This window comes from Python bivittatus, unplaced genomic scaffold (genome assembly GCF_059951505.1).
Source record: "Python bivittatus isolate LINGU-HERP-01145 unplaced genomic scaffold, Pbiv_v1 ctg000570_np1212, whole genome shotgun sequence".
Classification (NCBI taxonomy): Eukaryota; Metazoa; Chordata; class Lepidosauria; order Squamata; family Pythonidae; genus Python; species Python bivittatus.
This window is the reverse complement of record NW_028277097.1, coordinates 5,821,332-5,893,420: the sequence shown is the minus strand read 5'-3', so window position 1 is coordinate 5,893,420 and position 72,089 is coordinate 5,821,332. Positions and strand designations below refer to the sequence as shown.

The 72,089-nt window shown below is 39.7% G+C and overlaps 2 protein-coding genes across 2 annotated transcripts; both read right to left on the bottom strand.

Annotated features, from left to right (window-relative positions):
• Positions 1–26,697: 26,697 nt before the first annotated feature.
• On the bottom strand, positions 26,698–42,971 carry TMEM267 (transmembrane protein 267). The gene is made up of 3 exons (XM_007430463.3): positions 42,922–42,971; positions 38,948–39,335; positions 26,698–31,954 (listed from the first exon to the last, which is right to left on the bottom strand). The coding sequence occupies exons 2-3, from the start codon at positions 39,269–39,271 to the stop codon at positions 31,619–31,621; spliced, it is 660 nt and encodes a 219-aa protein (XP_007430525.1). The 5' UTR covers positions 39,272–39,335; positions 42,922–42,971; the 3' UTR covers positions 26,698–31,618.
• Positions 42,972–49,139: 6,168 nt separating this feature from the next.
• CUNH5orf34 (chromosome unknown C5orf34 homolog) lies at positions 49,140–70,380 on the bottom strand. The gene is made up of 13 exons (XM_088152851.1): positions 70,131–70,380; positions 67,526–67,755; positions 63,680–63,769; positions 60,972–61,609; positions 59,120–59,221; positions 57,125–57,245; positions 54,629–54,720; positions 53,407–53,476; positions 53,146–53,316; positions 51,609–51,703; positions 50,914–51,006; positions 49,985–50,025; positions 49,140–49,556 (listed from the first exon to the last, which is right to left on the bottom strand). The coding sequence occupies exons 2-13, from the start codon at positions 67,718–67,720 to the stop codon at positions 49,315–49,317; spliced, it is 1,950 nt and encodes a 649-aa protein (XP_088008977.1). The 5' UTR covers positions 67,721–67,755; positions 70,131–70,380; the 3' UTR covers positions 49,140–49,314.
• Positions 70,381–72,089: the final 1,709 nt, after the last annotated feature.

The following is a 72,089-nucleotide window of genomic DNA, read 5'->3' as shown; positions in this document are numbered from 1 at the left end:
GGATTTACTTTATTTTCTTTTAGCCAACAGGGGGCTCTTGCATATTTCATGAAGCCAGTTTATTGTAAATGGAGGCATGCCAGTAAAAGAAACCACAAGATTTGCATATTATGGACTACATCCTTAATCACAGTGTACTGAAAGAAAAGGTAATAATGATAGTGAAGTTTATCTCCAAGTTATATATCCACTTATAATAATACGTTTCCTTAATAAAGGATAATGATTTTTAAGACCCTTATTTGAAAGGAACTTCCACTAAAAGTGACTGAAGGTCGTGCACAATATTAACAGCTGGGCAATACATGAAATTGATTGGTCCGCACACTGAAGAAGGGGCATAATCGCACATATGGGCTTACCAGAGAGTTTCACCTCAGAAACCACATGCTGCACCTCAGAACCACACAGGTCTTGTTTTCAGTGTTACTACAGGTTAATCATTTGGGCACATAAAGTACATGGACAATAAGCAATAGCAGGAAATACTTTGTTTTAAACTCTTGGAACACACCTGGTGTTGCATACACGTACAGTGGTGCTAGCTAACCTCGGTTTGCCTGATCTGGCAATGCTGCCGAGCCAGGACTATGTTAGACACTGTTATGGGGAAGGGAGAATGGAGCTAATTCAAAGAAAACTCTCTATGTCCATTCATTTTGCCTAATATGTTCTCTTCAGAAGGGCTGTGTTTCAAATAACTTCTTTTAAGAGTTTTGAGATTTTATTATAGGTGGATTGAACTACAATGTGTGTCAAAACGAAATGATTAAGCAGACATCCCCAGCTCTTCTCTGCTAACATTTGCCACCTCTCATTGCTTCTGTTTTTTAAAAAAAAAGACATATAATTGACCCATACAGTGTCTTTTTAAAAATATACTACTACAGTCAGAGGTCTTTTGAAAAAAGGAAACTACTACATGGAGGAGTTACTCTGATCTCTGCTTCCTTCTCCGCTCACCAGAATTTTGCATAAGAAAGAACCATTGAAGAAGACATATCTACTATTTTATTTTTTAGCACATTTTGATTGATATAAACTACTCAAATTGATGACTGTCAGCTTCTGCTTCCTTATTTAAGCTGCTACCTTTCCTCCCCCAACTTCAGAATTCAAAGATTTCTCAGTGTAGTTAAATAGAACAGGGACTTCCAAGAAGATCTCATCAGTAAAACTAAGAACAAAGTCTTTAGTTCCAAGTTGACATACTGCATGAATTCACTATTTTTCTGAACAGAGCAAACAGCATTGAAAAAATTAAGCAAATGTAAAAACCTACATTATGGTTAGAAATGACTTACCCTCAGACATCTGATGAACTAGGACAACACCAAATGTGAGGACAAGGTAAAAATTCATGTTTCCCATGTACCGGAGGTATTGAAAGTGATAGTGAGTGAATTGCTAAGGCTATTACCACCTCCTTCAGAGCTACAAAGGAAGTTTGCTGCCCCACCCCTAGCAAAGTGTAAACATTGACTAGAGCTCATTAGAAATTTTTGGAGTTTCCAGTAGGAAAGAAATCGTTATTATCTATTATATTATTATCTAGTACCTCATTGTCCATCTGGCAGCATCCTTCTCTGACCTACCAGCAGTCTTCTGCTTACACCATCAACTGCTTGCTATTCCTTTACACTGGAGATGCTAGGGATTGAATCTGACTTTTCTACATTCAGAACAAGTGTCCTACTAGATAGGGATTTCAAACATCAAGTCATGTCTACTTTGGCCTCTTAGTTGCTTTGCTCCAAAGCTCAGTTTACATTTAAGGTAGAGATTGCTGCAGTAGCTACCAAACTCTTGTGGATAGACCAAGCCAGGCCACAAATACCCATTCAGTTATCTGGACTAATGTAGTACTTTTGCTGTAGAGTTCTGGGGCCATTCTAACAAGCAGCTGGACACATTTGCTTTGTTGAAGCAAAATTCTTTGGGAACCAGATACTTGTGTAACTGAGTATTGGGTGGGGTGGGGGGATTCAATAAGAATTGTAGAACTATATGAGAAAAAATGAAAGAAATAAAACATTAAGATTGTTTATTTTCAATCTTTATAACTTTATATTTATAATACTAGGTCCAACTACTTGCCTAGTCAAAACATTTATTAACTGTTTGAATTATAATTCAATTATAATTCAATTATATATCTATAATAATTCAATTATTATAGATATAATTATAGATATATTATTATATATAATATTATTATATATATAATAATATTATTATATATAATATTATTATATATATAATAATATTATTATATATATAATATTATTATATATATTATATATTATTATATATAATATTACAGATATTTTTATAGATATAAACATTATATGTAGATATGTATATAAACATTATATGTAGATATATAACCATCATATAAAAGTAAGAAAATAATTTTTCATTATAGCGCTTCATCTTTTTTCATTTTGTATTAAACAGAGCAACGTTTTCCTTTGTTTCAGGATGGTAGTTAGATCAATACCATCTGGAACTGGGTGGGAGAAGCTCTGATGCTTCCAGTCCTCTAAGCAGAATAAATCACATCTGTTCTGTTGTTTTTACTTTGGTATGCTTTGGTTCCATGGTCCCCGTCTTCCACAAACACTCTGATGCCCTAGGATCCCATTTAGTGAGTGGTGGCAAGTTGTGATAAACATACAGGTATGAATGCTGTGGTTCAACTGAGATTCTGTTTTTGATTATGGATTTCAGCATGGTGCTTATAAGAAATTTAACAGTAGCATTATGAGACTTAGAAGACATAGTATGAATGTTGTCATATTTCTATATTCACTGGATAAGACAAGTAAATAGACCAAATGGGATGTTATCTGTGGAGTCCTTGGTGCTCTCTGAGCCTGGTTGTTTGCTTGTAGACATTTCATTACCCAACTAGGTAACATCATCAACCTACAACCAAGCTCAGGGAGCACCAAGAACTCTACAGTTCAACCTTGAGCTACATATAGTTTCTTCTATTGGATAATGTTATCTTGCAAACATTACTGACATTGTGAAGTTGAAGTATCTCCTCATATCTTAGTGACAGTTCTGCTAGAGTAATGTCTGTTCTGAATACCTTGTGAAGGGCTTCCAGGTTTACTGAAGGCTGGAAAGAAGCAAAAGGCATCATAATCAGCCACAGGTCAATATCACTGTCAAAGCTCTGATTCAAGAACTCAGCAAGAGAGTCAATTACTTCATAATAGACAGTGTCAACACCTGTGAGATAGATAGTGGTAGTGTTTCTTGAATCTTTTGTATGCCTGGTTTTGCTGAATGATTGGTTTTGCACATCAGTTTTTGATCTTGTTTTTATTTGCTACAAATAAAATTGTAATGTATACAAATGTATGTATATTTATGCACCCAGCACAGATCTTGAGCTTCTTTTGTCCTGGCCAGCAAAAAATTTCCAAAGACCAGCTGACAGACTTCTCACCAGGCACAAAAGTAAATCCTGACACTCCAGAGATACCTCAGACTTTCAAACCCATATTCAGGAACTTGCTTAAAGCAGAATTTTGCAGGTATGATGTGGCTAGATAAGTTGCTTTATTATTGACAGGAAAGATGCTCACAAGATCTCCCTTTTTCAGATAGAGAAATAAAGCTTTCTTTATATGTGTGATCCAGAGTTTAAATTCTAGGCCTTCTCCTCCCACATCTTCAAGTCAACAGACTTTTGGCCATAGTTTTTCTGCTTTGGCAGTTGAAGATATCTACTGAATGTTCACACAATGTTTCTGTCTGGCCTGAGAATCATGGGTTCCTACTTTGCCAGCTCTAGCCAGTATACCCAATGGCTTAGAGAAAGCTGCAGTTATAATAGGAATACACTGTATGGTCACACAGAGTAATATTTGAGTAAAAGAGCTTGTAGACAAAGATTTTAGGACACAACACTTGATAAGCTACTTTTATTATAGGTACCAGTAAAGCTGTAGTTAGAGCAAAACACCAGCAACTGCAGATAGCAGACCCAAGTTCAAATCAAATACCATTTTCCCACCTGTGTGTCAAATGGATTGAGAAATAATCGCTTCTCTGTGGGAGAAAAGGTTGTCCTCTGGTCATTATTATTGTAATGGATCTCTCTGATGTTAGGCCACCTGTTTTCCCCTTGTCTGTTTTAGACCTCATGATATCTGGGCTGCAAATTTTATGCCTAGATTTGGTAGTCCTGTGTTTCAGTTATTCACAACAGTAGGACAGGCCTGAATTTACTTCTTTCTTCTTGGCCCTTTAGATCTTCCAGCAGGGAATTGAAGACATCAGACAATCCAATTCCAACTCTTGGTCTTGGTTTCTTATCTTCCTCCTATTCTGCTCCCAACTACAATAATGGGTACAGTGCAAAAATACAGTACAAACTTCTATTGTGCCATAGTACAATTCCCATACTCCTTTACAGCCTTGCAATTCCTATCCTTAATAAGAATGGTCCCTCCTTCACCATTCTTAAGAAATGTAGAATTTTTGAAAATGTTAAAGTCACATAATTGGATTTCTGGACAAGATATTCAGCACAAGCTCTTGAGAAGGCAACTTGTTTTAAAAAAAAGTCTAAGTCTAAATAGGATCCCCACTAGTGGTCACTTAAAGCATCTTTTAGCATCACCCGGCCATCACCGAGATGACATAAAGGCATCCTATTAATCCTGTTATTGGCATAACAGTGGTCAGATGATTCTAGAAGACACTATAAATTACTAGTGGAAATCCATCTGACTTAACTTCAAAGCGGTGTTAAGTTTTATAGACTGGATTTGTCCAAGGAATTCAGGACACAGTGAAGATTCAACAATGCATTTGATGTGAATATAGTGATGGATTTCTAGAGACCGTTGCCAATTAAACAAGTGTTACTTGTTTCATTCCTATCAATATTCATTGCAGTATCACCGGCTCCTCCGAGAGTGCCTGTTCGATTGTATGCATTCCCCTGCCTCTAACAGTTTCTCCTCTTATTTATGATACAATATGTGGCTTCTGAAAGTTTCTTCCCCATTTCTTGATAGGCTTATTTTAAAATGTCTTAGCATGTAAAGATGAAAATTAAATCTCTCTATGTTCTAGTCAGATCTGATCCATTTGTTGTACTTTAAGATTCATTAAAGGCAAAGCAGCAACTGAGTCTATTTTGTTATGAACCTCTTTTCTGTGATATTTTAGAACCTATTATCCCTACCTAACCTTCAGCATCTCTTGCCCAACAACCATCATATTATAAAACATAAATAAATTCTACAGAGTATGGTCACTCCATCAGTTCAATAGGTAGAGGAGAAGGGATCTCAGTCCTCAAATATAATTTAGGGATGGGTGATAATTTTAACCATTCTGTGCAAGGACTTTTCTTTCTCTCATTCTAACTTCTCTTTGAAATGCTTTTTTTTTTCTTTTTTTCAGATAGAAAACATTTGAAATTTGCTCAGGGCTGGGGCTGGGCAGACAACATCCCCTTCTTGTGCAGCTGGATTTTAAAAAACTTTGGAATAAATGCTGACAGAGCTCCCTCTGCATGAAAGCTGGCTGTTAGGCTTCTAATTTCAGGCCTGTTGAATGGATCACATCTGGCCTGTCTGTAAAGCATTGTACTGTGGAACAAAATTCAATACTAGCTTTTAATGCCCATTTTAAGAGAAAGCTATGTTTGTGCCTAAAAAACTCATTCTGGGCAGCATTCCTACCCCACGTTGATCTGTGTTCTTTTAATTAAAAAAAGGGAATAGAATGGAAGCTAGCATGCTGTAAAGCAAAAGGACCAGGCCCTCCAGCATCACTTTTTTCTTCTTCTTATATGTACCTGTACCTGTCTGTATAAACAAACTTAGAATTGCGGGAGGGCGCTAGAGGGGGCCCCAGAGAACAATGGCTCAGTTTCTAACCTGGTAGATGGACATTTTGTGATTGGCAATGACGACAAATAGTAGCTGTTTAGCGGAAGTGCTCGTTGTCCCAGCCCAAATCTGGGTTTGGTCCCAGTGTGCTGAACACCCAACCTTTTGCACTGCTTTTCTAACTTTTGCTCTTACATTTCTAATTTCTATCATTGTATTATTTCTATTATTTTTTGTTCATTATGGCCACATCCTCTGAACTTCCAAATGTGCCTGCTGATTGCTTTTCCCCACTCCTTGTGGCTTGGCTTGGGACCCCTGTCCTCCTTCAAATACCTCTTCCTCATCAGAGATTCTGCCCCCGTTTCCTCCATTTCAGAAACTAGGCATGTTGAGTGCAAAGAGAACTTTTCAGTAAGGCTCTGCACATGAGGAGTGCCTTTTCCAGGAAACCATGTTTGTACCTTATACCTTCTGGTGTCAGGCCAAGATTTTGAGATCTGCCCAGACTTTGGAACACATCACTTGAGCAAGTTGGGATTGATTATTACTACCAAATGTTTTATTGATTTATGGTTTTTAAGGTTTATCATTTCTGCCACTGTTTTATGTTTTGCATAATTGATTGCTATTTTGTTCTATTGCTCTTTTATTGTTTGTGGTATATTGATCGCAGGGGTGTTCTTTGATCTGTCACATTCTTCTCTGAATTTTTTTAAAGTGAAAGGCAGCAGTATCAAGAAACAAAATGAAGACACCCCAATGTATTGTATCCTCTGAAACTGCAATCCTACCCACATTTGCTTGGAAGCAAGCTCCATTGAATGCAGGGGAACTTACTTCTAAGGAAACACAAACAGGCACCAGCCTATAAGCTGGTAATTTCACTAAAACCTTCCCCTAGCAATGATCGCAGTCCAGCATTTTGAAGAATTGTCCAATGTGTTGTTTAAAACAGTTAAAGACTTCTTTTTCATCCATCAGGATCCTCTAGGATAACTTGTAAGCCTAAGACAGTGTCACCCAACTGGGAACTCTGCAAATGCATTGAACCTATTAGGTCTCCCAAAGGGTCCCAGTAATGAGAGCGAGAGAGTCCCCCAATTAAGTGCATGATATCATAACTAGGCTCTTGTACTTGTGAGTAATTTCATTGTATGCCTATGCCAGGATATGTTCAGAATTGTGCTTGAAGGCCAGTGTGTGCCCTCACTGAAGTAGATTGTTGATTCAGCTTATCATTCAGTTCCTGGAATTCATTTTTATCAGTGATCTTAAATTAAAGTTAAAGAAGCCAACAAGCAAAACTGCCATTGTGCCACATTATCAGTTTTGATAGGCAACTGAGATTTGCTACCCTGGCAGCAGAGAAATATGGTAAAATACTAGCAATTTATTCTCTTCTGTTTTTGGGAAGAGGAAGGTGGGATATATATTTACACACCGACCAGAGGGACAAGCAAGCCCTGATTGGCTGAAAGTTGCCTGTGTTCTGCTATTGGCCAAATAGGGCAAGTATGCTTGGCTGGTGGTTTGGTGAATTCTGAACGTGCAAACATAAACACGTCTGTCCTGATGTCCAAATGTATAGGTAAATAGTAAAAATAGCTGAGTTAGTCTCAAATTCATATTAAACTAGATTCAGAAGGAATGAAAGACAAACAGATGGGGACACAGTCCAACCCAAACGGAAGTTATCTGACTGGGGGAAGTTCCCTCCATCTTTTTGAGGTATCCTGAAACAGTAGTAGTAAATGGAAAGCCGTCTAATCATTTCTTAAATGGATTTCTTCCAAGAAGGAAGGAACCACTGACATTTTCACGTGAACTTCAAAGTTATGCAATGCAAATAATTACAAAGCATATGTCTTTTCTTGCTCAGCTGGAACTCTAAGGAGATCCGTACAGGGAGGGGAAGGCTGAAGCTAAGATCTGTGAAACCCAGCTTTTCCTGCTGCAATAAAACCAATGGATGGGATAATGATGTGTTTTCCTGAGCCTTTTTGCCGTTCTGTGTTTTGTTGCTGGCTTCTAGGACAGAAAAACAGCAGGATCAAGTTGCATAAATTGTGGTGAAGGCCAACATTGTGTGCATAGGGTGTCAGATTAGGGTGGCCAGTTCTTCTCGTGATACTGTAAACCACGAGTGAAGAAAGAGTCTGGGAATATTTTTTGAACTGAGTATATATTCCTAATATTGGCCACTGATTTTTGTACCAACGTTTTGTGTGCTGGACTATAATTTCACATAGTAGCAAAAATTAAAACCAGATAGCTAAATGCGTGATTCTATAAGGCCACGGGATATAGGATTCAATTCTAAAACCAACCAGCCCCAACAGCACAAAATTTCTAGTCCCTAGAACTGTGACATAAAACCAGGACAAAGATTCCTTAAAAGAAAGTACCACTACAGAAACTTTCATGCTCCTTTGTTAAAGCAGAGAAGCATATTCAGGTTATGGTCATTCATCCCACACTTCTCCTAGGACTCACTTGCCAGTCTCCTGGATTATTTGTTTGTTTGCCATTGGATTGTTGCTTTCCCAGGATAATCCTGTGTCAGAAAACCCTAAAGTTCCCCAATCTGTCTCTCAGGATGAAATTGCCCTACAGATCAATAGCCCCTTCTCACTTCATTCATCCCATTTCACTCATATGCTCCACCAGTTGGTCAGTCAGATTTTTTATTGTTGGTGTTGCTATTGGACTATGGATCTCTTAGGAGATCCATAGTCCTAAGGCAGAAAAACAACACAAAGCAGAATGAAATCCATGACTTCTCAGTGAAGCTTTCAGGGAGGGGAACAGAGCTCCCTACTGCATTATCCCACCCCTCTCATGTGGGCCAGCAACCAGTCAGATGGGGGGCGGGGGGGGGGGAAGGATGTTTGCTTATTTGTTTTTTGGTATAGGATTATGGCAGGGGAAGGAAATTTTCCTGTCTGGCAGATTTACTGTGTATAAACCAGGTGTCTGGTCTCTCTCACAGCCCAAGTCCAGATAGCCATAAAAGGCAGTGCATAGAACAGTCAATTGGAGCTTGGCAGTTCCTTATCCCTGACCTCCCTAATTTCTCAGACTGTAAAGGAGATGGGGGGAGAACTATACTTTCAGACTTTGCAAGATTCCTTTAATGTAGCCTTACAATAAAGTAGAAGTAGCTCATCTGGTCGTGTTTCCTGTCTGGTCTACCTAGTAAGGCTGACATCAATCTTGTAAGTCTGAAAGTACAATTCTCCCCCCCCCCCCGCATCTCCTTTACAGCCTGAGAAATTAGGGAGGGTCTCTTCTGAGCCTCTTGTCCCATCCACTATCCAGCTGCGGGCTATGCTGTCTCTTATCTGATAGTTCCCTAGGCAGTGTCTCTGGGCCCAGTCTCCCAAGGTCTTTCCCACATACTATTACAAATGCTTTTGTCTTAGTGTGTTGTATGATGTACCTTCAACGGTGGATTATTTGGCTAACCGTAGTAAAACCAACTATGGCTTAGTGCAATATTTGTATTCAGCCCATCACTTTCCACACATCTTCTGTTCCATGAAAAGCTAATTTCTCATGTATCTTCACTTCAAGTGGAGCCGCTGAAGTCAAAGGTTCTCCAGGTCAAAGGCTCTCCATTCCCAATGCAAAAAGAGAGGCCCAGATAAAATCTGGAAAAGACATTCTCAGCGTGGCTATTTTTCGTTGTTAGAATGTATTGACGTTTTCCATAGGTAGGTTGACCATGGACCCTGTGTGGTGGCGTACTTTCAGCAACAGATTTTGCTTACGCTGTACTTTAAACCACCAGCCATGCTAAATTACACAGCCTGCAACACACAGGAGAAACATGTCCAGGGAAAGATGGAGCAACTACCATACCATTTGATTTCCTGAAGTCCAAAGATCAAAGAAACGTTTGTGCCCTACAGGGAGGCACAGAGGGAAGAATGAAAAGGTATGCCATCATGCACCCTCCCCCAGTCACATTTGGCAGACAGATATCTTAACTGTGGTCAGTTTTTACAGATTCCTTTCTAGCCATAACTTATTTTCTGTCTGAGAATATTGAGCAAGCTTGTTTGTTGAAAGTTATTTTGACACTGAGTTTAAAATACAGGCATTTTTAAAAAGTATACAAAAAAGCAGTAAATATATAAAGACAAAAGAGATTCCATCCTGAGAGCTGCCTTGCAAGGTACCTAGAATAAAACAGCCTGAAGAAAGTGAATTAGGTGCCATTACAGTTGACTCTTGGTGACTTTTTGCCATGGACAAAAATGTGACATCTCATCCTAGCATAGTTATAACTTCCAAGTTCTTCAAGGACATTCCACAACCTCTGATCCTGCCCATCCCTCTTGTCTATAGTCTTTCTCATCCACTTCCTTCAACTTTGCCAAGCATAATTATTTTTTCTAGTCCATCATCTTCTCATAGCATTTGCTTATTGACATTAAAAGACTGGATATAGAAATGTACACATCTAAAGATAAAGCATTGTAACATTTTGGCATCTGGTTAGCCAAAACCTTTGGCCCCGCATGTCAAATGTTGGGCATGTACCTCTTTTGGATCACCTCTAAATGAGCTAGGTGACCAGCAAGCTTGCAAGCCAGAGTAGGTTGCAGAGAAGAGCCAATGATAGGAACAAGGGCCTTCACATCGATCTATACATATAGCCACCACAATTTACACAATTAGAGTAGCTCAAAATAGAAACCAATATAATCCCAACAGCCATGTGTATAGCCCTCCCCCTCCAGAGACACGGCAGTTCAAACATGTCATTCCACCATAGCATTCCCACTTTGTGACCCTCTCATGCCTGTACACTCCAACCAGCCATTGCAAGAGACCACCAAAAATGTGAACGGGGTCTGATTTATGTATGATCATACGTGTTTCCTCTTCTCACCCCCATTCTTTCACACTCTGGACTGGATCTCTGATACATGGTCCTGAATGCAGCAGCTGTGGTATCTTTTAAACCTTACTTTGAGTGCTTTCCAGAAGAGAAAGGTGGAATATAAATGAACAAAGTACAGACACGCATGTCTAAATCTTTCACTTTCTGTACTAACCCAAAGAAAAAAATTGTTATTATATTATGCACTAATTACTTACGAATATCTGGATTTTGTAGATGTTCAAATAGATTGGAGGGCTAAAAAACAGAAGTGGCTCAAAACAATAGTCATGATGAGGTTGGCAGCATAGCTTACATTTGACATTAACTTGAATGAATAATGGATATTGTGTTTAACTGCACCTTTTTAAAAAAATTGTATTGGTATAACAAAGTCAGGATTCACACATCACTCTGACCCATCAAGTAGTTGGTTGGGCTTAGTTTTGTGTGTTGTGTGAACAAAACCATTGTGGTAGATTCAACAAAATATGGATGAAAACCATGTTTTAGCACAAAGTATGCACCCTGGTCCTTTGCTCTAACCAGGTTCTTATTTTTCAGGTAGGATATATTTGGATAAAGCAACTATGAGGTCTTTTTGTTAGTTCCTACTGAGGATCTTTAAGAATATCCAGGGTATTATGTTTTGACATCTTTGGTCTACAAATGATACTTTCAGTGAACTAGCCTACTTAGGAATGGAAATCCAGCAATTATAGCCATTCCCAAGAGCACTGTGTTGTACCTTGTCCATCATTTGGACAAGAACAAAACTAAAAATCCCAGCTCCGGTTCAAAATATGTAAGTCAAACACACAAATGTTACAAATAGCTCAAGTGTGGAAGCATGACTACTGACGGGAGACTAATGTATTCTCCACTTTTATATTCACGGTGCTTCAAAATATTTTGCCTGCAGCTAGGCAAATTAATCTTGCAGAAATAATATTGGCATAAAAGCCAGGGTTCCATTATACCAGCATTCCTGTAGTAGATAGCATTGGAAGAGTCAAGGATCCAAATTTTTTATTTGGGGATATATTGAAAAATTATTTTTTTCAGAAAAAGAAAACTTCATTGCATTAATAAAGACATGATCTTGAAGATACTCTGTTGTAATAAAAACTGTTTTTTTTCTGTTCATGTCTGTGCCTTGTGTTTGTTTATTAAGCAATGGGCTCCAGTTACTGGCATGTATGCCAGCTTCACAGATCAGTTGTGTGCGAAACAAGCACCACAAATCTCTCTCTGGGTTAGTCAGAAGTAAAGTTTTATTGGAAGTGTTTGCAAAGGCTGGTGGGCTTCCTTGCAAATAAGAAGCCACACCCACATACACACTCCGGCCTAATTATATACCTTCCCGATCTGTGTCCCTCCAGATAAAAAACTTCAGCTCCCATAAGCCCCAGCTGATATGGCCAGTGATGAGTGATCAAGGAGTTACAGGCCAATAACAACTGGAAGGCCCCATAACAACTGGAAGGCCTTAATGTTGTTCTTCTGTGTCCTTGAGTCACCATATACATTTTCTTCTGTTCAGTTAAAGAAGATCTGAGTACTGTCTCCTTTGTTGATATCCATACTTCATTCTCCAGGAAATAGTTACCTTTGCATTTATATGTGGAAAGGAGTGCTCCTGATGCTTCACATGAATGGGAAACTCAAGACCATTTTTTTAGATGTTTTTATCCCGCCTTTATTATTTTTATAAATAACTCAAGGCAGCTCACATACCTAATATTCCTTCCTCTTCCCCACAACAAGAACCCTGTGAGGTGAGTTGGGCTGAGAGAGGGATTGGCCCAAAGTCACCCAGCCAGCTTTCTTGCCCAAGGCAGAATTAGAACTCACCGCCTCCTGCTTTCTAGCCTGGAGCCTTCACCAGTAGACCAAACTGGCTTTTACTTGTCATTCATTTCCAGAGTTGAGGGAAAAAGTATTTTAGCAAGATGAGCTCTCGATGGCTATTTTAATTGCTAGCCATTAGAAAAACAAATCTGAAGTGTTGAGCAATTTCTAGGAAGTTGTTAAGCAAGTAGAACTAGATTCTCCAGATAATCTGAACAGGAAATATCTCAACTTTTTAAAAAAACTATTTTTTTTGGTCAGTCTGACTTCTGACATTTTGCCCTTACAGAAATTCTCAGAAAGAAAATGGATCAACTTTTGACAGAGTGTTTACAAACTGGAAATCTCAGGTAATAGTCTTATTGTGCTGGAACAAAACGGAAATACCTAAATGTAACTAGATTTAGCATTCCTCACTTAGGCTAGTTAATATTATTAGGGCCAATTGGAATGTCAAAACAGGTTTTGAGTTCTCTTAGAATTTTTGTTCAGGCTTTTAGTAAGAACAAGGAGAAAAGGAGGCAGAGTGAGAAAGTTAGGCATCACTGGGAAGTTATTCTATATACATTTTATGTCAGTCTTAAAATGGAATACAGGATATGATATGCAATTTAATCCTGTGCTGAAATCTATCTTTCAATTTCTTAAGAGTTTTCTTCCTCTGTGAAATAGTCTTCTTTTTCTACCTTATTCTCAGAGTGCTTTAAAATCTCTTCCACATTTCATTTGGTTATGTTTTTGAACTTCTTTTTCTGTTGGGGGTGTACAACTCATGCTTCATTACACGCTGTTCCATCATTCTGAAGCTTCCATAACAGTTCATGTTTCCAATCTGACTCATGGGTGATGTTCCCTCACGATGATTTATCATGAGTTTTAAGTGAAGCGTGAGAACCCAGGGAGACTGGAGACTGCTGGAAGGTGATTGTATGATTGATCATACATTGTACTCACATATGCCTCTTGGCTTCCTCATAACTAAAGGTAATGCCAGGATGCCACATTCTACCCATGAAAATTTCACAGAACATCTCTTCTCCTTTAGAAACAAATCTTGAAATAAATTGTTTTGTTGAATTGTATAAAAACCAGTAGAAGTATATTCAGATTTTTATTATACTTCATGTAATAAATGTTGTTAATACTGACATCACGAATAACTCCAGGGAGTCCTTGGAGTCCTATTCTCTTTTATTGGAGGAATAACTCTTTCATACATAGTATCAATGTTTCTCTAATAGTTAGGAATAGGTCAAAATTGCTTAATCCTCTAAATCAGCCTTTTCCAAATTATTGTCTTCAAAGTGTATTAGAATTAATCTCACAGAATTTCCATGTTGGCTGGGTTTATGGAGTTGATGTTCCAGTGCCTCTGAGGGCATCATGTTGAGGACAACTGCTCTACACATGCCAATGATGTTTTATTGTGAACCGCCCAGAGTCACTTTTTTGTGAGATGGGCGGTATCTAAATTTGAAATATAAATAAATATAAATAAAATAGAATTCTATATATGTATCTCACAAATGTAAGTGGATCACTAAATCATTAAATCAGCAGAATATTTCAATATCCTTTTCTCATAATCATGCTTATGTTGAGAAGTCACTACATGTACATTTACAGTCATATGAAAAAGAAAGTACACCCTCTTTGAGTTCTATGGTTTTATGTATCAGGACATAATAAAAATCATCTGGTCCTTAGTAGTTCTCAAAAGTAGGTAAATACAACCTCAGATGAACAACAACATATGACATATTATACCATGTCATCATTTATTTTACAAAAAGAAAGCCAAAATGGAGAAGCCATGTGTGAAAAACTAAGTATACCTTATGATTCAATAGCTTGTAGAACCACCTTTAGCAGCAATAACTTAATCGTTTTCTGTATGACTATCAGTCTCTCACATCATTGTGGAGGAATTTTGGCCCACTCTTCTTTACAACATTGCTTCAGTTCATTGAGGTTTACGGGCATTTCTTTATGCACAGCTCTCTTGAGGTCCCGCCACAGCATTTCAATCAGGTTGAGGTCTGGACTTTGACTGGGCCATTGCAACACCTTGATTCTTTTCTTTTTCAGCCATTCTGTTGTAGATTTGCTGGTGTGCTTGGGATCATTGTCCTGTTGCATGACCCAATGTTGGCCAAACTTTAGCTGTCAGACAGATGGCCTCACATTTGACTCTAGAATACTTTGGTATACAGTACAGAGGAGTTCATGGTCGACTCAATGACTGCAAGGTGCCCAGGTCCTGTGGCTGCAAAACAAGCCCAAATCATCACCCCTCCACCACCATGCTTGACGGTTGGGATCAGATGTTTGTGCTGACATGCTGTGTTTGGTTTTCACCAAACGTGGCACTGTGCATTATGGCCAAACATCTCCACTTTGGTCTCATCTGTCCAAAGGACAGTGTCCCAGAAGTCTTGTGGTTTGTTCAGATGCAACTTTGCAAACCGAAGCCATGCTGCCATGTTCTTTTTAGAGAGAAGAGGCTTTCGCCTGGCAACCCTTCCAAACAAACCATACTTGTTCAGTCTTTTTCTAATTGTATTGTCATGAACTTTAACATTTAACATGCTAACTGAGGCCTGTAGAGTCTGAGATGTAACTCTTGGATTTTTTGCAGTTTCTCTGAGCACAGTCTGACCTTGGGGTGAATTTGCTGGGACGTCCACTCCTGGGAAGATTGGCAACTGTCTTGAATGTTTTCTACTTGTGAATAATCTTCCTCACTGTAGAATGATGGACTTCAAATGGTTTGGAAATGGCCTTAGATCCCTTCCTAGATTGATGGGCAGCAACAATTGCTTCGCTAAGATCACTGCTGATGTCTTTACTCTTTGGCATTGTGACACACCTCAATGCTGGAGACCAGCAAACTCCTAAAACTTCGGGTGTTATAGAGGTAGTCACGCTTGCTGGTGATCAATTGAACAAGGGCATTTGATTAGCAGGACCTGGCTGCTACTTAGCCTCTTCATACATACGGAAGCAGTAAGGGTGTACTTAGTTTTTCACATTCTCCATTTTGGCTTTATTTTTGTAAAATAAATGATGAGATGGTGTAATATGTCATGCGTTGTTGTTCATCTGAGGTTGTATTTACCTACTTTTGAGAACTGCTAAGGACCAGATGATTTTTATTATGTCCTGATACGTAAAACCATAGAACTCAAAGAGGGTGTACTTCCTGTTTCACATGGCTGTATATCTTTATTTGATTTTTTGCCTATTGCACCCAAAAGACTCTAGATGGTTAATGGTCATAGCAATAAAATACTTACAGTACAATTACAATTGCATAATAATGAATTATAAGCAGTCCCAACAATTAAACTACTGAAAAAAATCATAACACAACCAGCTAAAAAGCAATAAAAATATATAGCAACATCTATAAATCAATCTTAAATCTTAAATGATTCTGCTTTTAATAATTTCCTGAAGCCTAATCAGATAGGAGCTGATCAAATTTCAAGGATCAAATCACAGCTGGCAGCTCTAGACCAGTCTCATTTAGTCCTCTAATTAATTATTTAAAATCTCATACCCAAATCAGCCAGTAATAGTGCTGTTGTTTGTGCAAAACTTCATGGCTATGACCACACACTCAGCAGCAGTTTCTTAGATTTTATGTTTGTGCAAGTGCTGGACTTGTGACAGGAAGTAATAAAGTACAAAGAGGCAAGCACTTGGCAAAACTCCAAGTTGTACAATACAGGTAACACAAGATTCTTTTAAGATCTCCAGTGTTCCAAGACTGAGAGAAGTATACATCTTAAAAATAACTTCCTCATCCCCCAGTACTAAGCAATTTGAAAAGGCTGTAGTATGCAAAAAAGCTGCATTAACAATGCCTATTTCATCTCATGTGTTACTTAGTATCCAACCAACAGAATACCAATAATCGAACATTTTAAAATGGTTATCATCTCGTTTATGATAAAAACTTGATGGTCTTTCAAAATGGCTTGGTAGAAAACAATCTAGATCTTGCCTTTCCCAAAGCAGAAGGTTTTGATCTGGTGGAACATTTTTGCTGGGAGGGGTGGTGATTTTTGTAGGCCCTTTTCTCTACCAATCCTTCTGCAGCATTTGTGCTTAGCCAGTCTGGGGGCCCTCAGGAACAGCGTGAGAGCGTGTTTGTTGCGGTAGGGAGAAGTGAGAATTATGAAAATCACCTTTGCCGACAGGCCAAAGGTCTATCGGTGCTCCTAACTGCGAGAGCGACCCTGAGGTCCATGGCACTGGATTCAGGCTTTTGAAGTTTTATTTCCTGGTTGTTTTAGCTGGAATTCCATATGTAGCTGCAAACATTTATGCAATTCTGAAGATTATTAGTGTTTTTTAATTAAATAATAGCTTAAATACTAGTAGTACTGTAATGATTTACTGCATTTGTCTTTTCTATTGAACAGCATTATTAATGTATATACAGTCAGGTCCAGAAATATTGGGACATCGACACAATTCTAACATCTTTGGCTCTATACACCACCACAATGGATTTGGAATGAAACAAACACAATGTGCTTTAACTGCAGACTGTCAGCTTTAATTTGAGGGTATGTACATCCAACTCAGGTGAACGGTGTAGGAATTACAAGAGTTTGCATATGTGCCTCCCACTTGTTAAGGGACCAAAAGTAATGGGACAGAATAATAATCATAAATCAAACTTTCCCTTTTTAATACTTGGTTGCAAATCCGTTGCAGTCAATCACAGCCTGAAGCCTGGAACGCATAGACATCACCAGACGCTGGGTTTCATCCCTGGTGATGCTCTGCCAGGCCTCTACTGCAACTGTCTTCAGTTCCTGCTTGTTCTTGGGCCATTTTCCCTTCAGTTTTGTCTTCAGTAAGTGAAATGCATGCTCAATGGGATTCAGGTCAGGTGATTGACTTGGCCATTGCATAACATTCCACTTCTGCCCCTTCAAAAACTCTTTGGTTGCTTTTGCAGTATGCTTTGGGTCATTGTCCATCTGTACTATGAAGCGCCGTCCAATGAGTTCTGCAGCATTTGGCTGAATGTGAGCAGATAATATTGCCCAAAACACTGAAGAATTCGTCCTGCTGCTTTTGTCAGCAGTCACATCATCAATAAATACAAGAGAACCAGTTCCATTGGCAGCCATACATGCCCACGCCACGACACTACCACCACCATGCTTCACTGATGAGGTGGTATGCTTAGGATCATGAGCAGTTCCTTTCCTTCTCCATACTCTTCTCTTCCCATCACTCTGGTACAAGTTGATCTTGGTCTCATCTGTCCATAGGATGTTGTTCCAGAACTGTGAAGGCTTTTTAAGATGTCGTTTGGCAAACTCTAATCTGGCCTTCCTGTTTTTGAGGCTCACCAATGGTTTACATCTTGTGGTGAACCCTCTGTATTCACTCTGGTGAAGTCTTCTTTTGATTGTTGACTTTGACACACATACACCTACCTCCTGGAGAGTGTTCTTGATCTGGCCAACTGTTGTGAAGGGTGTTTTCTTCACCAGGGAAAGGATTCTTCGGTCATCCACCACAGTTGTTTTCCGTTGTCTCCCGGGTCTTTTGGTGTTGCTGAGCTCACCGGTGCGTTCTTTCTTTTTGAGAATGTTCCAAACAGTTGTTTTGGCCACGCCTAATGTTCTTGCTATCTCTCTGATGGGTTTGTTTTGTTTCTTCAGCCTAATGATGGCTTGCTTCACTGATAGTGACAGCTCTTTGGATCTCATCTTGAGAGTTGACAGCAACAGATTCCAAATGCAAATAGCACACTTGAAATGAACTCTGGGCCTTTTATCTGCACATTGTAATTGGGGTACTGAGGGAATATCACAAACCTGGCCATGGAACAGCTGAGGAGCCAATTGTCCCATTACTTTTGGTCCCTTAACAAGTGGGGGGCACATATGCAAACTGTTGTAATTCCTACACCGTTCACCTGAGTTGGATGTACATACCGTCAAATTAAAGCTGACAGTCTGCAGTTAAGGCACATTGTGTCTGTTTCATTCCAAATCCATTGTGGTGGTGTATAGAGCCAAAGATGTTAGAATTGTGTTGATGTCCCAATATTTCTGGACCTGACTGTATTACTTTTTGAATGATTGATTGTTGGTTCTGGGAAGCTCAGCCTATGTTGGTTTAGAATACGAAAATAAATAGTATTAAGCAACATCTGTTGAAACAGCTCTCACAGAATAATAAATAATACTAATAAAGCATACATGAAAGCCAGACCAGTACAATGGTATATATGTGCAAAATAAGGAAATATTGCTTCCTTGTCTGAGTTCATTTTTAAGTTTCTCTTAAAATCAACCAGCGTCTACACGCTGAGTGTGTGTTTGTGTGTGTGGGTGGGAATGAATTTCCAGAGTTGCTGCTGGTCCTTAGAAGGCTCTGCTCTTAGTTGTTTCTAACTGTGTCTTCTTTCTGATGGCACTCATAATACAGGATGAAGAGAGCTCCCAAGTGATGATACCATGTGAAAGTCATTCCTCTAGGTAGACAGGACCCAATATGTTAAGGGATTTATAAGTTAACACAAGGACTTTGATGCAAGGCCCATTTCATAACTCCAGTGAACTACCCAGACAATTCTGATTTATTTTATGTACAGTATTTCTATCAGACCAATAGGATTCCATTTCTTTGAAATGGAAAAATTTTGTTATGCTGTCTGTAAAACTCAATATGCCCTGATTACCTTGATGATCTAGTTGCAGTATGTTTGTATTTTATTTTAAACAGAAACTATTTGATCACTTTGTTCACTTGCAGAATTCTACTCAGTGACCATAACTTTGAATTTGGCTTTGAAAATTACAGGAAACAAGTTCTACAGAGCCAGGACAGATGTCACATGCTCTCAGAAGCCTGGCTGCCATGTTCTTGATCTCTTGTAACTTCTGGGTTCCCTTCAAAGCCGTCCCCACATAAAGGGCATTATGGTAGCCTATTGGAGAAGGAACCAACATGTGAATCAGGGAAACCACGTCAGTCCTATCCAGGAAGCAGCAAAGTTGGTCAATCACATGCAGCTGAAAAAAGGCAACCCTGGTCACCATGCTCTCCTGAGCACTCAGGGGCAGCACGGGATTGAGAAGTACCCCAAGCTGTAAACCTCTTCATTCAAGGGACATGCAAACATCCTTCAGAAAGGAAATGTCTCTTTAAATCAGAGAGAATTATTTCAAAACCTTGACTTCATCTGAATTTTTAGCACCAATAGAAGAGAATATATATAGTTGATATATGGGTTGAACTGTAGAGTCCTTGGGATTCTCTGAGCTTGGTTGTTTTCTTACAGACGTTTCATTACCAGTTAGGTAACACCTTCAGTGCTAGAAGTGAGTGGAGTTTGCTCTCTGTTTATATACAGTAGCTTCCCCTGTCAGTGTTTTTAGTTTCATATACCTCATCTGTATGATAATCTAGTCCAAGCAGAAGCTGACCACGGAGGCCAACACCGCTGACAAAGATGGAAAAGAGAAGGAGATATGAGTGTCAATGAGTGTCAGTCTCATAAAGATGACATCCAGCTCCACACTCCCTGGTGATTGTTCCCAGTGGTTTCATAGGTAGATATTGAACAGCATGGGGATAGAACAGAACCCTGAAGCACCCTACTCTTCATGGAGCAGAAGTGCTTCACTCTTACTAACTGGAGCCTGCCATCAAAGTAGGAAGAGAACAATGATGAACCTATGCCTCCAACCCCCAATTTTCTCAGCTGGTCAAGGAGGCTACCATCAAAAGCTGCTGAGAGATCCAGGAGCACAAGCAGAGCCAGGCTAACCCTGCTGAACCTCTTCAGCAGATTGTTAGGGAGACCAAAGTCATCTTGGTGCTACGTTCTGACCTAAAAAGATATTGAAATGGATCTAGAATTCTGGGGAATTCTGGAGTTGAAGTCCACACATCTTCAAGTGGCCAAGATTGAGAAACACTGATCTTGATAATCATTATCCAGAAGTGCTTGGAGTTGCTCAACATTTCTTAGTAAACAAAGGAGACCTATGAGCTTGCTAAACAGACAGAGTTCATTTAGGAGACAAATGGTCTATGGCCTGAGATAGTTGGATATTCCAGCCATTAAGAAGGCTCAGCTGAAAGGTTTGGTAACACAGAAAACTGATTCTCAAGTGAATCTGGAATTTCACCAGATCCAGAAGGTGCCATGAATGGGTTCCTGCAATTGGTCTAGCATGACTACAAGGGAAAGAGGGAACCATCAGATGCCCCTTGACCAAATACTAATTAATCTATGACAAAAGAGTCGCCTCTGGCTTCTCTACCCGCAAAACACCCACCTCAGGGCAAAAAATCAAACACATGGTAATTGATTAGTTACCAATAACTTGACTTAACTTGATTAGTAAAGGAAGATATCAAATGCAACAGGCCTATGGATATCATGGTGGTCATGAATTCCTGAGCCAATTCTGGAAGATGGGTGTCAGCATGGATGTTTAATTCATCAAGCACCAAAATGTGGAGATTCTCAACACCAAATTGTCAGAAATACTATTAATGTGTATAGGATTTCTTCTTCAAACAGAAACCATGCTATTTCTTCAGAGTTTCCTGATTTTTAAAATAATTTCTAATCATATATACATGTGTACGTATGTATGCACATATGGTGAATTACCTCTTTTTGATAATTGACTTGTCAACTTCAAAAACAAAGTTCTAAATCAAATGGCTGCTTGATTTTATCTAATTAAATGCTAATATCTAAGTATACATTTTTAAAAATATGCTTCATAACCATTAGTATTTTGATAGAACATGTCTTTAAATTACACAACTAAAATATTTAGAAAGTTAAGTCGTAGAAGTATATCAACTGTCTTTACAATGAAATTTTGACCAATGTTAGCATATTCAACAACTGAAACAACAAAACAATAATTTGATAAAATTTGAGTTAAGTTACAATGACAAGTACAAAACAGGTCTTTTTGTCAAACAGTTTTAATGCCACTTAGTGGTAACTTAAGGAAACAATAACAAAAGTTACAGAAGTTACACTATGGTCCAGAAATAACACAAAATAATATTAACATATACCAACGTATTAAAAGAAAGATGATATCTTAACATGCTTGTTACAATTCTGTTTAGGGAATGGAAATCCACAAGGCAGTAATTCTGTAGGAGACAGGAAATTGGATAAATTGATTAAAGATGAAAAGAATTGTGCAATATACATATTAAAAAAAAAACTTTAGCAAGATAGAGTTTTGTCAAATTTTGTTGTTTTTCATACATATTTTAAATTCAGTGTAATGATCTGGAGTTACTGTGAAATTCCACATTTGGCATTTAAGACACATAACTTCTATATAATTAATTAAGTATAGAAATTGTATTTATTTGGGGAAAATTCAAGCCTTAGGTTCCCAGGGGAGACATAAAGCATTTGTTAGCTTTGATTCCACTGGCTAGTTCTAATGAACCAGTATGATTTGCCATTGCTAACTATGTACATCAGGGAATAAAAAAACAGTCACGCATAATTTATTTTGAACAATACTTAGAATCCAAGAAAAGAAAAATAATGGGAAAAATTGAGGTCTGGCAAAGGAGCAACACACGTACTGTACGTCACTGTCTCAAGTTTTCCAACTCTTCTAAAACTGAACTGTTCAGCTTTGTGGCAGTCACTGTAACTCTCTCAAAATGTGCTGGGGGTAAAATATTGAAACAAGCCAAGTAAAAGCTCCTGATTCAGAGCTATTAGGATTCTACCTATAAAATCTAGGGTTACACTTGAATCTTCGGGGTAATCTATAGCCAATGCTCACTGTTTAATTTCTGCTTTCCCTTTATCAAATCCCAACAAAAAGTGACTTGAAGAGTCACAATCTTGAAGGCCTTTCTGGACATCTTTCTCCCAAGCCAAAATAGAAGGGTCTTGAAAAATCAAAGCAAGTAACAGGCCAGTAGCAAAAAAAGAGGCCGAGCCAGAAACTGAGCCCTTGTCTGTGAGTTTATGTTGCTAAAGGGACTATCCCTGTACCCAGGCATGGGAGTCTCTCTGAAGTGCCTCTGGGCACCTGGAGTAAGAGCTGCCAGAAATCTAGATTCTACTTCCAAGAAGTGGCAGTTTTTATGGACATGCAAGTGAGTATGGCATCTGATTACTTCAGCATGGCTCTACTATAGAACGGCAGCAGCACTCTTCGGCACCTTACCCTCCACATAGTATCTGCCACTGGTGTAACAATATGTAGAGAAAATGTAGCCACGCAGAGAAAACCATAACCTTCATCTTACAGTAATTTATAATTTAGCTATTCCTTGTGGCAATAGGTTGCTAGGGGCTGAGGACTTCTTCACCTGCATTGCAGAGAGGATAACTACAGGTATATCGGGCTGCATTGTAGAGGATAACTACATCATCAGCATATTAAAACATGGCTATCAGCTTGTCATCCATCTTAAGGGGGCTGAAATTCTATTTTATTCAAGGACAGTACAGGAGAATTCATATAAATAACATGCCAAGGTGGGGGGGGGGAATATATCTTTGCTTCAGCTCTGTTTCAGGATTTCAGGCAATTATGGACTCGGTGCCCATATCTAACTTGCTATGAAATGTTTCCCTGCAAGATTTAAGCAAGAGTGGCAGCTTCTAACCAATTAAATAACAAATTCATGAAAAACAAATCAAATAGCCAACAAGCCTATTTCTGATAAAGGGTCTTTAGAGTGGTAGATCTCAACCTCAGAATGCCCTTACCGTAAAGTATTAACAAAAATGTCCGTTCTCCAATGCTTTCTAGACCTTGGGCACTAACTGGTTTTGTTCTATTGTATGTTTACAATTCATTGTTTAACTTGTCTTGGACATCTTAGAATTAACCTGGTACAACAAAGCCATGATTCATTAAGGACAGTTATGCAATAAGCATTCTAATGTAACTTGATGTTTCTCTTTATCCTTTACAAATGTGTGACATAGAATTTTTACTGGAATGCAGGCCATCAAATAAGCACATAACTAGATAAACAGCAGTTAGACAAGTTGCAGCAAATGACAATGCCATCACCATTACCCATTTCGCGAAAGAATTTTCCTTTAGATCAGAGTTTCTCAATCTCAGCAACTTTAAGATGCGTGGACTTCAACTCCCAGAATTCTCCAGCCAGCATGCTGGTTGAGGGATTCTGGGAGTTGAAGCCCACGCATCTTAAAGTTGCTGAGATTGAGAAATGCTGATCGAGATCTCTCTCAGCATAGACAAGGTCACCAATGAACGTTAGAATTGTCTTCATTAATATGACTGAGCAAAGTTTTAAAAAGAAGGGCCAGACCAAAACTCTCTTTGGAGTGCCAGATGGAAGCACTATGCAGGTGCTGCACGGAGGCCTTTCCCCATCAGCTGAAAGCAGGGGGCCAGATCAAATTAGCCCACCCTGATGCTTCCGAGTTTGAGCGCTTTGGTTTTCCGAGCTGAGGCACTGCCTTGTGCTGCTGTGATGGACAGGCCTGAGGTGGAACACAACCACTTCACACAGTCTTATGCATTAGCCATCATGCAGAATAAGCCACCTGAATCCATCCTAAACTTTATTAGTTTTTCGACAGGATCCTTCAAAGTTCCTTATCTGAAAACAAAAGCAACTGAATGCTTAAATTTTCACAGTCCTTCATTCACGAGTGCCCTAAAATATACTATTTCAGGTGTAAAGATAACATTCTGGAATAACAAATAGTATTTTTCATTTTCCACTGGAAAATTGGCACTAGGGAAAACTTTCCTCAAGGACCTATGCAGCTTTGACTTTTCTTAATCTTCTATTAAGATAATCTTAATATAGGTCAACTTTTACTTTTTTCTGGGAAGATACTTTGTGTGGATTTTGGGATTTTCTTTTCTTAGCTTATTTAGAGTAATGTAATTTTGAAAAAAAACAAAAAGTGACTGGGAAGAAGAACAATAATTTTTATTTCAGGATGTGCTCCCATTTTTATTTATTTTTTTTTGCCCTAAAGTTTCAATCATTCATTTTTAAAGAAAAATGACACTATTCTATTTGAGGCACAGACTAAACCGGGAGGAAAATGCAACACATTTGAAAAATATTTTATTCAGAAAGCCCCTTTTTTTCTTAAAAAAGGGAGAAAATAAAGACTTTTGGCTTGTGCTAAACTTCAAATAAAGCTTTGGTTCAGCACAGAAGAGATGACTAAGTATTAACTCTGCCTATATCAATTGATAGCCTACACTATTGGCAATCCAGTGCAGGACTGATTGTCTATATGGCATTAATGAAAATACCAAAAAATAGGTGAGGCACAGTCACAACAGCTTTTCAGAGTCCATCCTATATACCAACGGACAGCGTGCCCCTGTACAGAGTTTGTAGGAACTTTAACCAGAAAAATAGTTTCTAGAAGGAAAAGTCAGTTATGAAGCACTTTGAAACAGGATAAAATGTATAATACAGTGTCATGCTATCAAAATCCACTTAGGTTGCATTCTAACACCATGTATATGAAAGATGGAAGATTCCCTCACCAAAGCTGACAAGGTAACTGTACAATAGGAGATGCATCTTTCAAATCCATTTCTCTGCATCAGTCAGTATCGTTTCACGAGTTTCTTTTCATACATTCTTTAGTGTACATTACGAATGGCAGGGGTGGTGCATTTGTTTGCTAAAGAACAGCTACGTTGCTCCCTTCAGTTTTTCAAGCACGTAATTTACATTTACCACTTAACAAACACCTGCTGACAAGGTTTTCCCTGCAAACCGGTTTGCTCTATATAATGGTTATGCCTACATTTTAAGTAATTCTTATATTTTAGTTTGTAAGTATGCACCTAAAATGTAATTTGTGAATCAAAAAAGGCATTTTTGGGACAAGAGGGGCATATGTTAAGGAGATTGCTAGAAGTTCGTAAAATTCACTGATCATTTATAAGCCACAAAATATTTCAAGCTCAAATTTGAGCATCAGGATTTGGGGGGGGGTGGCGCGGGGAGGACAGCGTTCAGAAGTTTTGCCTCTGTTATTCTAAACTTGGGACAAAAGGGTGCTATTTATTCCATGTTGTTCTGAGTGTTTCAACACCTTGTGATTATCTTGTCTTTTTAAAAAGAATCCTCCAGGCCATTGGGGACTTGGAGAGGGCATTAGCCAATGCCAGTAACCAGAAAAGTATTTTGTTGCTGTCATTCTGTTCACAGATTGCATTGAAATGAACCATTATGTTGTTGCTTCTTTACATCAGCAGCTGTGCAAATTGGAGTTGTCTGATTAAAAAAAAAATCCCCTTGGCCATTTTTTCTGCAAGCCGTTTAGTAGGTAGCATTTAGCATGGATTACTATCTTATCTAGGTCAAAAAGCAAGGAAGAGCGAGCTTATTTCAACTTCCCATTGTTCCTTATGATGGAATTGTTAAAACTTCTTGAAATTTATTCCTTCAAAACACAATATACTTGAACTATTCTAATGGAATGTTCTGAGTTGGTCTAATTTCTTTCAAACTTAGGCCAAAATATATTTTGTTTTGTGCAATTTCCTGTTGCTAATATGTAATGTATGGGAAAGCGTTAGATAAAGAAAAAAATTAAACCTATGAAACCTTTGGGCGAGTCACTCTCCCTCAGCCCAACCCACCTCGCAGGGTAGTTGTTATGGGGAAAGCAGGAGGCAGGAGTATTAGGTATGTTTGCTGCCTTGAGTTGAAAGGCAGGATAAAACTCCAATAATACATTTTTTAAAAATCATACTACACAAGATTTACAATTTTATGTTACATTAGTGACAAAGAGAACACGGTAGAGATGGGCATCAAGAAAGTAAAATGCTGGATGGATAAGTAATGGAGAATTATAACTGAATAGTACTGAGGAAGCAGATGATTCCTTGAACATTATATGTAAGTACTTATGTAGTTTAGCTAAAGTATTTTGATGCAATGTATTGTCGAAGGCTTTCATGGCCTGCATACGATGGCTGGTGTGGGTCTTCCGGGCTGTGTGGCCGTGGTCTTGAAGTTCACAAAACTTCAAGACCACGGCCACACAGCCCGGAAGACCCACACCAGCTATTTTGATGCAGTAGAATATTTGTAAAAAGGACTAACCACATTTTTGGGAATTTTTTATTAATATACTGTTTTGATATATTAATAAATTTACTAAACTCATTTTGAAAACATCTCTATCATTCCTTAATTTTCCAAAATAATGTACCAATATTTCTTTGAAGAAAACATCTAAAGTATGTACATAAATAAAGCATAATGTACATTTACTGTATGTGTACACACACACACACATATGCTATATGTACTGTATGTATAACTATGTATTATATCAACTATCTCTGATAATCATTTGCTTTCTTTGCTCTGTTCCCTTTCCCATCAGTTACATCTTCACTGTTCTCTCCCCTAATGTTTCAAAGCTATAGGTTATTTCCTGCTGACTACCAGTGGACAAGAATTTCTATTCAGAACTTTTATCGGAATATTCTGTAGCTGCCAATTATGTCTTCTCTATTTTTCTTTGTATGTGTGTATAGGGGGGATTCTCTGGTTATTTTTACCAGGCCTGCCTCGTGCCACAAAATAACATTTGCTGGTTTATCATGAGGTCCCCACACTTCAAAATGCTTTCTGGCCCTTAACAGTGCTTGCAACATCTTCACATTATTCCCAGTGCTCCTTGATGGTTCAGTAATATCAGAGGTAGATGCCATCTCACAGTGTAGAACAGCATTACATTATCGAATAAAATATATATCTGATACCGGGCCTAAGTTGTGAGTGAGGTACAATTCAAATTCCTGTGGAATTTAACTGATAGATGTTCTTTTGTTTCAAAATATTTTCCATCAACATGTACATGCATATTATTGCTTTCCACAGCACACCAGCAGTTCCAGCATAAAAGTTCTGTATATAATCTCTGTATTTCTTTCTAAGTAAGTCTCCATCTAAAAATATGACCACTGTATCCCACAAACCTCTAGCACATATTGAGCTGTTGGAATAGTTAGTCCAACCTGGCCCAAATATTCTTGTTAAAGGGAATGATAAACTGCAGAAAGTACAAAGGTTTTTTTCACCTTTTTCTGCACTACTTATTATTCTAATACCAGCTACTACAAACATTGTTCTATAGAAACATTAACAGCTAAGCTTTTCATTTAGAATTTCACTGCTTATTTCAAAAGGGCCTTTCAACAACAGGAAACTGGGTATTTAAAGCAGTTGCAATGAAAAGTAGTAGTGTTGGAAATCATTAACAGGAATTACAACTATCCCTGATTCCACTTTCTCATATTTTTCTCAGTATTTTATAAGCAGGTGTGTGCATGTATATCAAACAACAGAAACTACCAGGGTTGCTTAGAGAGAGTCCTTGATAGTTTGCAATATTCTTTTGCAAACCAGAAGGAATACTAACATTCACTAAAAACAGAGTGCACAAAACAGATAATCTTTTAATTGGCACTAACTCCTCCAGGATTGTTAATTCTGTTATGATTTCAGTGAAAATTCTGAAACCAAATGCATTTATAATCATACCAGAATGTTACAGATAATACAATACATTCTTTGTTTGTTTGTTTATTTATTTATATATCAAATTTATATCACCACTGAACTCCCCCACAAGGAGGGACTCTGGGTGGTTCACAACAAAACAATTTAAAATCAATAAAAACAAAATAATACAGTATAAAATACAATTATTAAATATAATAAAATCTAAGCGATGGTGATATTATTTCAGCCTGTGACCAGATAATATCGGTCAAAGGTAAGACTAGGGAACCAGCCACCCCCAAAACTGACTATTCCCATCCCCACCCCATGCATGACAAAACCAGGTCTTCAGTTTTTTTCTGGTCTGAAAGGGAGGGGGCCAACCTCACTTCTGGGGGAAGGGTGTTCCAAAGGGCAGGGGCTGCTGCAGAGAAGGCTCGCCTCCTGGACCCCGTCAGATGAAATTCTCCTGCAGACGGGGTCCGTAGTATGCCCTCTCTGCATGACTGGGTGGGACGGGTTGATGTAACAGGGATGAGATGGTCCTTCAGGTACCCTGGACCCATGCCATGTAGAGCTTTAAAGGTGATAACCAACACCTTGAATTGGACCTGGAAGCAAACTGGCATCCAATGCAGCTTATGGAACAGAGGTGTTATATGTGCTGATCTTGATGCACCTAAAATCGTCCACGCGGCCGCATTCTGGACCAGTTGAAGCTTCCGGATACTCTACAAGGGTAGCCCCATGTACAGTGCATTACAATAGTCTTTATGGAAGATGACCAGGGCATGAGTGACTGTTTGAAGAGCCTCTTGGTCCAGGAAAGGGCGTAACTGATGGACAACACGAAGTTGCGCAAAGGCCCTCCTGGCCACGACTGCCACCTGCTCTTTGAGCAGGAGTCATGAGTTCAAGATGATCCCCAAGTTACGTACCGGGTCTGTCTGGGGTAGTGCCACCCCATCCAGAACCAAAGATGGCAAATTCCTAGGGGCCGAGGGGCCATTAACCCACAGCCCCTCTGTCTTGCCCGGGTTCAGCTGAAGCCTGTTGTTCCCCATCCAGACCCCCACAGCCTCCAGGCACCTGGAAAGGGCAGCCACAGAATCACTTACTTCCCCTGGGATGGAGATGTATAAATGAGTATCATCAGCATATTAATTATACCTCACCCCATGGAGATGGATGATCTCACCCAGCAGTTTCATGTAGATGTTAAAAAGGAGAGTACCGAACCCTGCAGCACACCATAAAGGAGGGGCCGCGGGCCCAATCTCTCCTCCCCTATCAACACCGACTGGGACCAGCCCTGGAGGAAGGAGGTGAACCAACACAAAACTGTGCTGCCGACCCCCAACTCCCTGAGTTAGTCCAGAAGGATACCATGGTCGATGGTATTGAAAGCCGCTGAGATGTCAAGGAGAGCCAGGATGGATGCACCACCTCCATCCTGCCCCTGCCAGAGATCATCCATAAGTGTGACCAATGCTGTTTCTGTTCCATATCCGGGTCTGAAACCTGACTGGAAGGGGTCCAGATAATCCGTATCATCCAGAATCCTCTGGAGCTGCAGTGCTACCACCTTCTCAACCACCTTCCCCATAAAGGGGAGGTGGGAGACTGGACGAAAATTATCCAGAACAGTAGGGTCCAACGATGGTTTCTTGAGGAGGGGGCACACCAGCACCTCCTTAAAGGTCACCCGGAACACCCCCTCTCTCAAGGATGTATTAACTATCACCAGGACCCAACCACACGTCCCCTCCCTGGCTGCCCTCACCAGCCAGGAGGGACATGGATCTAAAGGGCATGTGGTGGCATTTACAGTCCAGAGGATCCTGTCCACTTCCTCAGGACCAACAGGATCAAACTGGTCCCAGATAACTCGGCAAAGATGTTCCCCAGGCATCTCACCAGACCATGCCTCACGCTTGGTGTCCAACTTAGAATGGATCCAAGCGACTTTAACCTGCAGATGCTAAGAAGATTCCTCAGCACAGCCCTGTAGATGGTTTTCTGAACCCCCTCTCCCCAACAGGGATCAGGTGATTCTAAACAGGGCTGCTGGGCAGCATTCTGCGGATGCAATAAGAGCGGAGAAATACTGACGTTTCGCCACTCTTACTGCCACAAGATAGGCCTTAACCGCGGCTCTAGCTTGTGTTCGGTTTTAGCCTTTTTATATTCTTTACAAAATGGAAATAATTTCATTTCAAAATCAGAACATCTCTCCAATGTTCTGAATATTTATTTATTTATTAAATCACATTTATATGGCCGCCCATCTCACAAAAATCGACTCTGGGAATTTTTAAGAATATTAAACAAGTAAGATCTCTCAACTGGCAAAAATATTTTGCTTGCTACTACATAATATCCTACTCATCCACCCCATCTCTCTTCTACCTAAGAAATTAGAGACATAAAGGAGGACAGTGCAAAATATTCAAAAGGTAGTATTAATTTGCATGTAATGTCATTCATGAGAACATAAATGAAGCACCACTCTTCAAACAGCTGAGACAGCCGTGTCTTTTGCAATATGGGTGCAGCTGCTTTGAAACCTATTCCCGGTTATTCTCAGTGTGCATGTGCATGGACAGCCATTTTACTTTGCTGGTGGTCCCACTGTTAGTATTGTCTGTGAATGCACATACGTAGACAAGCAGAGATAGCTTTTAATGAGCAAGCCTTGCAAAATATGTGGCTGCTTTAATGATTAAAAAAAACTTATTTTGTATACTTACATGTTGGCAAAGGATCTCTTCTGAATACTTTGCACAACCCTACCAAAATGTAGTTTTTAGGGAGCTGGCTTTATTAGCTCCGAAGCTTCCTATTTCTTGCCTTCTATTTTCAATAAAGTGCAATATCACTACTGTTGTATTTTTCTAAATAATGTACAGTGCTGAATAATATTAACCTGTTTCAGCAATGTTGTTCATATATTCAAAATGCTGCAGATATAGCTGAAGATATCTACGGTAAATACCTAAAGCAGAAGATACAGAAGAACTTCTAAGTAATGCTGGAACAGGCACCATTTTATCCATTTTTTCCATCTTTCAAGACAATTTTATATGGGAGCAGAGGGTATCTACTGCCTAGAAGTCTACAGTAACTGCCTCTATAAGCCCTTTAGTCCCAATGTTAAACAGATGCTGAGTCAGAGAAGCGATTTTGTTTGCTTCCTGAAACCAGAATTCATGAATTAGAAGGGGGTTTAGCCACTTGTTACAGGCAAGAGGAACAATATGACTGAGACCAGCAGCTATTTACACCTATGTAACAAAAATCAGGTAACAACAACAAAATCTAAAAAATGAGTTACAAATAAATAGTCCATGAACCAGTCACAATACCTTGTGCAGCAGTGACTCCAGGAAATCGATACTGTTTCAATAAGGCTATGTAACATCAACTTAGACCTAATTCAGTAATGAGGAGAAAATTGTTTTCAAGGCTATAGTTATCTACAATACCCCTACACATCAATATGGATCCCATGTTTTATTGACATCAGTTCTCTTGTTCCAGTTAAATACATAATAAAAGAACAGAGATGAGGTAAAGTTGCTGTGATTGCCACATAAAGCCAATAAGGCAGGGGAACTGTCTTTCCAAATGGGCAGATCCACAGGCCATGACGTATTCCATCTCGAATATGATGCGAAGTCCAGGAGATAAACATCATCCAAGGAAGAAAGCACCAGGAATCCTTCAGCTTTAGAAGATGCATAGCAAATCTTAACATCAGGCACACAACTGGAATCACAGTAGAACAGTGAAGAAATGGTCTTTGGGGAAGAGTCAGGGCAGCCTGAGAGAGAAAAAAATTGCACAATCCTAGCTTGCATTGGAAAGGAAAAACTTACTGTTTTGCAAGGAAAAAGGATATTTAATAGTAGCACCAACTTAGCTGATTTGCATTTTGACAGAAATCAACACACAAGCCAGAAAGTATTCATTGTCAGAATTATCTGACTCTCATTAGAGTTTTTATATTTAATGCTTCGTGTGTTCCAGTATTCTCTGCTATTCCAGGTTTTGGGAAATACAGTCCATTTAATTTATAGCTTGGATGGGTTCTCTTTTTGCTAGCCCTGGAATTACTATTAATTTTTAAAATTTACTTGGCCGCTGAACTGGGAACAAGGGTGAGATAACCAATATCAATTACTGACTTTCTTATTTTGGCAAAAAGTTCTGACCCTACATTTTTCTGAGAGACTTGGGAGTTAGTTAAGTAGAACATACCAATTCTAAATGAACAAAAATAAAATCTTTCTGTTTAAAGTTGCCAGTGATAAATTGTAGAACAGTAATTATTTGAAATCATTTATAAATAATCCTATTTTGTAGCTTCAGCCAAGATTGCTTGCACATATGTGACTAATACCTGATTAAATAAAACAGTATTGTTCACATATTTGTAGGCTGATTGAGGCCTTTTTGAAGAGAATGTATTATGACAACCACACAGTAAATCAGACTCTGAGTTGTTTGGAACTGTCCTGCAGTATTACTTGGCAATATTATTGCAGGTTGGAGTCCAGGCAATAGAGGAGTGTGTGGTATGTGCTGAAGTGGTTAAGGTGTTGACTGCTATCGGGGAGATCCAGGTTCAAGTCCACCCTTAGCCATGAAAGCTGACTGGGTGACTTTGGGTTAGTCATTGTCTCTCAGGCCAATCTACCTCATAGGGTTGCTGCTGTGGGGAAATTTAAGAGGACGGAGCATTTGGGATGCTGACCTAAGTTCCTCAACAAAAGGTAGGATATCAGTCTAATAATGTACACACACACGCACTTGGAGCAGCCTTGTTACACCTCTACTGTGGGAAATGTTCATTTTTTCTACTTTTACTATGATGTTTTGGGGTAATACAAAAATACACAAGGATCTAAATTATTACTTTTATTGTTGCATTATTTCTGATCAGTGTTTGATATTGGCAGACCTGTAATGATCAGAAACATCATGCATTGAATTACTAAATGGCAATAATAAAATTAACGACAGCTATTCCCAACATGCCACTCCTGGGTTTATTAAGTAGATTGTCCTTGAAGCCTCAGTTCTAGACTAGATGGATATTTTCCTCTGTCAAATAAGGCAACTACTGTATTTAATTATTGTTTCACCTGTAGTTGGCAGCTTATATGAACCAGAAGTGAGGAGTATAAATGATCACAGTGAATGGATAAGCTTTCCAGTTCTTCCAGCTATCTATCAAACTTTAAAAAAGCCAAATCACTGAAGTACAGCATTAATCCTAATTAATTAATTAATCCTAAATCAAAGTTTGGAAACAAGGGTTAAACGAGCAGTTGAGAATTAGAAATCCTGCATGTAAAAGCAGCCTACGTTTAAATTCTTTTTCAAGTATGCCATCTACTGGAAAAAGGTGAGAGAAAACAGTTTCACTGCTACCTGTTTTAAAATATAACAGGGCGGATCTTTTAAAAAAATCAAAATTGAATAGGAAGTTATTTCACTCTGCTGTGCAATGGTAAAATTTGTTTTCAAATGTATCCTTTCCTCTTAAATACACCCTCCAAAAAGTAGGAACACAAGCCAAGAAAACCTCTTTAAAAAATTGATGAAATTGAAAAGTAAATTCCTCCAACTGTATTTTCTTAACTGGGACCCCCCCCACATCAGTTATAATTCTGTATTAGGCACTTTGAATTAATTATAATTTTATGATAGCAATCTACGTTTAAATATGGAAATTACAGATTAAAAAGCCTGAATATTAATCTAGCAATTAGGTCTCTATCCCTGATTCCCTGCTTGGCCAACCCGCTTATTAAACACAGCACAATGAACCCTTGCTACTATGGAGTACCTGAAGTGTGTGGTATAGGACAAGCAGGCAGTATTATCAGAGAGTTAGGCTTCCTTGGTTATGCAGTTATGACTGCATCTGATGCCACGCTAGTCCCCCCATCCTCAGCCAAGAAACCAACCAAGCAGCCAATCACAACACTGCACCAAGATGATTTAAGGTCAAGTGAGGACAAGGGCAGCAGTAGGTACTCAGCCAAGGAACAATACAAGGAACAGTGTTTCTGAACAAACAGATGGGGCTGCTTTTATTGATTCTCAGTCTCAATATTCTCACTACTTTTCTGAAAACCTCTTTCCATTTTTTCAGCTGTGGCATCCAATTAAGAGAAGCAAGGAGCTGATAAGCAATGTGCTTTTAAATAAAATACAGTGGTACCTCGGGTCACAAACGCTTCTGTTCATGACCAATTCGGGTCACGAACAGCACCATTCGCAAAATTTTGCTTCCGTTCGCGAACTCCGCATCAGGTGACGAACAGGCTCCGCGCCCATTTTCCCTGCCGTGACACGTGGTCGTGGCTTCCTGTAGGGAGGGGGACTCTCCCTCCAAACAATAACCGCCTCCCCACCCGCCTTCCTGTCCTCCACGCCTCAAGCAAGGTTAGCGTTCTCTCTCTTCATAGTGTACTGTACTGTACTTCGTGTCATATTTTTGTGGTTTAAAAAAAAAATACATATGGTTCAGAACGGATTAACCATATTTACATTGAACCTTATGGGAAAATTTGATTCGGCTGGCAACCAAAATCGGTTGGCGACCAAATTCGTAGGGGTCAGAACAGATTAATCATATTTACATTGAACCTTATGGGAAAATTTGATTCGGGTCGCGACCAATTTGGGTCGTGACCAGAGTCACAGAACGAATTAAGTTCGTGACCCGAGGCACCACTGTATACCACATTTATTGGTGTATAACACGCACAGGTGTATAACACACACCTTAATTTTAAGAAGAAAGTTTGAGTAAAAAAACTTAAATTTAAATAAATGACTTGGAAGCAAAATAAAGGGAGCTCTGAACTTTTTGTTTATTAATTTTTATACCACTTATAAGGTAAATACGTAATATGAAAGAAAAAGCTTTGTATGTTGTAGGCTGGCTGTGTGTAGTGTGCATGTACCATTAGTGTTTGTTAGCTGTGTGTAGTGTGTGCTTTAATCTGTTTATTACCATACTGGTACTTATTCCCTCCCTTCCTGCTTACCTGTCTGCAGCAGGCAGGCAGGTAAGATCTCTGGTGGACCAGTAGGGGTTAAAAATCCCTGGTGGTCCGAGTGGATTGGGGGGGTACAGTAATTTATAGTGTATCATCACCCTTTAGTGACATCACCTGCGCGGTCCGGCACGCAACCCAGCGCTGCCACTCCTGGTGGCCACAAAGGGAGGTGCGGAGCCCGCAATGTGCTGCGCAACGCCTCACTAGCTGCCCGAGAGCTGCACCCGACCCCTCTCGGATCGCCCCAGGACTGGTAAGCACGAAAGACGCAGCCTCTCCTCCGGCTCCCTGTGGCCTCGCCTGCTCCTCCTTGTTGGGAGAAATTTTGGGGCGGAGGGGCGGCCCCCTCCCCGATGGCTGCACTGTGTGTTGGGAGCCCAGAAGAGCCCGGAGACATGAGTTCTCCAGCACTCAGTGTCAGAGCAAAGCGCAAAGAGCAGATCCGCAGCAGTTCCTCGGTTTGCTAAAACGGGGTGGGGGGGCAGGGAGCCACACACCACCCATTCCCTGGGCCTCCAACTTTGCAAACCAGCCAGTCCCAAGCGTGCTGTGCCTGAAGGAGGAAGAGTTAAGTGCCAGTGTGTGTGTGTGCATGCACGCGTGTGTTTGTGCAGTTTTTATTCCTCCCCTGCCGCTCTGTGATTTTGAGAGACTCCGAGAGCAGAGGAAAAACGGGCTTGGAATAGGAGTGCATGTGCACGCACGTGTGTTTGTGCGGTTTTTATTTCCCCCCTCCCCGTGAGGGGATCAGCCTCCGAAGGCTGCACTGCGCCGTTTGGAGCACGGGAGAGTCCGGGGACCCAAGTTCTCCAGCAGCCTCGCAGGGGCGGCACGGTGTGCGACGCTCACCTCTCTGGACTGTGCAGTCCCTCAGCCCGGGAAAAGTCAGAAGCTTGGTGCGGAGGGAGGCACCCCGCTCTGCCCGGGAGCTCCTGGCTTTCCTGTTCCAAGCCCGTTTCTCCTCCGCTCTGAGTCTCAAAATCATGGAGCGGCAGGGGAGGAATAAAAACTGCACAAACATGTGCGCGTGCATATGCACGCTCACACACCAGTGCTTAACTATTCCTCCTCCAGGCGCAGCAGGCTCGGGACAGCAGCTGGTTTGCAAAGTCGGAGGCCTGGGGGAATGGGTGGCGCGTGGCTCCCTGCCCCCCCGCCCCCGTTTTAGCAAACTGAGGAGCCGCTGCAGATCTCTTTGCGCTTTGCTCTGACACTGAGTGCTGGAAAACTTGCATCTCTGGACTTTCCCATGCTCCCAGTGGTGTGGTGCAGCCTTCGGAGGACTGCCGATCCCCTTGCCAGTGCGGCACGGGCACCATGCCTCCCTCTGTGGCCATCTGGAATGGCAGCGCTGGGTTGCAGCGGCTGCCAAAACAGAAATGCTCTCCTGGCCGCCAGTGCTTCGCTCTCCCAGCCCTGCCGCTTGAGACGAGAAGCCGCAGGGCATATCAGCGTATAACACACAGCTAGGATTTCAGCCCCAAATTTTAGGGAAAAAAGTGCGTGTTATTGCCGATAAATACGATACATCAATATATACCAAGCTCCCTGTCCCACTTTTTTTGGGGGGGGGGAGTGTCTCCAAGCCTCAAATGTTGCCCATCCCTAAATTTTTAAGCATTCTTCCCCATTTCTGGGCATAGAAGATTTTTTTTTTTAATGCCTTCAAGTCATTGTTGACTCCTGGACTAGTCCCTGCAGTTTTTTTTAAAGAATTTTATTGAAGATTATATAAAACAGATTAATGCAAAAACCAAATACAAAAACACATTAAAAAAATAATAGTGCAGTTTTCTTGGCAAGATTTCGGAAGTGGTTTGCCACTGCCTCCTTCCTAGGGCTGAGAGCGCGCGACTGGCCCAAGGTCACCCAGCTGGCTTTGTGCCTAAGGGAGAACTAGAACTATGTCTGGTTTCTAGCCTGATGCCTTAACCACTCCACCAAACTGGCTCTCTAGAAGAAATGTACATATTGGCTATGTTTCCTGGATTAAATAGTATTAAATAGTCCTAAATAAGTAATATCAGTTTTTCTCAGAGAACAGAATAAATAGGCATCATATAAAAAAGGGGAATAAAATGCTATTATAAAATCCCCAAATAAACAAAACTTCACATAATATACAGAGAATGACAATGAAAAATTTGGTTTTGTGACATGCCAATCCCTATTCATTGGTGCAGCAGATCAAACTCTTCTGATTCTTTCTTCCTTGCACAATCACAGCTAATATATCAGAATGAATATTAACTAGTAATAATTGCTTGTGTTGTCTGAACAATAATATATCTCCCAAAAGTGAAGTCTATAGCACTGATCTAAGGTGGAATTTTAATTTAAAAAAGTGTAATGGGAAAAATCAGAGAAATAGGATTTCTTAATTTCTTGTTCACACATTATTCCCATGTCTCATTTGCTATCTGTTACTAGACTTTGCCTTTCTACAGCAAACAGGAATCCACCAGAAAGGCAAATGATTGGGCTCACAGGACATAAGTTGAGTTCAATTCTCTAATGAAATCCATTAAATTATAATTGAATACATACTTTCCAGTTTAAATGCAGGTGAAAATGAGAATAGTTCTGGAGAATAAAAATCCCCCCCAACCGTAACTTTACTGTGAATCTCTTATTCATTGTTCACCCATGGATTCCTCCACATAATATACTAAAACCTAATGTGGTTTGTGGGAAGCCAGCCAATGTGGTATCAAACCTTAACCATATGACTTAGCATTATAACTGAACCAGGCTATTAGGACTTATTCAATTAACTACTGTGAAAACTAGTCAGGGTTTATGTGATGCTCTCCATGAAACAAATTCTAAACTCTAGAATTTCCTCTAATAACGAACCTGGGAAATCTGCCTCTGGGATTGGACAAGCTATGTTATTTCTTTTCATAGCAAACACATCTGGTAAAGCCAGATGCATCAAACTGTGTAGGTCTAGCAGTAGAGTGAATGAGTAGTTTCACCCTAAAATTAAATGTAAACTATTCCCTAGCTTTGGACACCAAACAGCATGAAAAGCTATCCAAGGTTTATTTATTTATTTTATTTTATTAAAATTTTCAACCGCCCATCTCCCCCCAATGTGGGAACTCTGGGCGATTCACAACAAACATTAAAAACATAAATATATATAAATACATAAAACATTAATTAAAAACATTACTAAAAAGGATCATCAAGAGGATGAAAAATCTGAGGCAGAAGGCCTCTATGGGGCTAGCCATCCCCATGCTTGAGGTATTCCCACCCCACCCCAGGCCAGGTGGGAGAACCAGGTCTTCAAAGCCTTACGGAAGGCCAGGAGTGTGGGGGCTAATCGCGCCTCCGGGGGCAGAATGTTCCAAAAAGCAGGGGCTACCACAGAGAAGGCCCACCTTCTGGACCCCGCCAGTTGAAGTTCTTTCACTGAGGGGGTCTGAAGCATGCCCTCTCTGTGTGATCGGGTGGGACGGGTTGAAGTCATAGGGGAGAGGCGGTCAGCACAGGCAAGAAGGTGTCACATCAGGGTGGCCCACCCAAAAGTCAGCCAAATACTACTTTTATTATGCAATAAAAGTTGTAATTTAGAAATCTACTAAATAGATTAGATAAAGCTTGAAATCATGATTTTAATATAAAAATATTTAAACTAATTTTTGCAACATTTTATATTTCTAATAGCTTCAGATTGATTTATTCATAAATATTCTAGAAATTTCAGGTGATTAAGCTATGTTTTTGCTTACCTTTAGTGAAAGAGAGCCAGCTAGAATAAAGTGATCCACGTCAATCACAGATGAGAGGAAACCAGCTAAAATTACTTCTGTAAAATCACTTTTTTTCTTGAGTCCAATCACTATTGCCCAAGACCACAATCCTATAGCACCATGCACCATGTTATCAGACAGTGCCCGCAGCCAGTAAGTTTGCTGAATGAAAGAAAATTGCAGAAGTCGATCTGCTACAAAGCAGAAAATCCCCAGTCCTAGGCTTGAAATAACAGATGCTGTGCTGAACAACTTGAGAAGAGCATGGGCCTTTTCAGTCTCAGATGCCATAGCAAGCAGCATGTCTCCATGCACAAAACCTCATCAGGGTACTTATAGCCCATTGTCTGTAAAATCTTGAGTCATTCTGTAATTATCACAAAGAAAACTTAATGAGAGGACTTATTAATTCTGACACTGTTCTTCCTTAAATAAGCAAAATATAATAGAAATCAGTGAACTAATTATCTCTGTAAATACATTTTTGGGTCACTGCCCTATAGAAAGGAAACTCTGTGCCCTGGGTGCACTGATTCTAACATTTTTAGCATTTTGATATCACTGTATTATTTTCCCATCTAAATTTTCAAAAGTTGGTTGTTGCATCTCTTCTCAAGTTTATTCCACTTCTCTCTCATAAGCACTTTTAAATATCTTACTTCCTCTCTAGTAAAAGTACATATGGTCATGTGCTCTTGTCTATATTTGATAAGTTTATCTTCAAAAGGAAAAAAAAAATCACTTTTCAACTATTCTTAGGAAGGTAAGCTCAACATATGCAGATCAATTCTTAAGCAGGCTTGATTTGCAACACTAGTTACAAAGGAAACATTAATTATTAAAATAATTGTATGAATTACATTTAACATTGCTTGTTAATTAGCAAGCAATATCTATAACATGTCTACTATTTTTTTGCTGTACACATTCACATTATCCAGTCCTTGTCACAAAATGGGATGATACTTTCTGAATGCTATGTTCAAACTATATTTCAGGATGAAATGATTCTGAAACTTGATTTTGTCCTTAATTCAGGATTGGATTTATCCTTAATTCAGCAATGGATGGTGATATTAAAATAACTCCAGTTGCTGTTCTCTGACAGATGGTATACAAGATATGTCCCTTTCCATCAGCCATTCTTGGAGGATTCAGTTGGCAGTTATTAGAAAATGATAAATCTAGGCAATACGGCAAAAGTAAGTAATTAAAAAATGAAGAGGGGCTGGTATGCTTGCTATCCATGCAACATAGCTTTGGTGAGGGAAGTTTAATGATATTAAGTAGAAAAAAAGTTTAGCGATTAAAGATCCATTTAGAATTATAGAATTGAATCTGACATAGGTTGTTATACAAGTTTTTAAATTTAAATGGAAATAGCAACAGGAGAAAACATGGGACTCTGTAGAGATCAGCATTACAGAGCAGTATGATCTAATATTTTACTAACTGAACTCCTTATTCAGAGCTGATTTCATGCACCCCACTCTCTAGCACACTCAAATGGAAGATGCAGTGAACCAATTCTATACTATTGACAAGACTATTTATAATTGTGAACTTCGTATGAATTCATCTAAAAATCTAATATGTAAACAGTGAATGACTAAAGGTTATTTATACTAAAATTATTGTTATTATTTATGGCCAAAAGTCCCAAATAGCAAAGTACAGATATAATTAAAAGTTTGGCATAAGATAAAACAGTTTATCAGATAAAATAAATTGCTACATATTACATAAAACATTTAAAAACTCAAAGTTACTAATTTATTAGTAGAGACTTTGTTTTTAAAGCCATAGTTAAAAATGTGACTATCACCACTATAACAGTGTTTTTATCTGAGAGTAAAATTTTTACATATTCTCTTCCTGGCCTTGATTTTAAAATAGGCCAGATTACATCCTGCCTCAGTAATTTGATTTTATAAATGCAGTTCCATGCTAAACTCAGTAATCTTCTGATAATATTTGGGGCTGTTCTAGCTTTCAGGAGAATTGTGTTTTAGTAAAAAGAGAAAAAAAATCTGTTTTGCTGCAGAGAATGATTTAAAGATAAATTACATGAATTTAAGATCCATGGAAAACATACATCCCCAAGGGAAGCTTGACAGTATACTTCAAACACATAGTGCATCTCATAACTGTTAGGATAACAGTTTAACTAAAAAGGATATTTAAATACAGAGCAATCACAATATAACTGTAAATTAGCAACTTATGTTCACTTTTCTAGTTGTGATATTCTGCTATGCTACTGTTTTAAAAAACATGTTAGATAACTAGTTTAGATACCTGTTGCTATCTAGCAAAAGCACTGACTGAACCTGAGATTTTGCAGAAGCTTCTAAATATCTACTTGCTCAAGGGATGCAAGAATCACTATGTTTAAAAGATAGCATTTGGGGTTTTTTTTTGATTGGAAACAATTACATACAAACTTATCACCAAAAAAATAATATCTGTGGACTTATTTGTTTACTCTTTCCAATCCTCTTCCTCATCTCTCCTCTTAATGGTATTTGATTACAATTACTGCTGCATATAATCTATGACCTACTTTAAAAAACCCAGCCCTGTTTCTGTTATGGTTTCAACATCTCACATTCCCGGTTTCTGCTACCTCCATTTCTACCCATCAAATCAATTTATACCTGTATTTTTCTCCTCCTACGTAATAGTTTAATCCTACTGCTTCTAAACAAAAACTTTGTCACTACTGTTTAAGTGCAATCCCTCCCCAACTTTCTTGCCCAATTCTTTCTCATGTTACATTAACTTTTCTCAATTTCTTCCATTATTAGCTACCCTCCCCCCCTTAATGTCTATCAATGACCACTCACCTGTTGATTAATTTCACAGTAATCATAATGACACTTTACAGCAATGTTTTTCAAACTTGGCAAGTTTAAGATGTGTGGATTTCAACTCCCTTGTGTGGACTTCCATTCTGGGAGTTGAAGTCTACACATCTTAAACTTGCCAAGTTTGAAAAACACTGCTTTACAAAATACTAGAGATGAGCTTGAGAACTTATGGTACTCATCATCTAAAACAGGAAGGAAGACGGAATCAACAGCAGAATTTAACAAACTTTCACTTATATTGGATGCACGCATCCTGTTGCCCTCCAGGTGTTGCGTATTCCATCTCACACAGTCCCATGCTGGTTGGGAATTGAAATCCAAAATATCTGCAGGGCAAATGTTTTCTGCGTTTGAGTTATACCTGAAAGTAAAGTCTTCCTTGAGTCAAGCTGGACTCCTGTGACTTCAAGGATATGTCCACATAGCTTTTGTGGCAACCATTCAAGTGGGTTGCTTTTGTTTTTGTTACAAGTGTTTTCCCCCCCAAACTTTCCAGTCTATTCCAGGGCCCTGGAGTCCCCTAACAGTCTCCCCTTCAGCTAGGTCTGTTTAGGTTTAGTTTCTGAGTTTAACCTGAATCAGTTAGTGCTGCTGCTGCTGCCACCTCCCTTTAGAGGTAATCACCTACACGCTTAATTACCCACATATTTAATTACCCTTCCCCACAGGCCTCGCCTGCCAAAATGGCCATCCAGTCCACAGGAGCTCAGCTGGCGAGGCTTTACTGAAGTCTTCGCTGCCGTCGCTGAACACCGCCCATCCTCTCCGCTACCTTGCTGTTGAGCACAGCGAGGCTTCCCCTGTTGAATATCCGCCTTGAGAAAAGACTGGGACCCCCCACCCCACCAGGAGGGAAGACGCTCCTCACATCCCTGGCGCAACGTTGGCGACGCTCCTCGCATCCCTCCCTCTTGCCCACGAGACGGTCCTCCACAGCCCGGCTCCCGCTCGCAGCTGGTTCTTCCCCGCCTCAGCGCCCTTCCGGCCTCCCCGCAGGGAGCCCGGCCTCAGGGGATTTGGGGCCCCTTCCCTGCGGCGCCCACGGCCCCTCCGCTCCAGCAGCACCCCGGCGGCTTCGCTCACCTCCCACCGGCCCGAAAGGAAAAGGCGCTCGTTCCCCGGCAACGCGCGCGGAGCACTCTGGGACGGCCACCGGGCTGCGGAAATCAGAAGCCCCGCCCATCCGCCTCCCCCCCCGCCCCGCCCCGCCATCCCTGGGATTCACCCCCCACCCGGCTTGGGCGCGGACTTCAGCATCCGTGCAGCAGGTTGGGGCTCGCTGACCGTGAGGCGTGTTTTTAAAAGCCGGGGAAATAAAAGGGTGCTCGCTCATATAGGGCTGTATTCCTGATCGGGCTTCATTTTTCGTTTTACAAAAACCTGACATTTCAGGGTTTTTTTTGTAAAAAGAGGTATACGAGATTTCTAGAGGCTGCACGGAAACGCTCGTGCAGTTTTCTTGGCAACGTTATTGAGGGGGTTTGGCACTCCCTTCTTCCAGGATGTGAGGTTTTTATTTTATTTTATTTTTTACTTTCAAGGCTAACTTGCAACCCTCGTCTCCCACCCAAGGACTAATCCAGCCTGACTCTACTTAGCTTCTACACCAGACATGCTACCACCTGAGACCAAAGGTTATTGGACAAAGACATGATATGCACCACAGCCTGGGATCTGATTGACTGATTATGTGCCATCAAGTTGGGGTTGACTCTTAGCGACCACATAGATTTTCTCCATGATGATCTGCCCCTAACCTGGTCCTTCAGCTCTTCCAACAGCGCACCCATCACCACTGAAATTGAGTCCATCCACCTTGTTGCTAGTCATCCTTCTCTTTCTTTCCACCTTTCCAAGCGTGACAGCCTTCTCAAGAGAGCTAGGACTTCGGATAATGTGTCTGAAGTACAATAATTTGAGCCTGGTCAGTTGTGTCTTGAATGAGAACTCTGGGTTGATTTGTTCAATGATCCAGTTGCCTGTTTTCTTGGTTATCCATGGTATTCTTAGGAGTCATCCCTAAAACCAAAGTTCAAAACCGTTAGTACTCTTCCTGTCCTGCTTCTTAAGTCTTTCACTTCCAGAGTGTCACAGGGAACACCATTGCTTGCACAATTCTTTGTAGGTTTAGACACATCCCAGCATATGAATATTTTTTCCAAGGCCTTCATGGCTGCTCTACCAAGTGCTGATCTGTGCCATATTTCTTGACTGCTGGTTCCTTTATGTTGATGGTTGATCCCAAAAGACAGAAGCTATTTGCCAATTCAATACTTTCATTGTCAGTTCTAAGGCTGGTTGTTGTACCTGTTGTCATTAGTTTAGTCTTCTTTATATTTAATTTTAGTCCTATTTTTCCACTGTGTTCCATGACTTTCCTTACAGATCAGTGGAAACTGATAGTGCTACATTAAATAAATGATTGCACATATAAGGCTTTGTTCTTCTCCCTGATCATCAGGAATATACTTTGGATAGTTTATTTAAGTAAAGACAGAAGAAACTCAGCAATCCTATTAGGTTTGGATACCTTTCATTTATTGAAATGCATCCGATGAAGTGGGTGTGCTTTATGAGTTTATACCATAAAGAGCTTGGTTAAAATTTAAGGTGGCACAAAGAAATACTGTACTCTGTTCTTTTTGTTGCAATGAATTGTGGAAAAGATGTTTTATTGACTCTGAGCAAGAGAGCTGCCATGGTGAATTAATTTGTTTCCCGTAATAGTCAATGGAATTTCTGTGGGACTCTCCAGTCACATATGAAGTAGAGGTCTAAGATCTCCACGTGCAGAAAGGCGGTGCCTATCCTCACATCAAGGCCATTGTCCTGGGGAGGTCTTCAGCACCGAGCAGCATTTCTTCTTGTGGTGGAAGAGATTACTTCCTTCTGGTGGGATCTCTGACCTCACTTTGCCTCCCAGCATCCTGAAGTGAAGGGCCACGGGGCTTGTGATGTTCCCCATTGTTTCAAGTCATTTTTGAGGCATAGCCTTGCTGTTCCTCCCCACGATGGCCATTTTTCCAATGGACACAAAAAGGAACACAACAAGGCAACAGGTCTTCTCATGAGATTCCTTCATAGCCACAGCAATGACTTGTGTGTGGGTACCAGTGAAGATTTGGACAGAGAATGGTGGCTATGTGGGGAAGTGCTCTTGCTAATCATAACTGGTAGCTGACAATAGTATCTTAGATAATTTTTTTTTTTAAATTCCATTTGATCACCAGCACGATTATCTTGCAGTAATAAAATTCCATGATTTTATTAAGTGCTGTATGAAGAAATACTTGGGTTTTTTTTGTCCCTGAATTAATAAACATTTATTCAATTTATTTTAACTCACCCAATAATAAGTTCTCTGGGCAGACTACAAATTAAAATAATACACCCCCCTCCACAAAAAGGCCAGGATAACTACAATCTGCCACACTGAATCCTTAGAAGCAATAAAACAAATTGGTAAAATCTTAAGACCCTGCAAGAAGAGGAATGTTTTTGCCTGTTGCTAAAGAAAATTTGGGTAAAGGGAGCATCCTTCAGGATGGCTTTCAATAAGCAGAGTCCTACAATTGAGATGGTGCCCTCTCTCGTAGCCATCCTTCTAATTTCGTTCAGCCAAGCATCTGGATGAGGACTTCCAAAGATACATATAGAGGTTATTTCTTTAGCAACTGGATACCTTCCAAATGCTTTGGATACTATTCCCACAGTTCCTATCAGTTGCCAGTTAAGAACGTGGGGATTTGTTTTGCTGTGGCTTAGCATGTTTTGTAAATCCAGCCAGTTACGGTTTCTTCAACCACGGCTGATATACAAACTCAATCTGTAATTGCCAGTCCCAGTTAATCAACTAGCATTTCCACTTTGGTTTAATCTATTTTGAAGGTATTTCTAGTATATTTTCTTTTCCATGTTTTTCTTGGCTAAGACATCCCCTATTGATAAGAAGCTGATTCAACTTCTGGATCGCTCTGTTTGCTTGTTTCTGCATTTCACTTTTAGATTTCTTCTTTTGTCGGGCTATTTTGGGAATTTTTCATTAATATATAAATTAAAATTGGTTGTGAGCCAGTGTGGTATAGTGGTTAAGGTACTGGATCAGGGGTGGGACTCATAAATCAGCAAACATTAGCAGACATAACCAAAGCTATATTTAGGGTGCACAACAGAATAAGCTGGAGGCCATTATAATAGCAGGTAAGTCGCAGAAAACAAACTGCTGACAGGGAAGGGAATAAGGGATAAGGAGCATAAGCAATTCAAGAGTTAAAAATAAACTCTTTTTGTTCAAACTGTTTTGTACAATCCCAGAGAAAGAAACAAGTTAATAGTAACTATGCATGGGAAGGCCATGGTTGCTGTTACCTAAATCAACCAGTTTGTTTGTTACAAGGTTCATGCAGAAACAGTGATGTAATGTTTGTAACTAATATAATAAATTGCTTGCTTGAAAAACTTTGTCTTCTCCTATAACTGAGAACCCCCTGTGGTTACAGATGACAGATACAAACTTCAAAGTACCCTTCAGCTGTTCTTTTTATCTTATTTAACGGGGGGAAGTTTTCCTAAACAGGAATAGGGAGACCCAGGTTCGAGTCCTCTTTTAGGCACAGAAGCCAACAGAGTCACTCCTTCTCAGCCTGAATCAGTGCCAAGCTTTGTGACAAGCTCCTGTAAACAAAATCCCGCATTGCATCATTTATTGTGAGTTTTGCTGCAAGACCTAAACAACTATAATGTGAAAAGTCAACTCTGCAACTATGCAGAACAAATGCTAAGAAGAACAGCAAACAACAACTTATAAATTAATATTGAGAGCACTGTGGATACAATCTTGTGCTATTTGTTAGTAATACAGTAGCTGCAAAAGGTGGCCTAGGCCTTGTTACTGAGAGGTTGCTGCTAAAATCTTTTTTTAATGATCTGTTATGTGAGTCAACTATTTCAAATAATAAAAAAACTTATGGTAGCAAAGGGAAGACATAGAGATAAAACCAACTTTGTGAAGAATCGTAAGGGAGAGGAGACCCTGAGATTGAAACACTCAAAGCATTTTGGTTTAAGGAACCAAAAATGTATGATTTATCTTTTTGATAGCATAGATCTTTACAAAAGAACAGAACTGTAAAGGGAATTCAGGCACAATAAATAAAAGTCACAAGATATTAATTTGGAATATAAAATAAGAAAAAAATATTCCACCAATTTACATAACTCCCCATTGCAGGACTGTGATCTATAGCAACAATAAAATTTAAATTTAAAAATAAGTAGTTGATAAAACCAGTAACACTAATTTAAAAAAGAAATATATATGTTAACACAAGTATCAGTCTGTTTAAGGTTCAATCAGAGAGCTCTATATCCTTAATTCCCAAATGCCTGGTGAAAACATCACCATCACCATCACCATCACGTCCTCCCTTCTAAAACTCAGGAGAGAGCAAGGGAGGTGGCGGCCTTGAAACAAATATTCAGAAACCATTATGTAAATAAAAAGCACAAAAGTATTAAGACCTGGGAACAGAGACAATATTAAAAAGAGACTCAGGTTGGCCTCTCCCTGACTCAGTGGGGTATAAGAGGGAGGGGAAGAAAAGCAGTCAGGCTTGCAACATTTTGGTATTATAGCTTACCAATAAAGTATAGTTTGGTCTTTAAATGGAGTTGATTTTTGGATTTAATCTACCACCTGGGGCTGCAGCAAGGTGCTTGGCAGACAGTGGAGTGTCTTGAGGATTGGAGGCCATCTCCACTAACAAAGGCAAGATCTTCAGCCTCTCTTGAAAGGGAGTAGGAGACTTGTAAGACTGATGTCAGTAATGGTGGTGTGTGACACTACCTCAGTCCTTTTCTCGCCACCTTTACCACTGGACACACAAGCTGGCCAAACATTGGTATTCTCAACCCTGCCAAAGGTTGACTCCACCACTGTCTGTACCTTAGGATTCCAATTTCCTTTAGGTATTCTTTTCTTCTCAAGTTCTTCTCTTCCAGTTCAACTTTAATCCTCCACTCTTCAGCCCACCATTCTCACTGCACTTTTAAGTATCTCTAATTCGCCCACCCCACTTCAACTGAGTTTTTCCCCTCAAACACCTCCACAGCACCCAACATTAGTCCAAAAGAAGCTCCAAAACGCCTCCCTAAACGATATAAAACTCCCACCAGGTTCTGAAATACACCTGCCAGTTGGGCATGATATTAAAAAAAAATGTGTACATTGGTAAAAATGTTTGAGAAATCAAGAATGTATAATATAGGAAAAAGGAAAGATTATTTCGTCAACTTTATTCCAATATGACACATGAATTAATAGGTAAATAGACAGAAGGACCATAGGCACCTATAATACCAGCAAGCATTTAACTCCCCAATGGAACAGCTCATGCTTGTTTGTCTCAGAGACTGGTAAGCAGTTATGTTGCCACTGAAGGTTGGCATGCTGATATCTTGATTCAGAAATCTATTATGATTATGTGTATGCTATAGTTTGCTAACTTACTGACCTCTTTGATATTGATTCTGATGTGATTCTGTAAAGTATTTGTGTTTTTAATAAAAAGAGGGAAAGATCATCTGTATCTTCAGAAATTATTTAAAGGTAAAAGACTATGTACCAACAAATCTCAGGAACATACGTCCCAAGGATGTTTCACAATATAGGATACAAATTTGTGTGTGTCTCATAACTGGTGAGTAAATAGCTTAGCTAAAACAGAGCCTCATTCAAGGATTGCTTTTGAATGTAGAGCACACTCACATTTCAGCCTGTGCTCGGCACCACTTAAGTTCTTATCTATCTATCTATCTATCTATCTATCTATCTATCTATCTATCTATCTATCTATCTATCTATCTATCTATCTACCTACCTACCTACCTACCTACCTACTTTATATGCTGGCGACTCTGGATGAAAATCCAAAACAGTAAAATCAATGAAAATATAAATATCCATATTAAAATAAGCTAATAACTAATTTTAAGTCCTATGCACCTAATAAATTAGTTATTAGCTAATTTTAATATGGATATTAAAATTAGCTAATAACTGATAATAAGTCCTATACTCTGAAGAAACAACTCAGTGATACAGCAAAGACATGGGGAAAAAAAGCCACAACAGAATGTGACTGTAGTTTTCTTGTCAAACAGAAACCAGAAGAGAAAACGTAATAAAATATTGTGTCAGTTTGATTAAAATGTATGGTCTTGGTTACAATTCTTCATGGACTTTGAAAAACACTGGGAAAACTATAAAAAAGAATTCAATAGTGCAAGATATTTATGCGTGTGGTAAATTTTATTTTAATATAGGTATCTCAGTGAAGCCATGTTTCACATTTCTTTGTAATCTTCTAATCTTTAGCCTTTTTAAAATAAACTATGATTTGTCATAATTTATATAAATTTTACATAATCACCTGTGAAGTCAGTGACTCAGTACTAACCTTTGCTTTTCCAGTGAGGTTAAAGAGGGACAGCATTATTTGAAATATTTTTGACCCCAGCACGCTTTGTGGAAGAAGCCAGAAGAGAGTCAATATCATTGATAACTTTTGAAGTTTTTTCCAGAGTCTCAGTTATGTTCTTTACACTGACATCCTCAGCCAGAAAGACTTCTTTTGATACACTTTCTGTATCTAGGTTGGATGATGGATTTTTTCCCACAGTTGAAATCATACCTGGAATATTGCTGTTCTCGACTAAAACTATAGTACGTAGGTAAGGAGAAACATGATACTAAAAACAGCAACCTCCCTCTTCTCTTACTTGAATTACAAGGAACTGGTGGAGCTGCTTTTCACTGTACTGGATTCTGCAATGCCAATATACATATACAGAAAATTCTATAAAAACTTTGAGTACGTCCCAGTACTAGACAGGCACATTTAGAATTTTCTCTCAGGTATTTCATTAAATGAGAATGCAAATCCATAGTTAGTGATAACTATTGCATAACAAACATTGTCACAAGAAAGGCTGTAATGCATGAATGTTATTGTTTCCAGCTATTTTACTGCTGCTTTGGCTGACAAACTGAACTAAAGTTCCCAAAAGGTTAATTATTGGATGTCTCAAACTAAGGACTATCTATTTTAAGAAGTGTAGAAACTAAAAATGTGTAGGAAAAGGATACAATTGAATCTTCTTATTTTTTCAAGCTCAGCAGCAACTGACCTATGTGGAAGAAGAAAAACCTAATTAAAATAAACATTTTTGTTCTTGGTTGATGTAACATCAGCAAAATCTGGTACAACAGAATGGCCCTCTAAAAAAGTTATAAATCTTTGTGCAACACAATTGCTAGGGTGCACGAGAGGTGCTGCGTGGGTTGAAGAGGGTGCATGAGGATGCGAGAGGCGGTGTCCAGGATGGGGAGGGTGCGTGGGGGTGTGCCGCGCGTGTCGAGGGTGTGTGAGAGGCAATGCGTGTGTTGGGGAGGGTGCGTGAGAGGTGCCATGTGGGTCAAGGAGGATGCGCGAGAGGCGCTGCACAGGTCAGGGAGGCTATGTGGGGGTGTGCGAGAGACACTGCGCTGGTTGGGGAGGGTGAGCGTGGGGTGTGGCATGGTTCGGGGACGGTGTGGGGGGAGTGTGAGTGGCCGGCATGGTGTAAGCGCAGAGGAACTGGGGGAGGGTGCACAGGTGAGGGAGAATCCCCCCAGTGACTTGCAATCTTCGCTGCTGGCTTCCCCTTTGACTTTCTGGGAAAGCCGGCATGGAAGGTTGCAAATAGCGATCATGTGATTGTGGGGCACTTGGCAACCAGTCATAAATGCGAATAGGTTGCCAAGCACCCAGATCGTGATCATGTGACCGTGGAGGTGCTGTGATGGTCGCAACTTCAAGGACTGGTCGTAAGTCTCCTTTTTCAGCACCGTTGTAACTCTGAATGGTCGCTGAACGAATGGTTGTAAGTCAAGGACTACCTGTATGCTTTTAATTAAATAGGAAAAAGACCCTTGGAATATCAAGGCCAAGATAATGAATCCAATAGAAGACCTGGCTCTTACAAAGCATCACTGGGGATTTGGGAATATTTTGTTTTTTTAGTTAAGAGGAATACCAGCTTTGTTCTTGAATGGATTCTTGACTATTGGTACACATCTCTCCGTCTTTGTTCAGGCTTTTGCACCATTCCACCACTGTTGTGATATATCTGCATTAGAGAAAGAGGTTTTGTTTTGTTTGGGGTATATGGGAAACAGCTTTTAAGGACTCATGGCAGGCGTGGTCCCTCTTCTGAATACCAAGCAAGTTAGTAAAAAGCACACTAAAGAGCAGAACAAAAAATGCAGGAGGATCAGTAACTAACGAAGTGTATAAGGGATACATGGAAGTGATGATGACAGTCTTGCCGATTACATAAGGAACAGGAAGGACTTGAATATTTGATCCTAGAAGCCACTTTGGCAGCAGTACAAAGTACATATGGTACAATCACCACTTTATCTATGATTATCCGCTTAATATAAGGATTGCACAAAACTCAAGAGTTGCGTCATATCACCCAGAAGTGTGGGGAAAAAGCAATTCTCGAAAAACTACTCCAGCTGCATTTTTGGCACGGCTGCTTGGGCTCTGAACTTGTTTGTTAAAATGCATATCAGAAAAAGCAAAGAAAATGAATCAACAATTACGTTAACATCTGCCATATTAAAAAAGGGCTTTGTTGCTAAAGTAATTTGTAAAACAACTTCCCCTGCCTCTGTTTTAGAGAAGTTGAGCTGGACCAAGTCTGCTAAAATTCCCCACAAGTACCTTTTGTAGGGCCCAGGATGATCTATCTGAAAAAGCTGTTGTGCTCCTTCAGGACAAGTCAGCTTACACCAACCTGCATTAGCCTCTTGAGGGTTCTTTAAAGAAGGAATAAAAAATAAAAATTAGGAAAGAATGTCTACTATCCCTCAAGCAATCCCTACCTGTCCACTGTAATTTATTTTAGGTCACTGTTGATTTCCTAGTCTCTTTCTAAACTAGAGGACCAGATAGCTTTCTGGATCTTCTGCAAAATCCACAACAATCCCTTCCCGTTTAAATAAGTCACCGTTGTACCCCTTGCGCGTTAAGTCCCTTCTCTGACTGCCATCTGCTGGCAAGTTAAATCTTCATGCCCCTATGCTTCTGTGCATACGTTCCCTGATCTAACTTTCAAATGAAGAACTGGTTCATTCCTTTAAAAGAACCGTCCTCAACTTTGTGCAGGTGGGAATGTGCTGTACTCATGACTGTGTTATTTTTCAACACTTGGAAAAGACCTTATTAGAATACAGGAGCTTTTCTGTCAGTTCTGTATAGGCTACCTCTGTTAAGACTGTTTCTTTATTTACAATGCTCCTGTAGCTTTTTATATATAAATATAAACTCTATCCTGGGTAGTGTTGAATGCAGGACAGGTGTTGGGCAGTTTCATTTCCCTCCGCCCAACTCAAAACATATGACCATTTAAAGCATGTGTGGACTTCAACTCCCAGAATTCTCCAGCTGGCCAATCTTAAATTTGCCAGGTTTGAGAAGCACTGATTAAAGGATGGCAACTGCACCCAAGGACCCACTCTGAGCTGATTTATCCAATGATCCTTCTTGCAAAAGGACAAGAGGAAGGTTTATTTATCCCTTTGGGATTTTTTAATGGGGGACAGCAATCCCCAAAGTATAGTGCTACTTCAAAAGATATTGTGCCATATCTTTTATTATGCATTAATGCTCTTTGAAAAGCTGAGTTCAGTTTGGAGAATCACTGAATCATCACCACATTTTTTTCTCCTTTAATGTTCAGGCAGTAAAACAGTTTTATTCTATAGCGTAACGATCTGCCATTCTCGACTCCCAATGCAGGAAACTCTCCGTGAAACCGATATAGGTTCAAAAAAAAGTTCATTTATTGAGAAGTAGTGTACAGGTCCAAAGCATTGCTAAGACTAAGCCCGCGTGTGCCAAAAAGTTACTTTTACCCACTTCTGTTGCACCCCCCTTGCCAGCTTTCCCAGTCCTTTACCACATCGCCTGTTGGTACGACCTTGAGCATTCTTGAGAATCTGATAACAGTCCATCTGCTTCCAACGGCTTCTCCCCCCCCCCCCCCACTTTTCTAACTCTACAATGGCAGAAACAAATTGATTGCGAGGATTCTGACATACAGTTTCATAGGGTGAAACTGAAAAAGTAAAACATTAACCAGTCAAAATTTAGGCTTTGTTTACCTTCCATGTAAAGTGCACATTTTTCACATGGAAAATGAAGAACAGAAAGTATTTAAAACGTTAAATCAATATAATCAACTCTCCTTATCGCTCACCTGTGATTTTCTGGAGTGAGATCTGAAATCCCACTCCATATTCAGGACCGTCCCATCACAAAACACAGCACACACTTTCTTATCAGAATATGCAAAGAATCTTCCTACATTAGGAACAAATTTTTCAGCCAGAGGGAGTGGTAACATTTCTCTTCCACCTGTCTCAGGAGACTATTACAAAACAAATTAAATCAAATAGGACACATTTTTAGTAGTAAAATCTATTTTATGCTAATATTTGATTACTATATTCATACCTACCAACTTCCAGCAGCAAACATTATAATTATGTGTTAAGGAAAGCATATTCTCAAGATCATGTTGAAGAACTCTATTTAGAAAAATAAAAAAAAGATTAAGTTGCCTTTAAAACATTTAGATGTATTACTCAGATTATACTGTTTATAATCTGAGATTTCAGATTAAATTTCAGATTAAGTGGCAAGCCTTTAAAACATTTAAATGTATTACTCAGATTATACTGTTGTTAATTATTATCAGCCTGATTTTAATGATGTTCTGAAGTTCTAAATCAACACAGGATACACAGAACTAATGTTACTTTGAAAAAAATATTTATTCTTATACGGCTTTTAAATCTCTACCCTATTTATTTTTTGCTTTTCATATTTTTTTTCTATTTTTCTTCTTGACTATATTTTTAAACATCTAATAAAATAAAAATGTTTGGAAAAAATTATTACCACCAATTTATGTTCAGCGCCTTACACCTGGAACGTGAAGGGAGACCAGAGTCTGATGAGACTGTTTGACGATTTGCAGTAGACTGGCAAAGTTTTTAACTTCCCAATGTTCTTCCTCAGAATTAAGATACAGATTCGTTTTATATGACACCCATATATGTCATACTGGTCTGTTATGGATGAAAGTAGGTAATTGGTTCTATTCTCAAATAGTATTCTGCATCCGGGTCTACCTCAAATCATTTTTTTGGGAGCTGTTTCTTCCTAGGCCAAATCAATTATGGAACTAGGTCTAGTCATAATTTGACAGTATATTATGCCACCACTTAATCCTCTTTGGTGATTAAGTGATCTCTGACCCATTTCTAAGCCCAAGGCAATATGCTGATTTTGACACTTAAAATTCTGCATAAGCTGGAACCAGGTAGATCTACTCAAAGGTTGAGATCTTCATCTGTAATCCTTGTCTGAGTGTGAGGTAGATTACAAGAAAAATGCTTTTCAGTAGTGGCCCATTCTTGTACTTCTCTAATGCTTCTTTTGCAAAGACCCCATCATACTGGAGTTTAACTATGTGAATTTTTGTGGCTCTACTTCCTGTTTTGAATTAATTTAGGTTTGTGGATTTTGGTGTTTTGAAGAGTTTTGACCTACTGTTGCCCTTTTGTCATTGTTACTAAAAGTGACTAAATTTTATTGCAAATTACCTAGAAAACTGAGCTCAAGGGGCATAATGTAGATAAATGAACAAGTAGCTAAAAGAAAACAAAGTATTTCACCTCACTGATTGTGTTATAATTGTCCACACAGAGTAGAGACTCCCTGGGACATCAGGTGGTAGACTGCTTACAGAATACATAGTTTCTTCTATCTAAAAAGCGAACGAAAAAGAAAAGATAGCTGTTTACAAAAGTGCTACGCAACAGAGCAAGTGTAACAGATCGTTAAACTACTGGACTCCAAGTCAAGAGTTGCTCATTATAGAGTTTAAAGCAAATTGTTCTTTTGGTGTTAAATTGCTCTAATCTCTTATTTTTTGTGGTGTGCGCAATCAAAATGCCACAAATGATTGTTGGTCTGCTGTTTTCTGATGCAGCTCTGACAAAAATAAAATCTAAAAGTGCAAGACTGCCCAAGACTGTTGATAGCTGTAGGAACTTCAGCGTGAAGATAAAGGACCTCAGTTCTAAGAGCAAAATCCAGGGATTAATCTGGAAGTAGGATTATCTGCCCAGAAAAGAAGAAAAGGTAAGTAGCGATAGTGGGGAACATCCTGGGAAGAGGGGAGGCTGGATAACATAATGAAGAACTATATCACCAGTTTGCCTTCTTGGAGAAGGTGTTTGGCCACTGGTTATGAAGAAAAGGCTCTTTTAAGATAGAGTTAGAGGTCATCATGTTAGCAGCAGTCAAGAGACCTCGCTTTTTGTTATCTTCTGTTTCATGAAAGGCAAACCAAACATCTAAACCATGATTGAGGTCTAGATGTCAAACATTTCACATCTGGTGGATATAACTGTAAGCTCCCTAGATACAAAGAATTGGGTATATATGAATAAATAAATAAATCAGTAGATGCACTAATAGTCTGTGCATTCTCCTCTTTCCTTTGCCATCTCCAAAAGGGCAAGAAAACTATACCGTATGCATATATACATACACACTATATTTTATTTATTTATTTATTTATTTATTTATTTTTGGAATTTAGGTGCCACCCATCTCGAGAGGAAGTGACTCTGGGAGATTCACAATAAAACAACAAATAAATATTAATTAAAATACAATAAAACAGTATAAAAATACAATAAAACTGAACACATACACAAGTAATCGTATCTTCCAAGATGCTGGTGATTGATAAGATGTTAACATACAGGAGCATCTTCAAGATGTTAGCCACCCCCAGGGTTGGTTGCCCCTTTTCTCGCCTCATGCCAGTTGGCAGAGCCAGGTCTTAACTGCTTTCCGGAAGGACAAGGGAGTTGGGGCCTGCCTCACTTCTGGGGGAAGGGTATTTCAAAGGGTGGGGGCCATGGCAGAGAAGGCTCTCTTTCTGGACCCCACCAGATGACATTCTTTCATCGACAGGGTCCACAGCATACCCTCTCTGCTTAACTGGGTGGGATGGGTGGATATAACAGGGGTGAGATGGTCCCTCAGGTAACCCGGTCCCATGACATGCAGGGCTTTAAAGGGGATAACCAACACCTTGAATTGGACCTGGAAGCAAACTGGGACCCAATGCAGCTCACGCAGCAAAGGTGTAACATGTGCCATCTTTGGGGCACCTAAAATTGCCTGTGCAGCTGCATTTTGAACCAGCTGAAGCTTCCAGATAGTTTTCAAGGGTAGCCCCATGCAGAGCCCATTGCAATAGTCTATACGGAAAATGACTAGGGCATGAGTGACTGACTGGAGGGACTCCTGGATCCAGGAAAGGGAGTAACTGGTGCGCAACACGTAGTTGAGCAAAGGCCCTCCTGGCCATGACTGTCACCTGCTCTTCGAACAGGAGCCATGGGTCCAGGAGGACCCCCAGATTATGCACTGGGTCTGTCTGGGGTAGTGCGACCCCATCCAGAACCAAAGATGGTAAACTTCCGAATACAGAGAAGCCCCCAAACCACAGCCACTCTATTTTACCAGGGTTCAGCTGAAGCCTGTTGTTCCCCATCCAGACCCCCACAGCCTTCAGGCACCGTGAAAGAGTAGTCACAGCATACTCAGATCACCTGGGATGGAGATGTATAACTGGGTATCATCTGCATATCACTGATACCTCATCCAATGGTGGTGGATGATCTCACCCAGTGGTTTCATGTAGATATTAAAAAGGAGAGGGGCAAGTACCGAACCCTGCGGCACCCCACAAAGAAGGGGCCGTGGGCTGGACCTCTCGCTCCTTATCAGCACCGATTGGGACCGCCCTTGGAGGAAGGAGGTGAACCAGCACAAAACTGTGCCACTCACCCCTAACTCCCCAAGCCATCCCAAAAGGATACCATGGTCGATGGTATCGAAAGCCGCTGAGAGATCAAGAAGAGCAAGGATGGATGCACTACCCCCATCCCTCTCCCGCCAGAGATCATCCAAAAGTGCAAAATATGTTTTCCTCCCTCTCTTTCCATAGTTTTTTAGCATGCAGTCATGCTAACAGTAGTCATGGTTCTTAATCTATCACAAAACTAATCTTATATGGGCTAGTTTTAGAGCATTCCTGAAAAATAATTGTCATAAAATATTCGAGAATAGATTTACATTGTGTTATTTACCTGTTTTGTTTGTTGGTGAACACAGTAACGAGTGAAATATTTTCCCAAAAAGAAACCTTCTGATTTAAAAACTGATCCATCGCCAGGGTAAATTTCTATGTTTCTAAGTCCAAGAGAAAACCTGATAGAAAGTATTGGTCATTAGCTCCACTATGTTTTTAGTATCTCAATAGGCTGTGTGGATTAATTGTAGACAAATCCAGCCTTAATTATCTTTAATTTAATTAATTTTCTGGGATTTAAAAAGCCATCATAGCCTACTGATCCATGGAAGAAAGAATTAAAATCCATAATTGGATGATATCAAAATTAAAGAAATATCAAAAGGGTATGCAAGTTTTCACAATCTCCAGAACAATTTATCAAGTAAAGTATTATTTAAAAAAATAAAAAACAGGATTTAGACAATAAGCAAAAACTGATGCTTGACGTCTAAAACCATGAGATCTTCATTTTGAAATGACTCCATGGTGGAGTTGGTAGTCTAAAGGCAGAGTCCGTGTAACATGTTGTAGGTATCAGATTTCACCAACTCTTTAGAGATATTTTTATTTATGTATATATAGAGTTAAAAAACCCTGACTCCCAGTGACTCTGGGTGCTTTACACTATAAAAACGCTAAAACAATATAATAACCCCCCCTCCAAGAGATGAGCATCGAGAGAAAGAAAAACCCTACCAAACCAAATCAAATCTCATAGGAGCTCTCCACCTTCTCACCCCAGGCCTGGGAGAATTACCAAGTTTTCAATGCTTTCTGGAGCATCATCAGGGTGGGAGATGGAGAAATAGTTGTTCTTTGCTTTCAGAAAAGGCAAGATCATCAACCCTTAAGGGGTTAATTTATGCCCTTGATTTCAATGGGCATAATTGATGCAGTAAACTACACTGAAGTTTCTGAACTATTATTCATATTAAGCAGAAAAACAGGGATAGCAGCTATTTACTGCCTGCTTATTGCATTAAATATCTGTTCAGAAACCTTATCTGTTATAGTAGGGTAAAAGTCTGTGACTGTAAAGGAAGGAAAACACTGACAAATCTTATTATTTATGGTGAATTGGAGCACCAGAGCGAAGATGTCTCCTGCAGAAAGCAGGGAGATTATTCTTGTTGATTCTCCCTCCCTTCTGGAGACTTTCCCTCTCTCTCTCGCTGCAGATTTTTAGGATGCTCAGAAAGTTACAAGGTAGCATTGGCAAAAACTCTCTCACTACATCCACCAGTGGGAACATAGTTACTATGCTTATAAATACATATAAATAATTTAAATAATCTACTATATATAATTTATAACATATATGCAGGTAGCCCTCGGATTATGATGGCAGCTGGGACCAGGATTGCCATCACTAAGCAGTGTGGTCATAAAGTGCGACATCACATGACCACATCGTTAGTGATGGCAATCCAGGCAGTACTGATTGCCACCATAACTCCAAGATGCGTGGGTCATTAAGCAGGAAGTAAGGGGAGTTCCAGGTAGGGAGTGCAGGGGGTGGCACCTGAGGGAAGGAGGGTACTGGTGTGTGTGAGTGCAGGGAGGTAAAGGGAAGGAGGGTGTGGCACACAGGAGGGCCTGTGGGGGGTGGGCGCCTTACCAGAGTGACTTGTGACCATTGATTTTGCTTGTGGAAGCTGGCAGGGAAGACTGCAAATGGAGATTGCATGACTGTGGGACAATGCAACTGTTCTAAGTGCTAGCTGGTTGCCAAGTGCCTGAATAGTGATCACGTGACTATGGGGGTGCTGCAACAGCTGGAACTTCAAGGACCAGTCGTAAGTACCATTCATTCACTGCCGTTGTAGCTTTGAATGGTTGCTGAATGAGTGGTTGGTAAGTGAGGAGTACCTGTAAATTATACTGGAACTTTGATGCTCATTAAAAATCTGTAATTATTATTTTGCAAACTCTTCAGTGTTCTTACCATTAGATAAGAATACAGATTTGTTAGCCTTTAAATCTCCTTTCATAAACACACACACGCACTTACCTGTAAATAATACCCTTGCTCCAAAGTACTTTGACAGGCTGTGAGTACGAATAATATCCATCCTCCTCCTTTTTTTGTTGGAAAAAATCAGTGAAAGTCCACCTGTGGATCAAATCAACAGTACATTTTTTAAAAAAAGTCTTATTATATTTTTATATGACATAGTAAAACATTATACTATTTCAATACAGTGGCATTTATATAGTGTTGTAGGTGTTTAGGTGACTTAGATCATTAAAGATAGAAAAAATGAAAATATAACATAATATGCTTTGAAATGTCAACATTAGTAAGTGTATGATTATTTAGATTTTACATCCAAAGCTGAAGTAACATAATAAACAGCTACAAATTACATCAAAGCATCTGTTGTACAATAAGGTTTCTGTCTTAAGCTGAATACTTAATATTAAGCTTTCAAAATCAACATATGACTGGAATCCTGAAAGCAACTTCCCCCAACTTGGTCCTCTCCATATACAAGATACTGAATACCTGAAGTATACAATTACCTGAATACCTACTGTGGAACACATCTACAATAACTACATTCTGAAGTATACAGGATAAGCAATATGGTACCCTAAACATTCTTTACCGCTCCCCTGAACGTCACTTCATTTTTTAAAAAATATTTTTAATTAAAAAAACAAAGCGGGGGGGCTCTGGCTTGCTATAAAGCAAAGTGTCAGCTTCCAGAATCACTTTTAGTCACAATAATGCTTCTGAGTTGCATACATTTTAGAGAAAAGAGAAATTTTGTCTGGAAATGTACCTATGGGGTTAAAGTGGATGGTGGATAGAAACCTCACTAGTTATTATTAGGATCTATAGGGGCCTTTCCCAATTTGAACCACAGCATGAATGTGGCCTGGCAACTTGTTTTTTTCTGTCATATCCTCATGATATGATTGCGGCCTTCACCTCATCACCAATCTATATCTGAGGCAGCCTTAAGTTGTCCTCAACTGTTCAGGTCTTAAAGTCGTGTTTTCCCACTTAAGAACGAACAAGCCATGGCAGCTTGTCTGTGTGTTCAATATGAAGTGCTTCGCTGACCACACTGGTGTCACTGTCCAGGGATCCTTGTGGGATTGGATCAACCTGACACCTACTGGCTATTTTTAGGCTGATGTGGGCTTGCCCCTCCAGTAGCTGGACACTTTTATCCAAGGCTTTGGGTAGTAGGGATGTCTGGTTCCTTCAAAATAGGGTCTCCCCTTTACCAAACCAGGCTTGGAGGTCTGGATCAGCCCAGATAGCAGCTGACTAGAGGTAGACATGGGGGGCTGAGCAGTGAAGTGGGAGAGAGTGAAGGAGAGAGAGGGAGAGAGAAAAGCTTTTTCTGCCTCTTCATAATGCAACTCACCCAAGTTTGTTAGCCAATGTTCAGGATGGTTTAGAACATTGATTTAGCACTCTGCTAGAACAAAGGCAATACAGGGAAGCCTTGATTTAGCAGACTTCAACAGATTATGCATGCAATGGACCAAATTTCCATGGGGATTAACATAATTTGCCTAATGATATCATCACCCAAATGATGCAAATTAATACAAATGACATAACGGTGTCATTTGCATAATAAACACTGCTATACAAATAACAAAAAACACCATGATACCTCATATTTATTGGACATTTGTGAATAACAGCCAGCATCTTCCCTAATTAGTCAGTTAAAATAAGGTTTTCATTGTATTTGGAAACTCCAAACATAAAAAACCTACTGAAAAGTCAAGAGAGTATGGAGATTTGTACCTGATTTTAAACAGATTTTTAGCTATTTAAGGGCAATAACATTTTTAAAAAGACAGAAATAGAGACATTTTAATGTATAAAACTAATTTACCTGTGTAGGAATGGAGCATGACAACTGAGAGGTAAAGCCATAGGTAGACAAGTAACTGTGTTAGCCATTCCACATTCATTAGAAATATCCAGGCCTACACTACCACCTTCATTCTTTCCTTTATTAGAGTCAAGTTCATTTCCATTATATGACTGATTGATCCTTAAGGCTAATGACAAAGGGTACTTCCATTCTTCAGGGCAGGACGACACCGATATATGCTGTATAACCCTAGAATATTCAGATGAACTCTTCTGGGAAGACTGAGAGATCTTATCTTCTTTTTGCATAGCACCTGAATGGTTCTCTCGCACAGAATTTTCTACGCCCATGTTGTGCTTCGTTTTTGTTCCCAGAAGACTGGAACATATTTTTAAGTCAGAACTTTGGTTGGAACTTTCATAACGCTCTTGGGTTGACTTCCAGGAGCAACTCTCCGAAAATGATAATGTGGTTGATAACGTCTTGCTTACTTTGCATAAAAACTCCACTGTAAATTCTTGCTGAAGCTCTGGTAAAAAAAGAGAAGCATGCCCATCTAAAGAAGAGACTTTCACGCCTCTGTTTAGCAGATGTATTTCCTCATTAGCTGTATGAAGGCCAGGCCACTCGGCTTCAGTGATATCTGTGAAAATGACCTGCAGAAGAGAATGAGCCTTAAAGTTCTGATAGCTAAGACCAGTGTTTCTCAACCTTGGCAACTTTAAGATATGTGGACTTCAACTCCCAGAATTCTCCAGCCACTATGCTGGTTGGGGAATTCTGGGAGTTAAAGTTCACGTATCTTAAAGTTGCCAAGGTTGAGAAACTGGCTTAGACTTTCCCAATGCTTTGCCAACTGCAGATCAAAAGAGAAAATGAAGAAGTGTTTGTACTTCTCTGTTCACATCCTTGTGTGTAGTAGGAAAGAATACATTTAGATCAACCCAAGGTATTTTTCTGAACTGAGGAATGGAAAAGGACAAGGGTCCATATACAACAACACTTATTCTGGCATGGCACATATGCAAATTCCACCACAACTCTGTTTTTTTCTGGGATGAATCCTCTGATCTTAGAAACTACCAAGGCTAGTATGGAGGTGGCAGTAGGAATCTCAAGCCACAGCTTCCCTCTTTGGAGTTTTTTGAGTTTTGAGTTCAATTTTAGAGAAGGAAATTCAACCATCCTATGGATCCTGGGGTGCTATCTCAGGAGGCATAAGATTGTAGACTAAATACAAATAAGTGGAACAGAGTAGATAATGGAACAAAGAGCTGCAGCTTGGAAGCATTACAGTTTATACAAAGACAATTTCCAGCAATTTTCAAGGATGATTATGAATAATAAAAAAGGATGGTAATATTACAAACTTAATTTTCATAAAATTTAACAGGTGTTTGTAATAAGGGAGTTTAATCTGATGCGTTTCTTCTAGCTGCAATAAGATGATATCAGCCTTTGAAGGTAGATCAGATTAGGAAACTAATGCCACATAGGTCAGTACTACTTTTATTATAGAATTATAGTACCAGAATCTTGCAAGTCTGAAAGCGCTTTCTGCCTCCCTCCTTTCATCTTCTTGTGAACTAGGAAGGCACTTGTCTGAGACGTTCACTCATGTTACATTCTTGCCCTGGACTCAGGCCCCTTTTATCTGACCTTTGCCTTGGTAGCAGCTTTTCTTCCGGTCCCTCAAGGCCATTCCCTCTGTCCTCTACAGATACAAATGATTCATTAATAGGGGTGCAGCTGAGATTTTTAAATATGGAAAACGGGAATGGATTATTTTTCTTGGTGTAATTATTTATAAGGAAACTATGTAAAGCAGATTCTAATTATGGGAACGAACACATTTCCGAACCAAGCAACATTCTTAACATAAAAACAATGTTTTATCAATAATTTAGAAGAACATGTTAAATGCTGTTAAGAATATACAGAACTGCTACATCATGGATTTTAGGATTATTTGTGAGTAAGAATGATTAATTATTCATTTTGTATATATTTAGACCAATATTTCTCCACTTTAGCAACTCTTGCAGAATTGCCAAGGCTGAGAAACACTGATTTAGACGGAATGGCTAGGCTTGTACAACACGCATAACCAAGTCAATAAAGAGTTCAGCACAGTGTGTGACTCTGCCAGATCTGGGGTAATGCTGAGTCAGATGATTTTCCCTGATTAGCTATTTTGAACAAGCCTAAGCAACTGGAGTAGAGGTCAAGCCCCACTTAGTCCTCCAGTAAAAATGAGGTGGTGAACTAGAGGGGCTCACATGGAAAGTGTCGCACTACAAAGCCAATGACAACAGAGTTCACTTCCCAAACTGACTGACTGCAGTGCTCAAGCCTGATCTGGCCAATGGAGAAGTAACTATTGGAGAGTGAACTTCTAACACATCTCCTGAAACAAACACCAAGCAGGACTGGAGGAAATTGACAAGCTGTTTGTAGTGCAGAAGATGGTGGCTCTTGACCTGGTTAGTGGGATTATGGGCTTCCTGATCTATCAGCAATGAACTATGACTGGGTAAGCAGCTGCATGAGAAAAGCATGTTGTGCAAACACTGGCAATGTGTACTAAAGTCATATGTCTGTACTTCCAACTGAATCAGTATAATTATGTCATTGTCTGATAATCCAAGAAGATAATACATAAAATTAACCAATTAAATATTTCATTGGAATCCCTTTTTGTTTGCAAACACATACACAAAACTTACATTTTTCCTCTCTGGAGGTATAATGTCTGAAGGTAAATAGGGCCGCTCAGAGTACTGATTTCGGAAATCTATTGCCCGCAAGAGCTGTTCCTAAATAAAAGGAAAGAGAATTTGATTTTCCATATTAGCAAAACCACTTAATTCTTACTCCTTATCCTTACTGCTATATTTTTACAAGAATGGCCATGAAGGACCTATGGTCTGTTCTGTTGCATTTAGTACATGAAAAATAAAATAATACGCTTCTATATGGGAAGGCAAAAAGCTATTTTAAAATGTCCTCCAGCATAATTTCTCTGATCTTAACAGAGGAAAAAGAAGTTTTTGACTTGTAATTGGAAAGTGAGCAAAATCTATCTACTCAGTCTTCTCAAAGGTAATTTACTGGCATCCAGGTCTGCACTACTCAATGCTGCATCCCAAAGAGATGACTTAAAAACAAACAGAATCACAACTGTCTACTCATCCTTGAGCTCAAATAAAGACTGCTCCGTTATACTGAAAAAAAAGGAAATAAGGAAATAATAAAGAAAAAAAATAGACAAGCCTAAGTTTTATGGCATAGGTAAGAAGTGAAAAAACATGGCTATTAAAGACAGCAAATATGATAGGAAGGTCCAAAATTCTTGGCCCAGGCTCAGAATCTTGGTTTTCTACTTAGAGAGTCTTGAGTTTGCAAGGATAAAGTTCTGCCTGAGACACTGAAGAGCTGCTGGACAGAAAATAATGATGGTTGGCAAGCTTCTTCTGTCTTCAGGGGCCCTTCCTCAATCAACTTGTCTTTCTTTTTAAATTTTTTTTTATTAAATTTCAGAAAACAGTAAAATGAAGAAAAATCAAAGAAATTAAAAAAAAAAAGAGAAGAAAAGCAAAGAGAGAAAAAAAGTAACTTCTGACTTTCTTTGGTAGAGGTATAAGTATAAAATAAATTCACCTCTTACTCCAACATCTAAAAAAATCACATAATAAAAACTATCCTTTACTCTAACCTTAAAAACAACTTTACAAAATAACCCTATATCAGTAAAAATATAAAAAAGTAATACAAGATATTTCTGTTGTTATAAAATAAATCAAATCAAATCAAAATCATCAAATCCTGAAGTCAAAATTTCATTTTTTTGTGTATCAAGTAAAATGTCCGAGAGTAGTTTCCACACAGAAACAAAGCTAGACGGCGTCTTTTCTTTAATCAAGGCAGTCAATTTCGCCATCTCTGCTAATTCCATTAATTTCAATATTACACCAACTTGTCTTTCAAGGAACTGTTGAACTTCCCCAGAACCCTCTCATGTTACAGAGAGATCCAGGAAATATTCCAGAGAGGCTTCCCATTGTTCATTATTGCCTCATCTGAACAAAACCACCTTCTTCTATAGCTGCACGCTACAAAGGAAGATTGGCAAACATTTGTACACCAGTACGGTTCTTTCCGTGAGGTGTCCTAGAAGCAGAACAAGAGTCTAACTGGATCGGACCAATGCATTCCCTAGTCCAGCTTTCTGTTCTCATAAAACAGATGCTAGCTAGATACTTAGGGGGTGCTCAGAATCAGGACATGAATAGGATGGTTCTCCACAGATCTTCCAAGAAATGTCAAAAGCACAATTTGAAAACTGGAACAAATGCAACCTACAGTGGAGCAAAAAAGTATTTAGTCAGCCACTAATTGAGCAAGTTCTCCCACTTAAAAAGATGAGAGAGGCATGTAATTTTCATCATAGGTATACCTCAACTATGAGAGACAAAATGGGGGAAAAAATCCAGAAAATCACATTGTCTGATTTTTAAAGAATTTATTTGCAAATCATGGTGGAAAATAAGTATTTGGTCAATATCAAAAGTTCATCTCAATACTTTGTTATATATCCTTTGTTGGCAATGACAGAGGTCAAATGTTTTCTGTAAGTCTTCACAAGGTTTTCACACACTGTTGTTGGTATTTTGGCCCATTCCTCCATGCAGATCTCCTCTAGAGCAGTGATGTTTTGGGGCTGTCACTAGGCAACACGGACTTTCAACTCCCTCCAAAGGTTTTCCATGGGGTTGAGATCTGGAGACTGGCTAGGCCACTCCAGGACCTTGAAATGCTTCTTACGAAGCCACTCCTTCGTTGCCCGGGTGGTGTGTTTGGGATCATTGTCATGCTGAAAGACCCAGCCACGTTTCATCTTCAATGCCCTTGCTGATGGAAGGAGGTGTACACTCAAAATCTCACGATACATGGCCCTTTTCATTCTTTCCTTTACACAGATCAGTCATCCTGGTCCCTTTGCAGAAAAACAGCCCCAAAGCATGATGTTTCCACCCCCATGCTTCACAGTAGGTATGGTGTTCTTTGGATGCAACTCAGCATTCTCTCTCCTCCAAACACAACGAGTTGAGTTTAGACCAAAACGTTCTACTTTGGTTTCATCTGACCATATGACATTCTCCCAATCCTCTTCTGGATCATCCAAATGCTCTCTAGCAAACTTCAGACAGGCCTGGACATGTACTGGCTTAAGCAGGGGGACATGTCTGGCACTGCAGGATTTGAGTCCCTGGCAGCATAGTGTGTTACTGATGGTAGCCTTTGTTACTTTGGTCCCAGCTCTCTGCAGGTCATTCACTAGGCCCCCCGTGTGGTTCTGGGATTTTTGCTCACCATTCTTGTGATCATTTTGATCCCACAGGGTGAGATCTTGCATGGAGCCCCAGATCAAGGGAGATTATCAGTGGTCTTGTATGTCTTCCATTTTCTAATTATTGCTCCCACAGTTGATTTCTTCACACCAAGCTGCTTGCCTATTGCAGATTCAGTCTTCCCAGCCTGGTGCAGGTCTACAATTTTGTTTCTAGTGTCCTTCAACAGCTCTTTGGTCTTAGCCATAGTGGAGTTTGGAGTGTGACTGTTTGAGGTTGTGGACAGGTGTCTTTTATACTGATAACAAGGTCAAACAGGTGCCATTACTACAGGTAACGAGTGGAGGACAGAGGAGCCTCTTAAAGAAGTAGTTACAGGTCTGTGAGAGCCAGACATCTTGCTTGTTTGTAGGTGACCAAATACTTATTTTCCACCATGATTTGCAAATAAATTCTTTAAAAATCAGACAATGTGATTTTCTGGATTTTTTTTCTCATTTTGTCTCTCATAGTTGAGGTATACCTATGATGACAATTACAGGCCTCTCTCATCTTTTTAAGTGGGAGAACTTGCAGAATTGGTGGCTGACTAAATACTTTTTTGCCCCACTGTACAAGAACATCTTGCACTTTGGAGTGCTATTGTTTAGAATTCTAGGGACTCCTGACCATTGCCCCTGACCTGCAATGGTCAGTATTCTGCAAACTCAAAATATATTTAACTCTTTAATTCAGTGTTGTTGAAAGTTGGCCACTTTAAGATGAGTGGACTTCAACTTCCAGAATTCCCCAGCCAGCATGAATTCTGGGAGTTGAAGTCCACTCATCTTAAAGTGGCCAACTTTCGACAACACTGCTTTATTTAGATTGTTTGGGGGGCTTAACATTGTTTTCACCGAATATCTTCTAAGCCTCCTTATGCTACCCTCTTCTTTGTGCATGGTGCTGTTTTGGCTACATAGGCAGTAGCACTCATACAAGGAGCACTGGGAGTGATGATAAAAAGAACTGTATCAAATGGAGCCTCAGTCTGCCGGCATGTCAGTGATAAATTGGTCCCCTCTGTTGACTTTTCAGAATTGCCAATTTTTTGCTCAGCCCTTTGAATTACTTTTCTTTAGAGTTTATTTCTATGCTGAGCAAAACATGCCCTACTACAATTCTATTATCCCACAGCACCCCATCTTTCTCTCCTGCCTAGAGAAAGAAGGATTTGTTTACCCGATAGATGCTAATAGCAAACGGTGTCCTTTGACGAACCCTTTCTGGTGGCTGCATTGGATGAGCAGAGGGAGGAATGGCCTTTTCGAATAAGAACTCTGATCCACATGGAGAAAGGAGCAATCTGGATCTGTCTGCGTAGTGGACTTCCACTGAATTATCTTCATAAAGGATCATGAGGCTTTCCGACCCCATCACAGCAATAAAAAACACAGATGTTCAAAGTGAATCTGTAAAAAGAGTCACAACTGAATGCGGTGCGGACAAGGAAAGGCACAAATATCAGTAGGATTACAGATCTCACTTATCGATTGCTCGTTCAGTGACCATTCGAAGTTATGATGGTGCTGAAAAAGAAGATTTATGACTGGTCCTTGAAGTTGCGGCCATCACAGCATCCCTGTGGTCATGTGATTGCAATTTGGGTGCTTCGCAACAGGCTCGCATTTACGATGGTTGCAGCATCCCGCAGTGATCATGTGATCACAATTTGTGACCTTCACAGCTGGCTTCCAAAAAGCAAAGACAATGGGAAGCCAGCAGGAAGTCGCAAGTCATGGTCACGTGACATTGCGCTTAACGACTGTGGGTGATTTGCTCAACAACTGCAGCCAGAACTGATGAACTGACATCGTAAGTTGGGCGCAGTCACATGTTTCACTTTACAACTGTCACTTAGCAATAGATAATTGCTGATAGAATTGTGGTCGGTAAGTGAGGACTACATACAAAAGTGTACTACACTTTTGTTCAGTGCTATTAACTCTGCAACAGTCCTCAATAGGAAGTTCAGTCTGAAGCCCTAGAGCCCTTGACAGCCCCCAAATGGTTGAGTTCATCCCCCAAAGCAGCTGCCAAATTATCACTGCTACAGACAAAAATGCATTGTGATTGATTTATTACATTAAATCAGTTTCAGTTTTTATCCCAGATCTATTCATTTTTTTAACCTGGTTCCACCTATTTGTTGCTGCTCTTAGTCTAAAAATGTTAAGACATCCATGCTCTACATCAGATGAAAATAATGGCTTACAGGGCAATTGTGTGTGGTTTTTTTCCCTAAAGCATTGCTCTCATTGTTGAATTTATGCAAAACTTGAGGTTCAGGGATATACTAGGCCATATTGGTACCTTCCTAACAAGGGCAATTTGGGGTATTCCCCGCCAAGTCCTTAACCTGGTTTAGCATGATGTTCAAATTTGCTCAGTCCACGGAATTTCTCCGCTTGGGGGATATACAAGCTAAGATGAACAGCCTTGGATCCTATGAAAGGATATTTTTAGTTTACTGAAGAGGAGGACATTGTAAGGTCAATGTTATGTTGTAGAAGAAGAGCAGCAATGGTTGGGGACTATAGGAATTGTAGTCCATCAGAACTGAAGAGCACTAGGTTGAAGAAAACAGGAATGGAGCGGAAGTATGGCTTTATAATACAATGCCTTTATTAAGATATATACTATCTTTCAGGATACAAATCCTTCTGAGGCAGCATACAGGTAATCTCAAAATTAATTAATTATTCAATTTGCATGCTGCCCATCTCAGCAAGTGATTCTGGGCAGCGAACAATCTTAAAACAAATTAAAAGCAGAGTTAGCAAAAAATCTTAAAATAAATTAAAAACAAATTCCCATCCTAAATACAAACACTAAAATACACAGCAGCTGAGATACATGACTAAAATACAGGACTAAAAATACACAAGCAAAAGTCAACACGGGTTATCTCTTCCCTTTCCAGATGTTCTATAATGGCTCATGTACCATGAGACGTGCCCAGCTAGGTGGCAGCAACTAGCCAATTTCCACTGATGTCAAGAAGGCCAGAAGAATGAGATTTGGCTAATTTTTGGATGGGAGACCACTATGAAATCCCAAAGTGGTGGTCTAGATTAGGAAGTAGAAAGTGCAGAAGGTGACAGTGGTAAACCACTGCCAAGAAAACTATTCGGATGTATCTGTGAAGTCACCAGGAGCCCAGCTTGACTTGGAGACTGTATCTTTACTACATTTATGATTAAAATTGTGAAGCAAGACCAGAAATTGAGCCTATCCATCTGTGGGACTCATGAGCAGTTGACCTCAAGGATAAAACATTGATGGATTTCCTGAGGTTATCTACCTGAAAATAAACATAAACGGCTATCACACCCAACAATTTTGACTGGAATTTGAGCCCCACAGAAGCTGCTCTAGTACAATTTCCTTCAAAAACTGGACCACCAGGGGACAAAAGGAAAGTTTTTTCACATGCTCAATGAACCCCCCCAAATTTGCAGACATACCCACCTTAATTAAATTATTATTATTATTATTATTATTATTATTAATAATAATAATAATAATAATAATAATAATAATAATAGTTTATTAAATTTGAATGGCACCCAACTCTCAACGATTCTGGGTAGCTCACAACAATCAAAGATATTACAATAAAACCAATAAAAAATAAAGATAAAAGATGGCAAGCGTGATAAAGCCAGGGGTCTCCCTCCCACTCCTGGAAGCCCTGGGTGGCTAAGCCTCCAACATAAAACGGTGCAAGGATGCTCACGCTAATCGGGCATCTAGCACGGAGTAATTTAGCTAGAATTTCTTTTACCTGGACTCGTCGTGTCACACATCCGGACGTCACCAGACCAGGCAGGGCTGGCTAAGCTCTGAAGCACCCGGCTGCTCGCACACCACGCATTTCTTCTCCAAGAACGCTCCGCTCCTCGGCTACTCAGCCACGGGAAGCCACACAGCGCCTGTTAATCTTGCCCCCGTGCAAACAGGAAACCCAGTATGAACAACGTCTCTCACTTATGGCGGAATCAATCCATGAAAGCCTCCTTTCCCTGGCGCACAGAAACCGGGAAACGAACCAAAGAGCGCGGGAGAAAACTCAAGGGGCGGCGCTAAGAGAAGCGGGGCGGGATTCATACGGACTAGCGGCGCCCCTTGAGGGAAGGCGGGGTTTGAAAGGACCCAGGAGAGCGGAAGCTTTCGGAGCTGCTAGTTTCTGGAAAAAGCAGGTATTTCTCACTGCTGGTCCTTCCTGGATCACAGAGGTTATGGGATTCCTCCCCCAAGGTTGAAGTGTTTAGAGACCCTTATGAATTTGTACGGATACCATGCGCATCCCCGTGAAATCAGCTTGTACGTTTGTAAGTAAAGCAAAAGGTACCTCCACGCTGGTCAGTGCATGCAATACTTGGAAGCATCATCTTGGGCAGTATTTCTCAGCCTTGGGAACTTTAACATGTGTGGACTTCAATTCCCAGCATGCTGGTTGGGGAATTCTGGGAGTTGTAGTCCACACATCTTAAAGTTCCCAAGGTTGAGAAACACTGCATTAAGCTAAAATCCAACAATGATTAACCTAGTTAACTTCATTTTCTAGGATTGCATAATACACTTATTGGTCTGAGTTCACACAACAGGCTAGCTGAGATGCTGCCATCTGGTTTGTGGTTGGAGTGTGTTGTGCAACTAGTGTTCCCCCCATAAGATTTAGTACTCTGCACTGTTGGAACTAAAACACACGCACACACAGATCCCTGGAGATAGAGTTTTTTTATTTTTTATTTTATTTATTTATTTATTTTAATGGTATTGGCTGAGCATGAAGAGGCTGGAGCCCTGAAAAGCAGAAGAGATGCAACTGTTCCCTGCGGGTAGACAGAAAGGATATTTGTGTAGAAACAATTGACTCATGAACTGTGCTTCCTCCAGCGATTGTAAATTAACAGCGTAAGAGAAGGCTGCCAAGATGTATCAATGCACCAAGAGTTACTTCTTCCTCCTCACCCAGGAAATGCTACAGAGGAGAAAGTGAGGGTACTGGTACCTTTACAATTAAGACCACTTAATGTTTTTATCATTCTAGCATACAGGACTTGGAATAATGGTCTTAAGCTATACAGCAGACTGCCTAATTAGAAAACGCTTCCTAACGCTAACAGCAGTACAGTAACAGAACTCTCTGGTGATCGGATGGGCTCCTCTGCATTGGTTGTATTCAGAGGCAGAGATAGGATCAAGGATATTTCAGTTCCTGCACTGAGTTAAGGGCCTCTTCCAGCTCTAGGATTCAGTAATCCAAGATTTTAGAGAACCACTCTGGGGACTGATGTTATTGCACCAGTGGCTCTGTGGATGGGCAAACCTAGCTGAGAACACAACCACCTTCCAAGCTTTGTCCACCCCAGCACCTACTAGAGCCCAACCTCTATAAATATGGAACTAAATCACTATAGAAGGCATAAAACACCACATTCACTACACGCACAAGATTTCTGATTTTTTGAAGTTTGAGTCTAATGGGAAATCTCATTGGTAAAATACATGATTTTTAGAATGCTTAAGCTCAAAAAACTCTGAAGGGAAATCTTGAACTGGTAGATGATATTGTTCTGGAATGAAGGTTTCATACTTACAATGATACCTGGCATAATTAGAAGGGGATCTCTCACTTAATCAGATCTTACTTTAAATAAGGGCACACAGAAATTGTGGCCTGAAAATGATTTAGCTTAGCATCCTTGTATGTGTAAAATGCAAAGCTTCTGATTCCTCT

What these genes read in the sequence shown, in the direction of transcription:
- TMEM267 (XM_007430463.3), bottom strand. Translation starts at nt 39,271, where the DNA reads ATGCTGCTTGCTATGGCATCTGAGACTGAAAAGGCCCATGCTCTTCTC. An exon ending in CTGGCTCTCTTTCACTAAAG is followed by an intron (nt 31,955 to 38,947) that starts GTAAGCAAAAAC and finishes TTTCTCTCTCAG; the next exon opens with GCTGCCCTGACTCTTCCCCA.
- CUNH5orf34 (XM_088152851.1), bottom strand. Translation starts at nt 67,720, where the DNA reads ATGGGGTCGGAAAGCCTCATGATCCTTTATGAAGATAATTCAGTGGAA. An exon ending in TTCACCAACAAACAAAACAG is followed by an intron (nt 54,721 to 57,124) that starts GTAAATAACACA and finishes TTCGCTTTTTAG; the next exon opens with ATAGAAGAAACTATGTATTC. An exon ending in CTCACTCCAGAAAATCACAG is followed by an intron (nt 51,704 to 53,145) that starts GTGAGCGATAAG and finishes CCTTCTTTAAAG; the next exon opens with AACCCTCAAGAGGCTAATGC.